This window comes from Perognathus longimembris, chromosome 10, assembly GCF_023159225.1.
Source record: "Perognathus longimembris pacificus isolate PPM17 chromosome 10, ASM2315922v1, whole genome shotgun sequence".
Lineage (NCBI taxonomy): Eukaryota > Metazoa > Chordata > Mammalia > Rodentia > Heteromyidae > Perognathus > Perognathus longimembris.
This window is the reverse complement of record NC_063170.1, coordinates 1,958,490-2,025,330: the sequence shown is the minus strand read 5'-3', so window position 1 is coordinate 2,025,330 and position 66,841 is coordinate 1,958,490. Positions and strand designations below refer to the sequence as shown.

Here is a 66,841-nt window from a genome sequence, read left to right as displayed (position 1 = left end):
CCCTGCTCTCCCTCCCCACCCTCAGAACATCTGGATGGGCAGAGGTCAAAGGTGAACTTCTGGGCTGGGTGAGTGTGGCGTGGAGCCTGGGAATCTGCATTATTTTTCTGCTACTGGGCTGAAACAGAGCACCCAGATTCCTGACTCTGTGAGGCTCCACACCCAGCCCCGCGCTCCCGGGCCCTGGCCGGGGCCCCATGGACCCCACGCCGCCAGGACCGTCCAGGTGCCGGGGTGCCGCTTCCCGGACGCCCCCGGGTCCCCCGCTCCGGGAGACCGAGTATTTGCAGAGAGAGCTGTCGGCTTGGGAGCTGCTGACAAGGCAGGCCCTCCGCCAGGGGGATTTGCATCAAAGTCTTCTCAACTTTAATGGTGTATGACGTTTTTTGAGACAAAATACGGTTTAGCTAATCATATTTTAATAGCTCTACCTTCGTAAGCGGCCTGTCTCGGGGTAGCGACAGTAATACCTTAATTTCTTAGCTCTGATGAGTCTCATTCAACCAGGTATTCGATTTCTCCATTTACAGAATTCTCTCCCAGATGTCGGATGCCAGGAGACTCTGCAGAACAGCCCCGCGAGTCGAATATTTAATATTGAATGTCAGTTTGGGTGTTCCACTCAATTTCCTGGAAAGACCTAGAAACTCCTCTGGCCGGGGCGGAACGTCCAATCGGCGCCCCGCGGCAGCCCGGCCCCGGCCCCGGGCCGCCCGGCCGCCGCGCTAGTGGCTTCTCTGATTTCGGACATGCAAATGTGGAGCAGATGTGGGAAACGTGTGTCGTCCATTTCCAACTGCGGTTATCAGGCTGGGCCACAGCGAGGGGACGCAGCGAGGGCCACGCGGGCGGGCCACTCCCGACGCGGGAGCCTGGCCGGGCGGCAGGGGAGGGGAGGCGGCCGGGGCGGGCGGCCTGGGCCAGGCTGGGGCCGACGGCAGGTTCTGCGCCAGGCTCCGAAGGGCTCGGCTCCCGGGGCGGCATCCCGGCTGGACCAGGCGCTTCATCCCGTGAGCTCGCTGGGCTCCTGGAGGCTCAGAGAAGATTTTGTCCTTGGCGCTGCCTGCTGGGTGACATGACGGCTGTCCCGAGCTGGGGACCCGTCCTGGGGTACAGAGGCTGGGGGACGCCAGCACCCCAATATCCAGTACCTTGGGACCGGGACAGCCGGGGACGAGGGAGGACGGGGGCCAGGTTGGAAGACCACCAACACTGGTCCCTCGGCGTCCCTGACCGCAGTCTTCCTAGGACACACGTGGGGGGGGGGAGGACATGGCTCAGGTGCGGGGCCGCCCGGAGGCGAGGGGAAAGTTCCGTCGTCGGTGCTGCTCATCCGTTGAGACGGGGGCACGAGAGAGGCTCTGCAGACAAACAGGGAGATGAGGGGGTGGGAGGGGGGCTCCTGGAGTCAGACTCGGTGCTTCTGGGACCCCTCTCCACGCCTCCGTTTCCCGTCCCGTCAAAGGGGGCTGCTGGGGAGGGCGGGGGCGGGGAGGGGGGCCGCGTGGGGAAGCGTGGAGGTGGCTCCGGCCGTTCCTCCTTCCTCCCTGGTCCGGTCAAGTTCAGGAGCCGCGTCTGCCCCTGGGACGCGCGGCCGCGGGTCAGACCCACAGAGCCGCCGCCGCCGCGGGGCTGGGCGCGGGGCTGGGCGCAGGGGTGCGGATGGACGGGCTGCGGGGCTGCGGCTGCGGCCCGGCGGGGCAGGGTCGACCCAGCCCGGGACGGGCGGAGCCTGGCGGCCTGGGGCGTCCGGAGGAGGCGGGGACGGGTTTCACGCCCAAAGCCGGTGCCCCGCGCGGTGGCCTCTGTGAAGCTGGACTCGGCGTCCGCCCGCCCGGCAGCCTGGCTGTGGACGCGCGGCGGAGCCAGCGGAGCCCGACAGGCCCGTCCCTCGGGGAAGCGCTGCCAATGCCCTGGGAGGGGCGGGGAGGGGGGCCGCACCTGTCGTGCCCGCTGCCCAGGAGGCTGAGATCTGAGGAGCGAGGATCAAAGCCAGCTCAGGCAGAAAACCCAGGAGACTCTTGTCTCCAATTAACCAGCAAAAAGCGGGCAGTGGCCCTGGGCCTCAACTCGCCTTGAGCACAAAAGCTCAGAGACGGCGCCAGGCCCTGAGTTCAAGCCCCAAGACTGGCACGAAACCTGAATGATTAAAACACCTCCTGGGAGGCAGAAGCGTAGCGCACCCCGCTGCCCACCCCCCCCCCCGAGCCCGGGCAGCTTAGTTCCCCGGAGCGGGCATGAGGTGACCGGGCCCCAGACGCCTCTGCCCACGGTGTCCCCAAGCGGAGGGCAGCCGCCATGGCTGAAGATGGGGTCTGCACGGTGCGGTGGCCACTGCCCCGTCCACTGGCAGCTTCCAGAACTGGGCCGTGCCTCGGTCCGTGAGCGAGCCGCAGCCACCGAGAGGGGCCGCGCCGGGCTCCCGGGGGTCACTGAACTCCACGCGCCTCTGACTGGAAACGCTCCCCTCTTCCCGGTTTCTGGGGCCCGACTCCGGGAGGCGCTTCCACCGCGGCGTAGTTCTGAAACTACAAACCAAACCACCGTCTCGCGCGTTCAGGTTGATCTTCCCGCAGACACGCAGGCCGCGGCGCCCCACGGTCATTTCTCAGCCACGGGAGCCTCAGATGTGCGTGTAGGTATGTGTATTTGGTTTTCAGCTGTGTTTTTCACTTAAAAATCAGGATCGCATGTCCGATCTCAAAGGGAAACGGCAGCTGGCGCATACTTGGCACGCCTTCCGACCGGTTTAACGTCAACAAATGGCTCCTCCGGAGGATGTGCGATCTTCTTCTCTGCAAACGACAGCTTTCCGCAGCATCTCCCCGGCTTGTTAGCAACAAACCGTTCTCGTATTTGAAAAGAAAAAAAAAGGAAAAAGAAAAGGAGAAAAGACAAAGCGCGCCCAGCCCTTTCATGGGAAAACGAGCTCAGTTCTGTGTATCTTTCTGCCACATGAAAGCAGTTTTGCCTTCGCTTGCGATGGCCTGACTACAAAGACAATATCTTTAATTAAAATGGGTTTGGTGGTGTGCATTTCTTTCAAAGGAAGCCATGGCTGCAGCATTTGTGACTCATTACCCTCCGCGCAGGGATGAGCCCCATCCGCCTGGCTATCTGGCCGCTTCTGCCAAAGCCCCCGATCCTGGAGGCCGGAGGGGGTGCCCGCCCGCGGGGGGCGAGGCCATCTCCACAAGGTGCTGCTTTCTGCCGCGCCTTTGCTTCTGGATCTGGTGGACCGTTCTGCGTGTGCGTGCGTGCACGCGTGTGCCGGAGCTTGAACTCGGCCTCGCCCTCTCTCTCACCTGGCTTGCTCTCGCGAGGCCGGTGCTCTACCACTTTAGCCACGCCTCTGCGCCCGGCTTCTTGCTCGGGCCTGGGCTGCCCGCCCCGGGCCCAGCCCCGGGGAAGCCCGGCTGCTTGGCACGGCCGCCGGCCCAGCCGATTCTCTGTTTATCCCGCTGGCCCCGGTGGATCCGGGATCATGTGGCTTTCAAGAACCATTTCCAGCCGGGGAACAAGATCCCCGAGACCCATCCGGGGCCGTCTGACGTGTTAGCGAAATTAGTGCTTAGCAATATTTTTGAGAATTCTGTGGTTGGGCGTTTTGTGTTTTGTCCTCTGCCAAAAAAAGCTTGCTAACTTCTTTGCTTCTCTGTTTCCTGCGACGAGAAGCGGGGGGGGGGGGGGGCGGCAAATCATTTGCACATTGCTCGCTGGAGTCCTGGGCCTGCGGAGGCTCCGGGAGCAAGGCTCCTCCCGGCCGGCCGTGCTCGCAGATCCCCTCCCCCCCGCACCTCCCACCTGGCCCTCAACACCGCTCCCCCGCTCCCCCCCCCACCCACCGCGCGCTCCCACAAACCACCAGTGAGTCCGGAACCCTGGCCTTCTCCGGCCCGGCCCTCCTCGCTCACCATCCGTGCCGGACAAGCGAGGCACATCGTGACGAAATGCTACGCGGCCATCAAAAAGAGCTGGGGAGCGGGCAGGAAGAGAGTCCCGGGGTCCGCCGTGGGGGGGAAAGCCACGGGCGAAGAGCGCGGCCACGGGCCCTCGCGGCCGGGGAACGGCATACGCTGCTCACGAAGAGCAAGCGCGTCCTGCCGGGCTGGAGGTGCAGCGCGAGGGGCAGAGCAGCGGCCCCGCAAACACGAACCCCCGCGCGGCGCTGCCGAGAGGCAACAGAAAACGCGTTCTATCTCGTGAACATAAAAAAGAAAAGCAAGCAAAGGTAAGGCAGAGATGGCCAAAGACGAGGCTCTATGTGCACGCCCTCCGTTACACCGTGCGTGTGGTAGCCGATATATACATATGTCTACATATCTGTGTGCATCGTGCTGGACCGTCTCTACCGCAGAACTCTGAAATCCCAAGGATCCAAAACCCCAGCTGTGCCGAGCAACCGTCTCAGCCGCCCGTGTGGGGGAGGGGAGGGCCCGCCACCCCCCCCCCCCGGCCACGCGGCAGTCACCCGTGGACTTCGGTACCCGGTACTGACCTGCGCGCACAGCAAGCGTGTGAATGCCAAGCGCAGAACATACGCCGGGAAGCCACGCTGGATGGTGAAGACACAGAAACCCGTGGTAACACGCGGAATCGTGGAAGCCCCACCCCTGGTAGCTGCCGGGAACATGGCCCGAGGGGCCGCTGCCGCCGTGACCCGCCAACGCACACACGCGGTGCTCATTCTTCCTAAGCACGCGTGCCACGCCACGCTGCTCCACGCCACCCCACGACGCTCCACGCCACCCCACACTGCTCCATACCGCCCCACGCCACTCGATGCACCCCACGACACCCCACGCTGCCCCCACGACACCCCACGACACCCCACACTGCTCCATACCGCCCCACGCCACTCGATGCACCCCACGACACCCACGCCGCCCCACGCCGCCCCACGGCTGGAGCACTCCCTGACACCAGGCTGACGCTCAGCCTGCCGGCCGGACGGGAACATTGAGAGCCGCGCACTCAGCCGGGCCTGGCGCGGGGCGCTGGCAGCAGACGCGGAGGGAAGGGAGCCCGCGCCCTCGGGGCCCAGCCGCGCGGAGCGCCCCCCGGGGAGGGTGGCGGCCCTGCCTCGGTGCCTGCGGGCGGCGGCCCCCCCCCCCGTCCCCCCACGCCGCGGGCGGGGCCCTCGGCTCCCAGCCGCCCGCGTCCACGGCCGCGTCCTCCGGCCCAACACCTTCCTCCCCCGCGAGCCCCGATACTCGAGGGCGGAGCGCGGCCGGGGAGACGCCACGCCAGCCCAGACAGGAAGAGCGAGGCTCCCGTCGCCCGTGAACCCCACGAAGGCGGCTCCCGGCACGGCACGGCCCGGCCCGGCCGGGGACCACTCTGTACCAGAGAATAGAGACAGCACTGTGGGCCGCCAGGACGGGCGTGCGCCCCGGGACACGCGCGACCACTGCAGCCGGGACCCCCGGCCCCCCGCCTGATCCCACCGCGGGCTGTGCGCTCAGCGAGGCGATCACATCCGGAACCCCGCCCCCCGCCGTGCACGCGCAGCCGTACGCCGCGGGCCGGGCACGCGCAGCCGTACGCCGCGGGCCGGGCACGCACGCACGCACAGCCGTACGCCGCGGGCCGGGCACGCACAGCCGTACGCCGCAGGCCGGGCACGCACAGCCGTACGCCGCAGGCCGGCCACGCACGCACGCACAGCCGTACGCCGCAGGCCGGGCACGCACGCACGCGCAGCCGTACGCCGCAGGCCGGCCACGCACGCATGCACGTACGCCGCAGGCCGGGCACGCACGCACGCACAGCCGTACGCCACAGGCCGGCCACGCACGCACGCACAGCCGTACGCCGCAGGCCGGGCACGCACGCAACGCTTCTCACGCCGGGCCCCCGGGCCCCGCACGCGGGCCAGGTGTCTGCCCGCGAGTGACTGCCCCTCCGGGACACGCGGGAGCCGTCCCAGCCCCGTGGGCGCCGGGTGGCCCGTGGACCCCGCCCGGAGCCCCAGCGCCAGGACTCGAACCCCCCTCGTGCCCGGGGCCGGCCGAGGAAAGCGCCTGCCCGCCGGCGGCTGTGAAAGGCCCCTTTGTGCCCGGGGAGGGCCGGCGGGGCACAATGGCCTCCTGTCCCGGGCCTCCTGGGCCGGCCCGGACGGAAGGGAGCAATTTCGCGGCGGTTTTCGTGGGGCGGTGGATCCCGCGAGACTCGGGTTTCCCGGCCCGAGCGGCAGCGTGGGGCCCTTCCACGGCTGTGACCCCCCACCCCGCAGCCCAGGAGGCCGGGGGCTGAGGGGGCCGGGCGAAGCCAGCTTGGGGAGCAACGCCTGCCGGACTCTCATCCGCAGTGAACCGGCCAGAGCACGGCGGCCGCTGCGGCACAGCCGGGAACGCGGAGCCGGGAACGCGGAGCTCGGGGGCGGCGCCCAGGCCCGCAGCCCCGGCCCGAGAGGGCGCAGCGCAAACCACAAAACGACCTCGCCAGGACAGGCTTGTCTTTCGCTGAAGTGGGGGGGGGGGCGCTGGGGGTCCCGTGGTCTTGGGGTGGCCCCCAAAGGCAAACCTAGAACTGATTGAAAGAAGCAGAACCAGCATTTGAAAAAGTCTTCACGTTTCCTCCAGAGTGCCGGACGGACACACGGACTCTCCAGGCATTCCAGAGTGCGAGCCCGGCGGGGCCCGGGCTGGACGGGGCACCGGGTCCCCCCGGCCGGAGCCAGACTGCAGCCCGGGGCCGGGACTCCGGCCTGCGCGTCCTTCCCCAGCTATCACCCGCCGGCAGACAGCCACGTGCGGCGGGGGCCCAGCCGGGCCGGCGGCCCCACCTGCAACGACCGGAGGTGAAGAGCCGCCACGCTGTGCCGTGGAGCACTACGCAGCGGTGAAAATGACCAACCCCCGCCTGCTGTGCGGGCCCGAGGGCAAACGAGCTGCTAACCAAACCCACGCGTTGGGCAGTGGATCTCCGCTGTCACTGTCGGGGTGCTGTCAGGCGAGCCTAAGGCGGAGACACCCACTCTACCCTGCTGCAGGACACGAGACCCCCCGTAGCAGCAGGGCTGCGGCTCCTCGCGCCTGTGCCTGAGACAGCTGGGCCCTGGCCGGGGCCCGCTCACGCCGGCGGCTGCCCTGCGCCCCGGCTTCGTCAACCCCCCGGAGCCCTCGGTCAGATGGGAGCGGCCCCCATAGCCCAGGCCCTCCGTGCGGGTTTTATGGCGCTGAACTCCGTATTTCTCTTAACTAACAAGCCGAGGTTTAAACACACGCGTGCCTCGTGCAGCCCTACTCCCCCCGGCGCGGACACGGGGGGCGTGCGGGTGATGGGGCTGGTGACGTCTCCCTGCCCTCGCCACCAGTGCCGCACCCCAAGATGCCCCCCGGGCCCCCGTCACCGCCGCCCACCCCTGCCCGCGGGTCCCCTCAGGGCCGGCAATGGCTGCTCTCTTGGCTTATGGAAGGTCCTGGCCCTCGGGCTCCCCTCCTGGAAAACCACGGGGGTCATGCTGCTGCCTCCCCATGAAATGGGGAGGGGGGGCTTCTCCAGGGAGGAGGGGGAGGGGAGGGGGAGATGAGGAGAGAAGCCAGTGAAACCGGGAGAGACACCCACCCCTCCTCACAGGGGCTCAGAGCCCCCACCCAGAGGAACCGACCCAGAGGCCCAGAGACGAGGAGCAGCCAGCCCCAGGGGGCCCAGCACTGGGGCCCAGGAGCCGCCCACAGCAGCGGCTCGCCCCCCCCCCCCCGTCACCCCAGCTACTCGGGAAGCTGAGACCTGAGGATCGCAGCTCCGAGTCGGCCCAAGTAACCACCGAGGAGCCTCGAGCGGAGCTGCGACTCGGGCGGTACGGGGCCCTTGAGTGGCAAAGCCAAGCAGTGATGCCAGGCCCTGAGTTCAAGCCCCCGCCTCCTCCTCCCCCCCCCCGCCCAAAAAGCAGGCAAGCAAAAAAGCAAAGCAAAAGAAAACAAAGCGGGCTCCCAGATCTCGGGGTAGGGTCAGAAGGTCTGGGGTAGCCCCTCATGTCTCCGGCCAGGCCGGCCTGAACCAGGGCCGTCCGGTGCTCCAGGGCCGGCCCGTGCTCCTTTGGAGTGGAGCCACCGCAAGGGGCCTCGCCTGCGGTTCCTCTGCCCCCTCGAGAACCTCGGGCAGGCATCCAGTTTGGGGACTCCCTCAACGTTTATCCAAATATTTGCAGCTTGTGGGTCACCGGCCACTTCCTGCGCGGCAATGTTTGGGGGTGTTCCCACCCACACGAGCCCAGTTCCCCTCCAGAGCCCTGCCAGACCCAGGCTAGGCATCGCAGGGGCAGGGCATCTGGAAGCTTCCCGCTCCAGCCGGGGCCACCTGCTGCCTGGGGGCGGGGAGGGGTGTAAGGAGGCCTGGGCTCCCACGAGGTGGGGCTCACCCTGGCCGCACTGGGTCACGCGGCAGATAGAAACCTGGGCCGGGCATGGCGGGCAGAGACGGGCCCCGAGTCTGTCCAGACCTGGCCTCCAGCAACCCCAAGTGACTTGGGGGAGGCCTGTCCATCAAACCCAGAGCCCGGCTCGCCCGCCCGCCCCCCAGCGCCCCTCCAGGCAGCTTCCTCCCTGGGCTGCACCCTGACTTTGTCTGCCTTTGATCTCCCCGCTCCTGGAGAGCCTGCTCACCTAGAAACCCATCCCAGCAGCCCCCAGCGGGTGGGCGGCCTCCCGGGGAGGGGGGGGGAGAGGGCCAAGGCTCGCCCCCGCCCCCCGCGAGGCTCCTAGGCCTCAGCTAGATTTGCACCTGGTACCCAGGCCTGCGGTGGGGGCGCAGGCAGAGCCGGAAGAGGCCTGGAAAGCCCAGCCTGTACTTAGTTCCCCGTGGTAAATAACAGCTCTGGTTTCTGCTAAAAGGATTCATTCCCAGAACACAATCATTTTCATTCCCGCTTGCTACAACCCCTATTTTATAGCTAAATATACGCCTTAATGAGCCACCGGCCTGATAGCGTCGTTAGGGAGATATTTGACCTGGAGTTTAATTGCAGGCTGGGGGAGCTGGCCGGGGGCGCACAGGGGCTGCCGTCTGGCATCCACGGGCCCCAGAGAAAGTGCTGCGTCCTCCTCCTCCGTCCCAGGTCCCAGCCGGGCCAGGCCGGGAGAGGTGGGCGAGGGGCGCGGGGAGCCAACCGATGGGGCCCGGGCGCCGCCGCCGCAGCCCGTTCACTGGGCCCCAGCCCGGAGTCCCCGGCCCTGGCCCACCGGCCAGACGGGGAGAGGGGCACCCCCCCCCCGCCCACCCCGCGTCCCTGCCCCTCTGCTTCCCAAAGCCACTGAGGACAGGGCCGAGGTGGCTGTGGGGTGCACCCCGCCCCCCACGCCCCCCACTGCGCACAGGGGACCGACACCGGCCCAAGGTTCTTTGGCGATGATGGTTCCCCACCAAGGCCTGGGGGCTGGGGGGGGCCGGGTCTGTGACACCCCCCCCCAGTGCTGCCTGCAGAACCCAGGCCCTGCGGAGCTTCCGACCTCAGCCACCAAGCAGGGGGGAGGGATTCCGGCGGGTGCCTGTGCCCCTCGCCCCGCCTGGCCTTCTCTGAGGCCGCAGGGGTGCCAGGGCTGGGCCTTGGGCACGCTGGGCTCTGGTGGGGGGCCCTTGTCGGGGAGGGCCTGGTGTTGGGAGCCTCCTGGGGCTCGGGCTCGCTTCCCACCATGCTCCTCCAATCTGGAGACCTGCGGCTGTCCTGTGAAGAGCAGCGCCCCAACAATTCCACCGACCTCCTGGGGACCCCACCGAGCACCTCCCCTCCCTTAGCTCGGCTCCCAGCCCCCAGGGAGCCACCCCACCCCCACCCCAGCCAGCAGCTTCTCTACCTAGAACTCAAGACGAATCACCCCAAGAGAGAGGGAGAGCTGCACGCGGAACTTCCATGAAGCCCCGTGACCCCCTTCTCCTCCACCTCCTCCCTCCCCCCCCCTTCCCCCTCTCTCCTCAGCCCTGGTGAGCCAGGTCTTTCCGAGCTGGGGTTCCGGCTGCTCCGTCCGTAGGCAGGAGGGAGCCGAGAGGAGAGTGGAGGAGCGGGGGGGGGGGGGGGGGGGGAGCCCCGGGGAGCCCCTCGGCTGGGCAGCCCCTCCCCCGCCTCTCACCCCCACACCTGAGCCCGCCTCTGGCGAGGGCCCGGAATCCGCCAGCCCACCCTCGCCCTCGCCCTGGGGGGCCACTTCCCTCCTGCGTAGCTTTTCCTGCCCCCAACCTCACGGAGCTGAGGAAGGGCTGGGTAGCGTCTTCCTTCCCTCTTGGAGGGAGGAAGGAAGAGGAAAGGTTTTCTTGGGGTGGGGGAGGCGTCTGGGCTGGGAAATGAATGTGGAGACCCGGCTTCATTATATCAGAAGAAGAAGAAGAAAAGAAGGGGAAGGGGGAGCGGAGCCGGGGAGCCAGGAGCCCCGTGTCCCGGGCTCCGTTTCTGGGCAACTTTTTAACAGCGCTGTGGGGCTGGAATCCGGTTTTTTCTCCTCCACAAAGCTGATTAGACTCCCGAGGCCCGGGGCTGGGCGTGGGGAGAAGGAAGCCCTGGGGGGGGGGGCTCCCGCGTTAGAGCATGGGGGACGTGATTGCAATCAGAGCCCCGGTTTTGAGGGAGAGAGTTAAGAGTGAGGTTCGGCAAAGTTTGCCCCAGCTGGCAGGAAGGGGGTTCTGCTAAAACCCCTGGGGCCCGAGGGGCGCACGCGCCCTTTGATTGCGTCCCAGACCCCCGGACCCCGCCGCCGCGCGCCCCCACCGGCTGTTTGGTAATTCCATCCTTTCTCATTAACATAAACACCACTTGAACAAAAATATACACGGCCACCTACTTCGCCAGGCGAGGTCCCGCCGCCACCCCACCGCTCCCCCTGGCCCTGCCGCGCCCCGGCACCTGGGTCCACGGGGGCCCTTGGGGAGCACTGGCTCCCGGGGCGCGCCCCGCAGATCCCAGCCCCCTAGGTAGTGGCAAGTCGTCCACGCCAATTCCCAGTTAAGCCGCCTATTGATAAAACCGGGGCAAATGGCTCGCCTGTACCTGCCCCACCAGCCAGCCACGGAGAGAGGAGTGTCACCGCCTTCCGGGGCGCGGTGAGGAGGAGGTCTGGGGGTCAGCGTCACCTGGGACCCCCAGCCTGGAACCTGGGCCTGGATATGGGGCGGCCCGCCCCCCCCCGCCCCCGGTGCGTGGACCCTGGAGACCCCAGGCTCCTGGTCTGCAAGTGTGTCCTCTCGTTTCCTGCGGGAATTGACCACCGGTGCTGCGTTTAACCCGGGCCTCGGCGGGCCGTCCAGGGGTCCGGCGTGGGGTCCATCCACGCCGACACCCCCGTGGGGGTGGGAATGGTCGCCGAGGTGAACACGGTGTGCGAGCCTCCCTTACCTCCGTGGTAACGAGCGGCCTTTGGTGTTCTGGTTCTCTGATGGATGCGTGGAGGTCCGGAATAACCTTTCTCCCCAAATCGCTCTGTGGCTTCGCGGGGGGGGGGCGGGGGGACGGTCTGGGAGCACCCCACCACGCGATCTCTGTTCCCACCTGGCGCTGCCTCACCGGTGCCCTGGGCCGCAGCCCGCGGCGGGGACTGCGACTTCTCTCCCTCTCCCCCCCTCCCCAGGCCGAAAACCGGGGCTGGGTGCCCGGGCTTGGTTTCCAGACCCCGCCTGCCCCAGGGCCTGCGTCCAGGTGCCCCAGGAGCGGGCACCCCAGCCTGAATCCGCCCCTAACGCCCAGCTGGTAGGAAGCAAGGGGAAAGACTCACTGGAGGGACGGGGGCACCCCCGCCAACCCTGGGCCCCAAGTGTGCATTTCCCCCCAGTGTCCCTCCCCCTCCCCCGGGCTGGCTAATGTGAAATAAACCCATCATTAGCCAAGCCACGCTTCAAAGGACTCGCTGTGCCCTCGGACACCCACAGAACGCACGCGCCCGGGCACAGGGCCCTTCCGGCCGCCCCGCCGGCCCCGGCCCCGCCGGCCCCCCGCACAAACAAGCGAGTTCTCGGCCATGCCCGGCGCTCCCCGCACCGCCTCGGCCGAACTGGGCTTCTCCACGGCGCCGGTGGGGGAAGTGACAGGAGGAATGTTCCAGTCAGACTTGAGAAACCCGAATGAGTCTGGGCTGCTTACACAGGAGCCCAGGGCAGGTGGCCAGAGCCACTCCAGCAGGAAAAGCCCGCTGGACAGACGGACAACGACAGACAGCCGGAGGGAGCGAGAAAACACGGGCGATGGCGGAAGGGGAGTCGCAGCCCTGGTTTGCTCCCGCAAGACAGCCAGTTCGCCTGCTAATTAAGTTAGTCCTCCCGGTTCCCGGGCCATTGGGGACCCGCCGAGGGGCAGTGGTGGGCGCAGCGGCGGGATGGAGCGGACCCCCAGGGAGCACGCGGGGCTGGGAGTGGGGGTGAAGGGCGGCGGACGCGAGCGGCGAGCCAGCAGCGCCCGGACTCGGGCTAAACACGGCTCACGCTGGCTTTCGGAACAGCTAACCTTGGCCATCTTCCCACGTGGGGAACGGCGTTTTTGCAAAGTAAATTAATTGCTGAGCACCGGGGTGGGGGGGGGGGGAGGACGGGGGACTCAGGGAGAAACACTGCGGTGCTGCGCACACAAAATCCAAGCAAAACCCAGGAAACTAGCTTCAAAAATGACCCAGCCCCGGAGCCGAGTGGCCTAGCTGTCGGCGGACGCGCGTCCCTGGGCCAGCGGGAGCGTCTGCTTCCAAGAAGGACTTGAAACTCGGAGGACTTTGTGGCTTCATGTCCATTGGATTTTTTTTTTTCATTTCAGGGTAGAAAACTGGTGAGCACGGAGGGCGGCCAAGCCGAAGCCGCCGGGGAAGGAGGAGATGCGCTCCGGCAGCCTCGCTGCTGCCTTTCTGCCAGGGCCAGAGCCTGTCTGGTCCATTCTGCCCCCGAAAGAATTCCTCCGCGGGGTACTGGGGAGGGGGTCTCTGACCCCAAGGAGCTGAGCCTGGCAGCTCCAAGGGGCTTTGGGGCTCTGCACCCACCCCAGGCATTGAAAACAAACACCAGGACAGGGGAAACAGAGGCCCCCCTGCAGCAAGAAGAACACCGAGGATGCACTGAAGCCCTGGCCTCCCCTCCGGGTGCGTCTCTGAAGCTGAGTGGGGAGGGGGCAGCCGAGCCCCCCTGGCCCTTTTGGGAAAAGGTGCCAAGTAGACCCACGGCCACGAATTTGCGATGAAGTGTGCTGAAAGCTGGGAAGGGGGGTTAACCCCGTCTTGTGTCCAGCAGAGTTGGGGGGGGACATCTTCTCTTGCACCGCTTGTGGTAGCTCAAAACTGGGGTTCCACGGGGGGCTATGCATGGCCTTAACACCAATCCTGCGTGTATCCGGCTGTTTGTTTGCCCCGGTCCGTTTATAGCAACTCTAAATCCTAGCTGCATTCAGACGAAGCAGGTGTTCCGTGCTTTCTCAGGATAAAGCTCCCCCCTCCCCGCAGTCTACACTGCGGCTGAAATGCAAAAGGGGACCAAGATTCAGAGAGGTCACGGGGGGGGGGGGGGGGCTGCATGGGAATCACACAGCTCCCGCCGCCGCTCCTTGGGGGATGTGGAGCCCTCGAATTTCGCCCACGGCTCAGCCCAAGGAGGCAAGGGCGCACTGTGCCACGCAGACCCACTCGGTTCTGCAGACCCCCGGGCACGCACCTGCCCACGGGCCCAGGCGGCCTTCCAGTCCCCGCTGGCCCCAGGCCCTCCGAGGCCTGGCCAAGCCCTGGGTTGGCACCACCATTTCCACCAGCTGCCTCGCCTGCCACAGTCACCAAGCGATCGTCCCCTCCCCCCCCCCGTGGCCTGTGTGCCCCCCCAAGCCTCTGTGCCAAGAGCCCGCCAACCACAGCCCGCCATCGCTAACCCACCTGACCGCCCGCCGGCCGCCCACCCGACGGGCCTCACCCTGCTCTTGTTTGGAAGTTGGGAAAAATGAGGCGCAGAGGCCCCGGCCCCCGAGGCCCTGAGTGCTCGCGGCCACGTAGGCTCACTTAGCTTTTGCGACGTGGTTTGAATTTATGATGGACTGACCCCGCCACCCCCCTGCTCAGTTCAAGGCTGGTGTTTGTCCCCTGGCCCGAGAGGCGGGTGGGCACTGATACCCGCGTGCAAGCCTCCGCCCTAGAACCAGAGCAGGCCCGGGGCAGCACGGTCTGTACTCTTCACCTCTGGGGACCCCTCTTCCACAGGCGGGCTGTTCAATCGGGGTGAGGGCGGACCTCCCTCCCAGCAAGAACCGGGAACTTCCCGCTCCGCCTTGCCAGGGCCACCCGCAGTTGCTAGAACCAGGCAGCCAGCGCCCAGCGCCCTCCGCCCGCCCGGCCTGCCCATCGCCGCCTGAGCCTCCCGGGGCCCCACTCCATCCCCCAGTTCTGCAGCCCCCTCCCCAGGGAATGCACCCCGCAGGCTCCCACGCGCCACAGACCCAAGGGTCACTGGGCCCCCGGCACCCCACCAAGGCCGCGGGAGATGTGGGCTGCAACCCGGCTGGGACGAAAGGCGAAAGGCCGGACTAGAGGCGGGGTGGGCGGGGGGGCGGGGGGGGGCCCTCCTCAGCTCCCGCCCACCCAAGCCGGAGCCTCCCCCACCCTCCCCCTTCCCCTCCCCACCTTGCCTTCCCCTCCCAAGGCCAGTGCCCTCGGAGGACGCCCACTGTTCACTGCGGGGCACCCATGGAGACCGGCGCCCGCCCACCGCCCGCACCGCAGGCTTCTGGGGACAAATTGCTGCTTTTGATTAGGAAACAAATCCAGGCGAACTCCCCTTTCACTCCGGCTTCACTGGGCCGCATTTCTCGGGGTCCCCCACCCCCCGTCTCTGCAGACACCCTCTGCCCCTCAGTTCTCCGCTGCACATCTGTCTTGGTGTACAGCTTGCTCCTGATCTGAAAAACGGACCTGCTCCTTGAAATTTAATTATGTGCCCCTCCTCTCCCGCCTTTCCCGTGCCCGGCCCCTCCCTTCCTCGGGCAGCAGGGAGCCCTGTACCCACACAAGTGCCTGCCATGGGGGGGGGCCGGGGCGTCCGAGCTGGGGCGGCAGGGGGGCCCTCGGGTGTCTGAGCTGCCTTTGTGGAAGAAAACGGCCAAGGACCAGGAGGCCCCAAGCTTCTGGGCGGCCATGCCCTGCAAACGCCAGAAAACTCCCAAAAATCGCACAGGGAAGAGCGCTGGAAATTCCTGGGTTGCTGTGTTGTCAAATATTTCACGGAAGCGCGTCATGGAAAATGCGTGCTTTGAGGTAAAAGGGCCAAGAGGAGCGGGCTGAGCTCATCGCTCTTTCTCTCTTTCGCGCTCTCCCCTCCCTCCCTCCTTCCACCGCTCGCTCCCCTTCTTTCGCTCCCTTCCTCCGTTCCCGCTTTGTCTCTTGAACCAAACATTGAACCTCTCCCCAACGCAGAAGAGAGACTGCCAGGGCAGAAGCACCCCAAGTTCTTTGGGGGCAAGGCCGGGGGGGGGGGAGCCACCGCCCTGGCCACTTTCTCTCCTGCTACTCACACTACCTGGGTTGGTGTTTGGTGGGGGGTGACCAATACACGTAGGTCAGCTCCCCCCAACCTAAGTGGGAGCACAGACCAAGCCCCTCCCAGGGCCCAGCAGTCCGGGGTCCCTTCTGCACCCCAGCTACACAGCTCTGTCCTCCCGACCCCTCTCTGCCAAGTCCAGGCAGGCAGTTCTGCCGCGGGCCCACCAGGGACGCCAGCGACGGACCCTCGCGTCCCCATCCCCGGCCCCCGGCCCTGTGGAGTCACCCATTGCTACAGAATGGGTGTCACTGAGTTCCTGGGGCCCTGAGGTCCCAGCAGAACCTGCCTTGCAGGGTGGTGGGGAGGCGCCGGTGAACTCCCCCATCACATGGGGGGGGCAGGCCTGGGCCCCCGCAGCCCAGTGACCATCAAACTATTAGCTCCGCACGTGTCACGTGTCAAATGGCAGCGCCCTGGAGCGGTGCTGGCGGCCGGGACCACGCGTCTCTGTGTCACTCTGTGCCTGTGGCATCCACTGGCATGTCCTCAGAAGTGCCACACGACCCTGTGCACACCCCGTCCGTCTCTCCCGGGATGCCCGCCCGGGAGCCGCCATCGGCCCGCGGAAAGCCTCCGGTACCCTACAGACACCGCGGGTCGGTCAGGTTCACGACTCTGAAATCTTCATTACACGGAGAGCCACCACCCCTGCACGCAGCTAGTGCCCGACGGTCTGCACACCTCACACCATTCCCCACACCCGGCCTTCACACCCATCACCCACTTGACACCTCTGCCCGGGCCGGGCCGGGGGACCCACCCGTATCTCGAGTGCCGCTTTCACCACTCAAGTGGAAGGACGCGGCGGCGCTCGGGCCAAGATAACTCACAGCAGGGGTCCCCGGCGCCCGGGCTTCCCTGCTGTCACCCTGCACCCCAAGTATCTCCCCTCCACCCTGCCCTCGTGCCCCGGGGTAGGGACCTCATAGAAGTTTGGGTGTCCCCCGCCCCCCCCCAGTCTTTCTGCCCTCCCCACAGCTGCCTGCGCGCCCCACCTCTGGGGTCCACCGCAGGTCTGGCTCGGGTCGCCCACCCTACCCGGAGGCTTCGTTTGGCCCCGGGGGGCGGGGGGGGGGACTCCGGGGGAGCCGGCCGGGCCGGCGCTCCCGGGGCGGCTGCCCTCGCGGTGGGTGGTCGGCGGCGCCCCCGCCGGCCGGCACGGCCCGGCTGGATCCAGTTCCCTGCTCGGGTTACCGCGCGCTCGCGCCGGCGGCTTCACTTAAGCAATTAGCCGGCGAACGTACCTCGTGCCGGGGTGCAGCCGGCGCGCGGGGCGGCGTTCCCCCGCACAGATTTGATCTGGGAGAGGATGGGGGGGGTCGCTACTTTAAGCCGGGAGCGGAGACCTGCACTCCCGCCGGGTCTGTAGTTCTCCCGCTGTGCCTGCCTCTGGGTCCTGGGGTCCCCGTTTCGGTGTCACGGACGACTGGGGATTGGACTCTCCCTGGGGCCCGGAAAACGGATGCCATTATCAGTTCCAGTTTTTGGCTGGAGAAAGAAGGTACTTGAAGCAGCTCCCCAACGCGGTGGGGAGGGTTCAAAGCCCCCCCCCCCGGGAGCACCTCACCCCAGGGCGGTGCTGGGCCCTGGGGTCCCTCGGGGCTCGGGGACCCGCAGCGCGCGGGCAGGGACGGCGCGGGGACTTCTGGGCGGATGAGCGGGTCCCGCAGCCGCGCCGGGGCCCTGGGTCCCGCGCGGGGCGCGGTGTGCCGGGCGGAGGGCCCTGGGCGTTTCGTGAGCCCCGGCGCCCGAGCGCCGCGCCCGGGGCACTCCACACAGATGGGCGGGCAGAAAGGGCCAGGTCCAACCGTGTATCCTAGGGCTCCGCGGTCCAGAGGAGCCCGGGGAGCCCCCCCCCCCAGCTGTGGATGCCGCCGCACACGGGACCGCCCGCGTGTCCCCAGTCCCCCGCTGCCCTGGGGCTGGTGGGTTTCACCGTCATTTTAACACCCCTGATTTCCCGGGCCCCGGAGGGCGGCGACGGCTCGGAGCTCCGTGCTCTGCCGAGCCGAGGCACCTGTCCTCGGAGGAACGCGGCGCCGCCGATGCCGGTCCCCCCCCTCCCCGAAGGCGCACCGCCGAGGGAGCCCTGCCAGGGCACCTCGGGAGCCCAGGGTGCGGTGTCTGGGATCGCCCAGAGAGCTCTCCTGGCTGCAGCTGTGGTTTTCCCAAAATGGGGGGGGGGGGGGCGGGAGCTCATTCCTTCTCTCTCAGGCCCTGGCTCCCTCCCCCACCCCTCTCCATCCCCCCATCTTCTGTCAGGCCTAACGACTCTGCCGATGCCAAAGGGGATCCTGACTCCACCCGCCCCCAGGCAGAGGTACCCTCAGACCCCTCACCCCAAGACAGCGGGGGGGGGGGTTTGGGGGAGTGGATGAAGATTCGTGACTCTCAAAAGAGGGCAGAGCGGACCTTGGCACTAGCAGTAGAACACACACACGCACACACACACACACACACACCACAACTGCATGGGTCCGAATGTAGCCACTGGAAAGGCTTCCCAACTTCACGGTGTGCAAATCCACTTCACAGTGGAGGCACAAAAGGGAGATTTCTACCACACCTTTGGGGGGGGGGAGCCTGATACACCGCACACCGCGAAAGGCCAGTGCACAACCACCCCCTTCTCTTCCCGGAAACGCCTCTCCCTGAACTGCTCCAGGCCTCCCGAGTCTGGGGGAGAGAGGAGGGAAGGGAGGGAGGAAACAAGGTGGGGGGAAGCCGCGCCGGCGCCTGCGCACTGGCGGAGCACCTTACGGAGGGTGGCGAGGGCCGCCGGCCCGGGCGCAGTGCGGACCCCCTAGGCTGTTGGGGCGCCGTCAGGACGGTCCGTGGAAGGGCCGAGGGCACGCGTTCACGGGGTGGGCCTGGCCCGGCACCGTCTATGAGTAGGAACGGCAGCGCAGGAGCTGAGCTGCGTGGCCGGGAGGAGGTCGGCCAGGGCTCCTCTGCCGGCCCCCGTCCATCGCCGGGTGCTAGCGCCCGCGCCCCGCGCCCCGCGCCCGCCCCCCATCCCCTCCCCGCGGTGGAGCCGCCGCCCGGGAATCCTGCGGCGACCCGGCTCGGCCGGAGGAGGGGGTGACAACCGGGCCCGCCGAGCCGGCCGCCCCCGGCTCCTCACACGGAGGTGCCAGGCGCCCCCGAGGCGACCAGGCGCAGGGCGGCCGGCGGGGGGCCGGGGCCTGGGAGCCCCGGGGCGGAGGGGCTTTGAAGCGCCGCGGGCCTGGGCGCCGCGCGCCGCTCGCCTCGGGCTCCGGCCCCCGCCCGGGCTTCGCGGCCCGGCCCACTAGATGCCCTGGCCGGGCCCCGCTTCGCCTCTCCGCCTGGGGACACCGGTGGGGAGGGCGCGGGGGGGGGGCCGGGACCCCCGCCTCGCGCTCTGCCAGAGACCCGCACTCACCTGGTCGGCGCGCGCCGCGTGGCGCCCGGCTCCGGACTGGGGCTCCGCACTGCCGGCCGCGGGGCGGGGCGGGCCGGGCCGGCGACGGGGCGAGGAGCCGCTCCCGGACCCGCCGCCCGCGCCCGCCCGCGCCATCAGCCTTCCGGAACGCGGCCTGGCGCGCAGTGCCGCAGGCCGAGCCCACGGAGGCGCCGGGCCAACTCCCCCCGCGCCCGCGCGCCCGCGGGTCCCCTATTATTATTATTAAAGAATCCTCCAGAACGTGTTTACTTTGAGCCATGTAAACTTCCTGCCAGGGCCTCTGCCATCTCAGGAAATCAGGACTCGTGCTTGGAAAACAGGGGCTCGGGGCCCGGGGCGCAGTGAGCGGATTTCCAGCGTGCGGGTGGCGGGCGGGAGCTGGGGGGGAATCCGGCCACGCGTGAGCTTCGGTGGGGGGGCGCTGGGGGGCGAGTGCTGATTGACGTCCCCGGAGCCCCGTGGGGTGCGTGCGGACGCCGGTGCGGCGTGCGGGCGCGCACGTGCGGGGCGGGGGGGGGGGGCGTCACGCATCGGTGTGGAGCGCGCGCGCGTCTCCGGCCCGGGCCGGCTTTCCCCGCGTCCGTCCCCGCGGCGGGGACTCCCGCAGCCGCGCGCGCCCGAGGACGGGCTGCGTGTCCGGGGACCCCGCGGCTCTGCCGGGCCGCCGGGCCGCGCGACCCGCCCCGAGCTTTCGCTTTCCTCCCGCGGCGTCCGCCGAGTCCCCGAGCCGCGGCCGGGGCGGGGCGAGGCCCGCCGGCTCCGCGCTCCTCCCGGGGGCCGGGGGCCGGGGGCCGGGGAGGCCGAGCCGCGCGCGCGGGCCGAGGGCGGGGGGCCACGCGGGGCCGGGGCGGCGGGGACCCGGCGCTGCTCCCTCCCCGCGGGGGCGCACGGCCCGGCCCGGCCCGGGAGGCGGCGCCTCCGCGAGGGGCCAGCGCGCGGCTCCTTCCCGGGAGGGAGGGAGGGAGGGAGGGAGGGAGGGAGGGAGGGCCCGGGGGACGGGAGGAGGGGGCGGGGGGGCGGGAGCCGGGGGGGGGGCGGCCCCGCGAGCGGCCGCGCTGACGGCACAGGCCGGCGCGGCGGGCCGGGAGCGCAGCCCCCTCCCCCTGCCCTCCCCCCGCCCCCCTCCCCTTCCTCCTCCTCCTCCTCCTCCTCCCGGGCGCTCGGCGGCGCAGAGCAGCGGCGGCAGCGGCGGCGGCGGGAGCAGCCACCCGATGTCCTCGGCGCCCGACAAGCAGCAGCCTCCGCTGGGCGGAGGGGGCGGCGGCGGAGGGGGCGGCGGCGGCGGCGCGGCCATGGACCCCGCGGCGTCCGGCCCGGCCAAGGCCAAGAAGACGAACGCGGGCATCCGGCGGCCCGAGAAGCCGCCGTACTCGTACATCGCGCTCATCGTCATGGCCATCCAGAGCTCGCCCAGCAAGCGGCTGACGCTCAGCGAGATCTACCAGTTCCTGCAGAGCCGCTTCCCCTTCTTCCGCGGCGCCTACCAGGGCTGGAAGAACTCGGTGCGCCACAACCTCTCGCTCAACGAGTGCTTCATCAAGCTGCCCAAGGGCCTGGGCCGGCCCGGCAAGGGCCACTACTGGACCATCGACCCGGCCAGCGAGTTCATGTTCGAGGAGGGCTCGTTCCGCCGGCGGCCCCGCGGCTTCCGAAGGAAGTGCCAGGCGCTCAAGCCCATGTACAGCATGATGAACGGCCTGGCCTTCAACCACCTCCCGGACACCTACGGCTTCCAGGGCGGGCCCGGCGGCCTCTCCTGCCCGCCCAACGGCCTGGCGCTGGACGGCGGCCTGGGCGTGATGAACGGCCACTTGCCGGGCAACGTGGACGGCATGGCCCTGCCCGGCCACTCGGTGCCCCACCTGCCCTCCAACGGGGGCCACTCGTACATGGGCAGCTGCGGGGCGGCGGCGGCGGCCGGCGAGTACCCGCACCACGACGCCTCGGTGCCCGCCTCCCCGCTGCTGCCCGCGCCCGCCGGCGGGGTCATGGAGCCGCACGCCGTGTACTCGGGCTCGGCCGCCGCCTGGCCGCCCGCCGCCTCCGCGGCCCTCAACAGCGGCGCCTCCTACATCAAGCAGCAGCCCCTGTCCCCCTGCAACCCCTCCGCCAACCCCCTGCCCGGCGGCCTCTCCACGCACTCCCTGGACCAGCCCTACCTGCACCAGAACAGCCACGGCGCCCCGGCCGACCTCCAAGGTGAGGGGGAGCCCGGGCCTGGCGGGGAGGCCGGAGCCCAGCTCCGCTTCTGGGGCGCAGACTCCACGGGAGGGACAGCTCAAGGGGGGTCTCTAGTCCCACCTCCATCCATGGGGACCCCCCCCCCCAGTGTTGCTCTGTTGCAACCCTGTTCTGTGGGGCACCCCGAGCCTGACCGGGTAGGCCCCATTCCCATCAAAGAGTCTGAGGTCCACAGAACTCTTAAGTTCTTGGAGCCCCCCCACCCCAAGTGTCCTCACTTCACAGAACGGTCTCTACATGGAGCTAGGGGACCCCAGCCCCGGACAGCAGATTGGGGGGGGGCAGCAGGCGGCTCCCCCTGGGCAGATTGGGAGAGTTAGGCCTGAGCAGGGAAGCGGCCAGGCGCGAGCTCACAGGTCCAGCCTGCCCGGGTTAGCCAGGCCTGGCCGTGGGAAGGGGCCCCCGGTAGCCCGGCTGGGCAGTGGGCAGGCCTGGGGGAGCCCCGCCGGCCGCGGGTTGGCGTGCCGGGGTGCCCCAGGCCGGCTGTGAGCACCCAGCCCGGCCGCGTCCCGACTGCAGGCCCCGCACGAGCTTTGTTTTTCAAGACCTTGGCTTCCAGGTCTGCAGAAGCCCCAGCCCCAGGGAAGGAAGCGACGTGGCCTTCGGGGCCTAGCTCTGGAAGGACGGAGGGGTGGAGGGGGGGGCTGCCAGGGCCCGGCAGGGTGGGGGGCCGAGAAGCCAGGCCCTCCGTGGGGCGCCCGGCCCGGCCTGCCGTGTCGGGCAGTTCCAGGGCGCTGTGGGGGTGGCTCCGGGGGCCTGGTCCCCCGGGGTGGGGAAGGGCCGGCCGGGGCACCCCACGGGGCGGGGCGGGCGCGGCCGTACGTCCCAGCCGGACTCGGCTCAGTGCGTGTCCCTCCCCGCAGGCATCCCGCGCTACCACTCGCAGTCGCCCAGCATGTGCGACCGGAAGGAGTTCGTGTTCTCCTTCAACGCCATGGCGTCCTCGTCGGTGCACGCGGCCGGCGGCGGCTCCTACTACCACCAGCAGGTCACCTACCAGGACATCAAGCCCTGCGTGATGTAGGCGCGGCCGGCCCCGCCGCGGACCCCGCCGCATCCTCGAGGTATACGCGCGGCCCCTCCCCGACGGGCCCGCCCCGCCGGCTCACCAAGCCTTAAAATGGTGTCGGCGGGGCCCGCTCGTCTTTCGGATCCGGTGGAGCCCGGCGGCGGGAAGCCGCCTCCCGCGGGGGCAGACTCCTCCCGCGCCCTCCCGACCCGGGAGAGCCGGGGAAGACGCGAACACGCGGGACCCAGCACTCACCGTTAGCAAACCGCTTTTCTTTGGGGGCTGAGTATTTATCTTTTTATTCTTAACTCTTTGGGGGGTGGAGCGTGTCTCCCGTCTTCCTCCAGAGCCGGCCCGGGCTGGACGGGGAGAGCGGGCCCGGCCAGCCCACCCCTCCCCACCCCGCCAGTGTCGGGGCGCCAAGAACTTGCGTTTCGGAAGCCACTGTTCGTCTCTCACAGGAAAATAGGAGCCCAGAAGTGAGCGGCCCACCGGCCCCCACCTCCCCCCTGCCTCCTTCTCCCGAGGGTGTTTCTCGTTCTGTTTTTTAATTCCATTTCGACGTTCTCCGCGGGTGTTTTTGTCGCTCCCCATCTCTACTGTACACTTTCCGGTTGTCGAGGGAGGCCGACGGCACGGGGCCGGGGCCGGAGGCCCGGCGGGCGGGCGCGCGAGGCACTTTCTAAACTCTAGCGAGGCTCATGGTGTTATTTATTCTCCTTCTTCCTCCCTAACACAGACTCTCCGTTATCAGTATTAATGGTGTAACATTGTTGGCAATATTTGCCATGTAGGTTTTTTTTTTTAGACATTCATTGTAAATTTGAAACTAAGACCGATCCATGTAAAAACAAATTTCCATATGTTTTATATAAATATATATATTATATGAAGGACTATCCCCTCCTTTTGTTTTTAGTACTTTGGCTGCTGGAGGGCGGCTTTTGTGACACATATTTTTAATTCCCTTGTGCACTGTATAAAACGACAATTTGAGGATGTTTTGCCTTTTGTGTATTTTTTCCTAAAAAAAAAAAGAACAAAAATAAAGATGTAACATTTGTACATGGCCTTTAAAACTGTTTCGAGTAGAAATAAAATCAAAGGAATATCCTATTAGGAGCGAAGTTCCAGGGTTTCTCCAGACTCGCAAATGTAGGGGGTTGAGTCTCTGGATGGTTTTTAAAGTTTAAATCTGAGCACCTCTTATTTTCTTCCCCCTCTGTCCTTTTTCCTTTCCTTCCTCTCTTCTTTTACTAATCTTTTCACATTCCACGTTGAAGTAAAATCTGGACAAGAGTACTTTTCTTGGCTTCTGTTTTTTAAGAAAGGCCCTCTGCCCCTCTAAATGTCATTTCTCCTTTTAAAGAAACGATCAGACATTTCCAGAAAAAGCGGAGCCCTTTCCTCTCCTTTCTCCTGGGGGAACAAGGCAGACCGTGTCCGCACACAAAAGTGCGTGCGCTGGGGTGTAAACGTGCGCACATCGGTGTGGATCGTGCGTGGATGTTGTGTCGCCACCCGAGGCTGAAGCGCTTCCTGGGGCCTCGGGTTTCATGGGTCCACGCATCCTCCTCGCCGCTGTGAACGACGAAGCGCCTCTGCATCCATCTCTCTTGCTTTCCGGTGCCCCGTGCTGGGGCGTCCCTCGCTGGAAATCTGGATCGGGTTCATCTCTGACCTGAGTACGGCTTCCCACTGAATTAGGGATTTCTCTCTGGGAGGGGAAAAAAGAATCTCCGGCGCCCCCGTGCTGCGGGCCCCATGGTGCCGTGGCCTTGGGTCGCGCGCGCCCCGTGCCGCGGGGCCCCATGGTGCCGGGGGCCGTGGGTCGCGTGCGCCCCGTGCCGCGGGCCCCATGGTGCCGCGGGCCGTGGGTCGCGCGCGCCCCGTGCTGCGGGCCCCATGGTGCCGCGGGCCGTGGGTCGCGTGCGCCCCGTACTGCGGGCCCCATGTGCCGCGGGCCGTGGGTCGCGCGCGCCCCGTGCCGCGGGCCCCATGGTGCCGCGGGCCTTGGGTCTCGTGCGCCCCGTGCTGCGGGCCCCATGGTGCCGCGGGCCGTGGGTCGCGCCCCGGCGGCCCGCATTCGGCCCCTCCTCTGCCCGGTTGAAACGATGGACAGTCGCTCCTGGGCGGTTACTGTCGCGAGCGGTGTCCACAAACCCGAGACGCGGGGCCCGGGAAGGGCCGGCGACGCCCACCCCTGCGGCCTGGGCCCCGGGTCGGGCGGCGGCGGGCTGCAGGGCGCTGGGCGTTGCGGGCTCCGCCTGGCCCCGCGCTCCGGGCGAGGCTCGAAGCCCGCCGAGACCGGCGCCGCCCACCCCCCCGCCCCCGGCCACCCCAGAAAAAAGCCCGGGGCCGGGCGCGGGGACCCGGCGAGAGCCCCGCATGGCCCCGGCGGGCCGCACCGTCTCGCGGTCGGAACTGCGCCCCAACTCCCGGCGGGGTCCCGGGGAAGGAGCAGCCCGAGGCGGCGGGGCCTGCGCGCTCCGGGGGACTCCGGCCGGGGCCCGCATCGCCCCGCACCGCCCCGCCCCGCCCCGCGGGCGCCCTCGTGGTCCGGGCACCGCGAGTCCCGGGTGGCGGCGAATCCGGGGGGGCGCCGGGCTGACGCGCCCCGCAGCCGCTTCCCCGGCCCCCCGGCCCCCGGCCCGGCCTCGGCCCGCTGGGGTGGATGTGGGGAAGGCGGAGGGCGCCGGGCGGCCTGGCCTCCTCCTAGGCCCGACCGGGCGCCTTCGGACGCGGGACGGGAGGAGAGCGGCTCCCCAAAGCGGGCGCGGCCGGTCCCGCCCCGCAGCCCCCGGGCTGGGTGGGGAGTGCAGGTGGGGCTGGGGAGCGGGGGGCTGGGGAGCCGGGTGCTGGGGAGTGCAGTGGGGCTGGGGAGTCGGGGGTTGGGGGGTCGGGGGCTGGGGAGTGCAGGTGGGGCTGGGGAGGGGGGCTGGGGAGCCGGGTGCTGGGGAGTGCAGGTGGGGCTGGAGAGTCGGGGGTTGGGGGGTCGGGGGCTGGGGAGTGCAGGTGGGGCTGGGGAGGGGGCTGGGGAGCCGGGTGCTGGGGAGTGCAGGTGGGGCTGGAGAGTCGGGGGTTGGGGAGTGCAGGTGGGGCTGGGGAGGTCGGGGGCTGGAGAGTCCGGTGCTGGGGAGTGCGGGTGGGGCTGGGGAGTCGGGGGTTGGGGAGCCGGGTGCTGGGTGCTGGGGAGTGCAGGTGGGGCTGGGGAGTCGGGGGTTGGGGGTCGGGGGCTGGGGCGTGCAGGTGGGGCTGGGGAGTGCAGGTGGGGCTGGGGAGCGGGGGCTTGGGGGTCGGGATGGTGTGGGGAGTGCTGGGGGGTGCTGGGCGCGGCCATGCTGGTGAGTGCGACCCCGTCTGTGGTTTTCATCCGGGCTTTCATTGGGGCGGTGACACCAAGGGCCCCTGGCCTTTGCGGCCACAGCCGTGACGGCTCGCGGTGCAGCCCTTCCAGCCTGGTGAGGGGCCCTGGGGCCCGCGGGTGCCCGGCGCCCCGGGAGCCTGGCCTGGCGAGGACCCCGCACGCCCTGGGGCGCGCCCTTCGCGGTGTCTGTCACCCCAGTGGAAGGCTGAAGGGAGGGCTCTCGCTCCGCCCCCCTCCACCGGCCCATTCCAGCCCCCGCTGGGCACCGACTCGGGCTCCAGTCTCAGTGGGGCAGCGCTTCGGGCCACGCGGGGCTCCGGCTGGCGCGCGTGGCAGGGAGGTGGAGGGGTCTGGCCACCCCAGGGCCTTTGTCTCACGGTTTTCTTCCCTCTTTGGGGCCAGAGGGGAGGGCGGAAGGCAGGGTGCCAAGCCCTCCCGACCTGAGGACCCCTGCCCCCCCCCCGTGGATTTCCTGGGAGGCAGTGGAGAGAGGGAGAGGAGGCCCCGACTTCAGGTCACCTGTCCCCAGAGCAGTGGTTTCCGTCACGACAATGTGCTCCCGGCGCCCGGACACCGGGTCGTCCTGGAAATGTCCCGTGCTGCTCGAGGCGGTGAGGGGAAGGCGATGGGCCCCCCTCCCCCGCGTGGGGGCTCCCAGGAGTGCCCGGCATGGAGCTGCACCTCGCTTTCCCAGAGGCCTTGTGCTCGCGCCGGCCCTGGGGTGTACGGTGGCCGAGGGGGGCAGAGGCAGAGCCCGGCCTGGGCCATCCAGGGAGACCCTGTCAACACAGACGCCCTGCGGGCTCGGCCTGGGCCCCTGCCGGGAGCCGCCAGCGACCCAGCAGCCCAGCGACCGCCTAGCCTGCCGCAGGGCCCAGCCCCCAGCCCAGCCTTCAGCTCCGAGGGTGGCCCCCGGACCTACCCACAGGCGCCGCTTCCGGGGGTGGCACCTGAGCACCCCTTGTTAACCCGCGGACGGCCCAGGTGAGCGCCGGGCCCGGTCTCTCTCTCCCAGGCCAGGGCTCAGCCCCGGGAAGCCCCGCGGGCCGGGGCAGCTCCGCCTGGCCTCTGCCGCCCCCTGCTGCCGCCCGGGGGGATTGGCTCCCGAGGCTGTGACCGCAGCGCTGCAGATAAAGCGCCAGCCAGGTGTGCGGCCCAGCGCGCGTGAGCCAGCCCGGTGCGTCTTCCTAGACTCGCCCCACCGTGCCGCCGGCAGAGACAAGGCATGAACTGCCATGGCATCGAACAGGCAGGGGTAGGCTTTGGTGTGTGTACATGTGCCAGGACACTGGGGCTTGAACTCGGACCCTTGAGCTCCTGTTCTTTTTCACTCGAGGCTGGTACTCCTGCCACTTGAGTCACAGTTCCAGCCTTTCGATGGTTAACTGGAAATAAGAGTCTCTTGGACTTGCCTGCCCTGGCTGGCTTTGAACCGTGATCCTCAGACCTCAGCCTCCTGGGTAGCTAGGCGTATCAACGTGAGCCACTGGTGCCTGGCAAGAGGTAGGACTTGCACTCTGACCCAGGACCTCCTGGCATCAAAGCCCGTATTCCTAGCCATATTCCCTGGCTCCCGGGCACCCAGTTTCCAGTGAGGGCGTCCGTGGTGCAGCCCCTGCTGGCTTCCGCCTTGGCTGAGGCGGTGAGCTGGGGTGAGGTGGGCCGTACACGCGACCTGTCACCCTGCACCGCCCCACCCCTAGGTCACACCCTGCGACTTCACGTGCCACTGTGCCACCACAAAACTTCAGGTCCTTAATCCAGGGGAAGGAAAACGATCCAAGTTGTATTAATGGCTGGACGCCAAGGGCTCAGTGTCTGTCTTCCCGGCTATGTAGGGGGCTGAGATCTGAGGATGGTGGTTTGAAGCCAGCCCAGGTTAGGAAAGCCCGTGAGACTCTTTAACCACCAAAAAACCAGAAGTGGACTGTGGCTCGGGTGGTAGAGGGCTCGACACAGTGAAAACCTAAGGGACAGCACCCAGGCCTCAGGACCGCTACACGTTACCTTTAACGATTACATTCCACTTCCTTCCCCCCCCCCCCCCCCGCCTTCCTCCCTCCTCTGCTGCCCCAGGTTTGAGCTGCCTTGCCCCAGCCAGCGCTGCACCGCGGAGCCGCGCCTCTCCGCTGCAGGTCCCTGCTGCTTTGGGGCCAGGTGTGAGGGACAGAGGAGCCGCGGGCCGGGGACCCCACCCCTGTCCACTCGGGGAGTGCAGCCCACAGCCCTGGGCACACCAAGGACAGAGCAGAGCCCGCGGCCACCGGCCGCCACGCCAGAGGCCGGGTCCCAGGCGGTGCTCGGTGCTCAGTCAAGATGCCAAGTGTGCTCAGTCCACTCAGGGCAGAGTTGGGGTCCTCGAGCTGCCATCCTCCCGTCCCAGGCCCAGGGCCTGCAGCCGTGAGCAGGGCTGAAAGCCGGGTCCACACAGGGCTGCCGGGCCCACGATGGCCTCGCTCGTACCCTGGCCTCCCCCCTCCCCCGCCCAGCAGAGCCCACCACGGCCTCCCCCCCCACTCCCCACCCAGCAGAGCCCACCACGGCCTCCCCCTCCCCGCCTAGCCCTGGCTGCTCGCCTGCTACACAGAGGGCAGGAGGCCTGTCCGCAGTGGGGAGCACCGTGGGCCTGCACCCCCAGCCCCCAGGGTTCTGTGGCGGCACCGGTGGCACCGGTGGCCAGGGGACTCCGCCCCGTGTGCGTGAGGACAGCGGCCACTGCGCTGAGGCGGGGACCGTGTGATCCCTGCCCTGGGAAGTGGGCCAGGTCCCCAAACGGCCCCAAAGGGCGCCACCAAGGCCGTGCTCCGCACTGCCCGTCACTCCTGCGGGTCCCCTGGGCACGGGAAGGGCTGTCAGGCCAGGGTCAACCTGCAGGGACCACCCGGGGGGGCTGGCCCTCAGCCAGGCAGCGATGCCACGGTGGAGGCCCCAGGGGACCCCTTTGGGAAGAACGGCAGGTCCCGCCGCCTGGGCCCCGCCTGCTGGCTGCGGGCCTTCCCGCGGGGCGGCAGCGCCCCCTGCCGGCCATGTCCCGCCGGTCCTTCCCGAGTGGGGCGGCCCGGGCGGGCGTCTGGGAGGAGCTGCTGGGTGGGTGGGGCTCCCCAGGGCCCGCGCCGCCCCTAAGCGGCAGGGCCGGGTCAAGGGTGGCCGGCTCCACCCCGGCCCCCCGCTGCTGGGACCTGGGGCCCCAGCCGCAGGGCGAACCGCACGGGACACCGAGCGCCGGCTCTTCAGTGCCTGTGGCCGGCACGGTGGCGGCGGGGCGGGCGTGCGCAGGGCCTCGAGGCCGGCGTCCCACCGCGTGACCCCGGCTCCATTCCAGGCTGTTTCTGGCGGCGCACGGAAGGCTCTGACCGCGACGGGCGCCTTCCGAGTCCCGGCGGGGCCCGCTGCTCCGCGGCGCCCGCCAGGCCGTGGCTCTCCGCCGGTTCCCGCAGGGTCACTGTGCCAGCGGGCGAGCAGGCCAGGGCCCGGAGATGGCGCACTGTGCCCGGGCCCCCAAGGCGCCCCCGCCCCCCATGGACGCAGCAGGCAGCCGGCAGGCAGGCAGGGTCACGGCCGTGTCTGTATTTCAGGCATGGGGGGCACTGGTCTCACACCATGTTCCACGACGTCGTGCATCCGGCCCCCCCCCCCCCCCGCCTCTCTCCCGAGGCCGGCAGCGCCCGCCGCCCAGGGAGCCCCTTCCCCCCCCCCCCCCCGTGCACCAGGGCCTTCTCCGCCCCCCCCTCCTCGCGCCCTGGGGCCCTTCGCTGTGTGCCCACGGCGGGGGGGGGGGGGAGCCGTCACACGGGGCCGGGCCCCAGGAGCCCCACGTCGGACTGGCGCTGGCCCGCGTGGGCAGGGGGCGTGCGTGCGTGCGTGGGGGCGTGCGTGTGCGTGGGGGCGTGCGTGCGTGCGTCCCTCCGCTCGGCTCTCCGGGAAGGAGGCCCACGAGCTCACGGCGCAGGTCTGCCCGCCCGTTCTCCGGAGCCGGCGGAGGGCCGGCCCCCGGGTGTGCGGGGGGGGGGGGGGTGTGCGCGGCGGCGGCCCAGCCCGGGACACGGTCAGCGCGTGGGAGCCCAGGCGCGGGCCCCGCAGGGCGGCCGCGGGGTCCGGGGAGTGCAGGACGGCCGTGTGCCGCGGGCCCTGCCGGGTCCGCCGCGGAGGCCCGGACCCCAGCTCCCCCGGGAGGCGCTCCAGGTCCCTCGCGCGGGCGCTGGAGGCAGGTTCACCTGCCCGGGGCTGCGGGGCCTCTTGGGGTCTTGTGGCGCGGCCTGGCGGGGCGGCCTGCTGGCTGCGGGGGTGCCGGGTGAGCTACGCCCGGATGGAGACGTCCTTCCCCGCTCGCCTCTCTCGGTCCCGGAGGCTTCGAAGCACCGGGATTTTCTCCAGCATCTCACTCGTGATCTGAGAGAGCAAAACGCACCCAGCTGTTCTCAAAGGGGCAGAGCCAGGCCGTGGCGGCCCCTGCGCAGGGGGAGCAGCTGGGGCGGCGCTAAGGGCGGCCACGGGAAAACGTATTTCTGGGGCTGGGAATGTGGCCTAGTGGTAGAGCGCTCCCCTCGCACACACGAAGCCCTGGGTTCGATTCCTCGGCACCACATAGAAAAAGCCGGAAGTGGCGCTGTGGCTCAGGTGGCAGAGTGCTAGCCTTGAGCAAGAAGCCAGGGACAGTGCTCAGGCCCTGAGTCCAAGCCCCAGGACTGGAAAAAAAAACCAAAATGTATTTCTGTTTTCTGGTCCCCCTTGTAAAGTCGAGCACCATGGAGCCCACGGTGGGCCAGGGACGCCGTCTGAAGCGGGGGCTGCGTGCGGCAGGTGTGGACGGGTCTCGAACACGGGCTGGGGAACCACGCACTGGCCAGGCTCTGTGAGCTCAAAATGGCCAGAGGACACGCACTTGGCACTTTACCACGGACCCCACCCCACCCGAGACCGTGTTGGACAACGCTGCCAGAAACCAGCAGGAGGCAAGTCCTCAGCTCCTGGAACCCACACAGCCACGCGGCTGCAGGGCTGGGGTGGGAATTCCTCCACGTTCAGCACCCACCCCTGCCTCCGGGGCCGCTGCTTGCTGGGCTCTCCAGGGCTCTCCACAGCAGGTGCTTCAGGAGGGCGAGACGAAGGGGGCGCTGTCGGGGTGGGGGTGGAGGGGGCTCATCTCCCAGGCCCCACGGGGCCGGGCAAGCGGCGGTCTGCAGCCCCAAGTTCCCCAGCCCCGCGGGGCGGCGGGGAGTCCCGCAGCTGAACCGCTGGGGGTGCCGGGGGCCCACCTTGGACCACGTGATCCCCGCCGGCTTCGGGCGCACGCAGCCCGTGACGATGACCCGGGTGGGGGTGAGGATGTAATCCACGCAGAGGTCGTGGTCCTCGAGCAGGGCTTCGGGGATGTCCATGACCTGTGCCAACGCAAGTGGGTGACGGGCCGGTGGGCCCCCCTCCCGGCCCCCGGGGCCCGCTGGGGGAGCCTCCACACCCGCACGCACTCCCGCCCCTCCCGCTCAGAGGCCGGGGCCCTGCTGCAAGCACCTGGCAGTCATGGACCACGGTGACCACGGGCGTGCCCGCGCGGACGGCGCCCATCGACGCCATCATGGCGTACTCGAGATCCGCATAGCCTTCGCCCTTCCCAATCCTCCAGCCTAAGAGACAGGGCCAGCCTCAGAGTCCCGGCCGAGGAGAGGAGTGAGGAGAGGAGAGGAGCCGGCCGCGGGCCCTCCCCCACCCCCCCCCCCAGTCTCAGAGCCCCTGATGAGAGGGGAGGGGAGGGGCGGAGCTGGCCACAGGCCCTACCCCCCCAGCCTCAGAGCCCCTGCTGAGAGGGGAGGGGAGGCGAGGGGAGGGGCGGAGCTGGCCACAGGCCCTCCCCCCCCAGCCTCAGAGCCCCTGCTGAGAGGGGAGGGGAGGCGAGGGGAGGGGCGGAGCTGGCCACAGGCCCTACCCCCCCACCAGCCTGAGCCCCTGCTGAGAGGGGAGGGGAGGCGAGGGGAGGGGCGGAGCTGGCCACAGGCCCTCCCCCCCCAGCCTCAGAGCCCCTGCTGAGAGGGGAGGGGAGGCGAGGGGAGGGGCGGAGCTGGCCACAGGCCCTCCCCCCCCAGCCTCAGAGCCCCTGCTGAGGGGAGGGGAGGCGAGGCGAGGGGCGGAGCTGGCCACAGGCCCTACCCCCCCACCAGCCTCAGAGCCCCTGCTGAGAGGGGAGGGGAGGCGAGGCGAGGGGCGGAGCTGGCCACAGGACCTCCCCCCCCCAGCCTCAGAACCCCTGCTGAGAGGGGAGGGGAGGCGAGGGGAGGGGCGGAGCTGGCCACAGGCCCTCCCCCCCCAGCCTCAGAGCCCCTGCTGAGAGGGGAGGGGAGGCGAGGGGAGGGGCGGAGCTGGCCACAGGCCCTACCCCCCCACCAGCCTGAGCCCCTGCTGAGAGGGGAGGGGAGGCGAGGGGAGGGGCGGAGCTGGCCACAGGCCCTCCCCCCCCAGCCTCAGAGCCCCTGCTGAGAGGGGAGGGGAGGCGAGGGGAGGGGCGGAGCTGGCCACAGGCCCTCCCCCCCCAGCCTCAGAGCCCCTGCTGAGGGGAGGGGAGGCGAGGCGAGGGGCGGAGCTGGCCACAGGACCTCCCCCCCCCAGCCTCAGAACCCCTGCTGAGAGGGGAGGGGAGGGGCGGAGCTGGCCGCGGGCCCTCCCCCCCCAGTCTCAGAGCAGCAGCCCCTGTTCAACGCAGACCACAAGTAAGGATGGACAGTCTCCCACCCTGTGATGGTGGGGGTGGGGCGGGGAGCACCCCAAACCTCCACAGGAGGGAGACGCAGGGTCTCCAGCCAGGAGGCTCCGCACAGCCTCACCTTTCTCGGAGACGGCCACGGAGCCCACCACGAGGAGGTCCACCTGGATGCTGGAGTCCAGGCCGACGGGCACGCTGAAGTCCCGCACGCCCTGCGGAGGGAGGCGCTCGCTCACCGTCCCCCCCCCCCCGGGGGTCGCCCTGGGGACACGCAGCCAGCAGGCACGGGCCTGGGGGAAGCGGTGAGTCCCGGTGTTGAGGCCGCTCGCTTCCCGCAGGGCAGCCGGGGCTCGGCCGGGCTCAGCGGGGCGGGTGGGGCCTGCGCCTCGGGCTCTTCACCCCCTGCCTGGACCACGACGGCCAGCACAACAGGACAGCGGCCATGGGGGGGGGGGGCGTGTAAACGCGTGCTGTGGAAGCGCCGCACGCATCCCACGCCGCACCGCCCAGGCGGCCCACCTACCCCAGCTCCAGACGCCAGCCCACGCGCCGAGGCGGCCGTGACTGTGCGCGGGGTCTCGTGACCCGGCTTCTGGCACACACACGAGTGGTGCCCGAGACACTGGGCAGCACAGGCCACTCATGCGGACCCTGGCTGCACGGTGACCCGACCACACCCGTGAGCCCCGTGCATCACCCCTTGTACCGCCCCCACCAGCCCCGCGCACCGCCCCCACCAGCCCCGCGCACCGCCCCAGCCCCGCCCACTAGCCCTATGCACCACCCCCCACCAGCCCCGCGCACCGCCCCCCACCAGCCCCGCGCACCGCCCCCCACCAGCCCCGCGCACCGCCCCCACCTGCCCCGCGCACCGCCCCCCACCAGCCCCGCGCACCGCCCCCACCTGCCCCGCGCACCGCCCCCCACCAGCCCCGCGCACCGCCCCCCACCAGCCCCGCGCACCGCCCCCACCAGCCCCGCGCACCGCCCCCACCTGCCCCGCGCACCGCCCCAGCCCCGCCCACTAGCCCTATGCACCACCCCCACCAGCCCCGCGCACCGCCCCAGCCCCTCACACGGCCCCAACTGGCCCCAACTAGCCCCGCGCACCGCTCCACCAGCCCCGCGCACCACCCCCCACCAGCCCCGCGCACCACCCGAGCCCCACGCACTGCCCCCACCAGCCCCGCGAACCGCCCCCACAGCACCCCATCTCATGGCACACGTTTTCATAAGGCACAGCAAGTCGTATTTTCAGGATAAGACAGAGCGTGAGTAAATAAGAAGTTACTCATTCCTTCTACCTCAGACTTGAAGGAAGTTCTCTCAAAAGGAGTATTCTGAATTGCCTTTTCATTCTCAGTAGATTAGGAACCAAAGGATCTGAGTTTATTTAATAATTCTTCATAAACTCACCAGGTTTTACTTAACTACATAACACACACAGGTTCTACGATCGCACACCCACACGAGAGTCATACGAGATGGTGAGACACGCGTGTCTGAGACATGTAACGGTCCGCGATCACTTAGAACTGGAGAGGAAACTGACCTCTACCTCCCCGGCTGAAGCGGGAAAGGAAGCCAAGGTGGCCGCAGGAGGGGGAGAGGGAGGGACGGACGGACGCTGGTGCCAGGGAAAACCTGCTCATGGTCTCTTTCACTGTGAATCTGCGGTTAGCTCAGGGCAGAACTGTGCGTCTCCGGAACTGGGGGAGGGGGGCCGGGAGAGGGGAGCTGCCCGCGGCTCTCACCTGGGAGGTGGCACATTTCCTCAACACGGCTGTGGTGGCCCCGGGCGGTGGCGTGATCTTGTTAAACAATCCGGTTCTCAGTCGTGGCGTGGGGACCAGCAACGTCTTCCCACTCTTTGAAGAAACAGTAAGTGTGCAAAGTCAACTTTGACACGGCCCTTTCTTGTGTATACGTCTGCCATGTCAGGAAGGAAAGGAAGCAGACGACACTTCTCTGAACACCTGACCCAGCACACAGACGCCTGGTGTGGGGCGGGGGGTCCCCAACTCACCCCATCCTAGCCCACACGGGAACAGGAACGGAGGTGCCAAGGGAAATGCGCTCGGGCAGGACGGGTCCTGCACACAGAAGCTGCTAGCCGCAGCTGCCCTGGGTCCATCACTAATGGGGGCGTGGTGGGGGGGCGTGGCGGGGGCGTGGGGAGAGGCCAGGCCCCCTTGGAGCCCTGTGGAGTCTCATGGAGCGGAGCCACGGATCAGCAAAGTCTCTCGCGTGGGTGAACTTCGTGAGGAGCTGTGGGCCACAGCCGCTGGGTCCCGCGACGGCGTCGGCCAGGGAGCGCACAAGTTAAGGCCCGCAGGAGGCCGACCCGCAAAGACCCTGAGCTCCCCCGACGGCCAGCCCGTCGGCGCACATCGGCCACTGCATCCAATTCACGGGGCCACGTGAACCTCGCTGCTTTACGGCTCTGCTTTTAAGTTATATGCTGTTCTGGTCTCACAGCTGCTGAAGACTGACCATGCCACACAGTACGCTTAGTTACACTAAACGGATAAGTGTGACTATTCATATAGCCCTTTCCTTCTTCTTGAAAATGAACAACACACTTCTGCTTTTTGCTTTTGCTTTTTGCCTGTGCCGGGGCTTGAATCCAGTGCCTACACACATGCTAAGCTCGCTTACTTGCTGTGGCCGGTGCTCTACTGCTGGAAGCAGACCTCCTGCCTGGATTTTTGCTGGCCGACTGGAGATGAAGTCTTGAAGACTTTTCTGCCTGGGCTGGCTGGGAGCTGCAAGCTTCCAGGTCTCATGAGCCAACAGTAAGCGGCCATTTCTAAATGTATTCTAAGGAAAATTAAAACCGCTGTCGGCTGGAAATGGTGGGGACACGATGTTCAGATCCTGTGCCATCAAGAGCCGCCCCAAGCTGGGGGGGGAGAGGGAGGGATGCTGGCACCTCTGCTCCCCGAGAAGCGCGCCAGCAAGGGGGGCCCGCGGGTCAGCGCTTGCTCCGGTTCCTCTCTGCGCTTAGACACTCAGCACTGAGACTTTGGGCTGCTCTTGAGACCTGCACAGCAGGTCCTGAGTGGGGTGGCGGGGGCACCCCCGCCAAGTACTGCCGGTTCCAACTTACCCGCCCCCTGGAGGTCAGGGGGCAGGCCGTGGCGGGAAGCGGGGTTACCTGCAGTGCCAGCAGCCGTGCGCCCTCCAGAGGCTTATCGGGGTCCACTTTCACTTCCCGTGCCCTGGCATAGACGTCCAGGTCTGTGATGCTTTGGCAAGCCCGGAAAGACCCCTGGTCAGGCAAACAGACAGAGCTGCACGTACGTGGAGGACGAGGAAGCGGACGCTTCTCTGGGGGGCGTCAGGGTTGACTTTAATGGTCCTGGCGGTTCTGAAGGGCGGCAAGCGGGGGAAGTGCTCGGCAGCTCGGGGGGCACCCTGTGTAAGGAGACATTCCGGATCATTCCGCCTGCTGCCTCACACGCCACAGCGTGCTACTCAGTGCATGACCGGGGTGCGCCACTTTTGTCTCTGCGGTACTGGGGCTTGAACTCAGGGCCTGCACTTGTAGGCCAGCCAGCCACCTCTTGGGCCACGCCCCCAACAAAGCAGCCGGGTTTAAAAACAGTTTTGTGGCGCCGAGAGGACCATGGACCAGCTAGTCCTACCAGCAAAGGTCGGCACGGCCAGACAGGTAGGGCAAGGCCAGCCCAAGCGGGACGCAAGGAGGCCTCTATGAAAGAGGACAGGAAGGAGTCTGGTTAGGAATAGTGTTTGCTGAAACAGAACATGCACCCCAAAAAGAGTACAAGTCAGGCGGGTAGTGAGCGCTTTCCACAAAACAGGCATGTACCCACCACCTACAGAGAAAGACACTGGGACCATGAAGCCCCGCCCTCCCAGCTCAGAGCTCACGATGGGCGCCTCCTCCTTGCTCCACCCCTCACCCCGCATCTGCTTCTCTCTGGGGCGACAAGCACGAAAGCCAACCACGCAGTGAAACTCACGCAAAGCGCAGCTAGCAGGGAGCCAGCCCGGCTCAGGGGCAGAGCTGCAGGCACACGGGGAGAGAAGTCCAGTCAGATGGAGTGTTGCAAACGGGGGTGGGGGGGTGGGGGGGCCTTAAGCTGCAGCCGGGTACCCGTGTATGTTCAGAAAATATACAGCCCCAAATGACCAACTGTTATGCTGCTTCAAGGAAATGGTCTTTCCTACTCATGCCACAACACGCAGATGTCTCTGCTTGTCTTATATTCCAGCATCAGGAAAACAGACCCAGAATTGGGTCCGTCTGTCCAGGAGTGACTCGGTACCTTGAAGTTGGGGATCCTGTGGTGGACAGGCCGGGGGAAGTCAGCTAAATTCTGTGCCTCCATAAAGTCCCAAATCTGATCCCGGATGTCCTGCTTGGAGACACCTGTAGTAATGAAGGGCTGTGGCTTACTCACAAAGGAAAAAGGAATTCCACGTGCATTTGACCCCAGATCAAGTGTGAGCTGCCACAGTGACCCCCTCACCCGCCTCGTGGGCCCTCTCCGGGCCATCAGCCCGACAGTTCCTCCCGTGAGCTCCCCTGCTAGCTGGAGCCACAGGAAGAGCCCCCAGCCTGGCCCCTGCTCCTTGGTGTCGGTGTGACTGAGTAGCTGGACCCTGTCTTTTCTAACTTAGGAAATGTCTCCAGGCCAGTCTGGACAGGCATGCTGTGTTCCTTCTTCATCCTGGCTTCTAACCTGTGGTAGGGCCCGCGCACCGCTCTCACCCAGAGCCTGTCTGTAGGTCTGTGGCAGGAGGGCCGGCCTAAACCTCTCAGATACAGTGTGCAACAAGCCCTTGGCGGCCGGGCCCAGGGCCTCTGTGGGCTGACAAATCACACCTGCACACTCAGGGTGCTTCAGCCCTGGGTGTCTCAGTACGCTGCCCCTACACCCCCCCCCCCAGCCCATGCACCCCTTCTTCCTTCCCTTAGATCCAGAAGCCACCCCTGCCAGGAAATTCTCCTGGCCTCCAGCAAATGCCCTTCCTTTAGGACCCCAGAGGAGCCCGTTGGGGCTCTCTGCAGGAGGATACATTGGTATCATTGGCATCCTTGTGTCACTCCGGGACGCGGGGGGTGGGGTGGGGTCATGGGAACCACGAGGCGGCGCAGGCACCGGCCCTGGGGGAGCTCTGCAAACGTGGGAAATGAGCACAGGGGTTTAAACACCTCCAGACAGTCGGGGGGGGGGGGTCCGTGTTGACAGACGGGGACGCGAGCCGTGCCCGAACCCCGTGCCGTGGCCGCCGGTCGCTGCCGGGCCAGTCTTCCTCCCGCTCCCCACGTCGGGGCGCGGGGCGTGGGGCGGGACGGGGCGGGCGGACTCTGCGGCCGGGCCCCGCGCCTGTCACCCGGGCAGCACGGAGCCACGGCGGCGCCCCGAGCCCTGCCCTGCCCCGGCCCGCCGCGGGGAGCCCCCCGCTCCCCCGCGATCCCCGGCCCGGCCCCACAGGCCCCCGGCCGGCCCGTCCTCACCCGCCCGCGGCTCCATGATGACGCAACCACTGCGCGACGCCCGGCGCCCGGGACGTCGCCCTCCCCGCTCCGCCCCGCGCCTGCGCACTGGCGCGCGGGGGGGGGAGGCGGGTTGCGCGGAGTAGCTCGGGTGCGCATGCGCGGGCCGCGAGCTCCGCCACCGGGGAACGCACGTCCCCCTCCCCCGCGGCTCCCACCCGCGAGGCCGGGATCGGAGGATCGTGGGGCGGACCGGCCTGCCCGGGCGGGAAGGTCCCGATCACCAAAGGCTGGAAGTGGAGCTGTGGCCAGCCTTGAGCAGGAGGAGCTCGCGGACGGCGCCCGGGCCCCGAGTTCAAGTCCCGGGGCAGGCAGCAGGCACGCGCGCGCGCGCACGCCATCCAGAGGCCACCGCGGGGCCGGCCGGAGCTCGCCCCAGGCGCAGCCCGTAGCTCCGTCCCCGCGGCCGGCCGGCCAGCCAGCGCACCCAGGCTCCGGCTGCCCCCGGCCCCTTCCTCCCCGGTGCTGCCTGGCCCTGGGGCCGCCTCTCCCCGCGGGGTGTGGCAGGAGCCCTTCGCCCCCCGGGGCCCATCCCAGCGAGGCCAAAGCTAAGATGGCGCGGCCTCCGCCGCGGGTCGGAAGTCACCACCGCACCGAGTGCACCCGGGTGTCCAGGCCCGGGAGCCCGGTCCCCTGAGCTCATCCCAGGCCCGGGACCCCACCCCCAGGGCTCATCCTCATCCCGGAGCCCCGCCCCCGGAGCTCATCCCAGACCCGGGAGCCCCGCCCCCGGAGCCCATCCTCATCCCGGAGCCCCGCCCCGGAGCCCATCCTCATCCCGGAGCCCATCCCAGACCCGGGAGCCCCGCCCCCGGAGCCCATCCTCATCCCGGAGCCCCGCCCCAGAGCCCATCCTCATCCCAGAGCCCCGCCCCAGAGCCCATCCTCATCCCGGAGCCCCGCCCCAGAGCCCATCCTCATCCCAGAGCCCCCCCCCCCGGAGCTCATCCTCATCCCGGAGCCCCGCCCCCGGAGCCCATCCTCATCCCGGAGCCCGCCCCGGAGCCCATCCTCATCCCAGAGCCCCGCCCCGGAGCTCATCCTCATCCCGGAGCCCCGCCACCGGAGCCCATCCCAGACCCGGGAGCCCCGCCCCGGAGCTCATCCTCATCCTGGAGCCCCGCCCCGGAGCCCATCCTCATCCCGGAGCCCCGCCCCAGAGCCCATCCTCATCCCGGAGCCCCGCCCCGGAGCCCATCCTCATCCCGCAGCCCCGCCCCGGAGCCCATCCTCATCCCGGAGCCCCGCCCCAGAGCCCATCCTCATCCCGGAGCCCCGCCCCGGAGCCCATCCCAGACCCGGGAGCCCCGCCCCCGGAGCCCATCCCAGACCCGGGAGCCCCGCCCCCGGAGCTCATCCTCATCCCGGAGCCCATCTCAGGCCAGGGAGCCCCGCCCCCGGAGCTCATCCCAGGCCCGGGACCCCACCCCCAGGGCTCATCCTTATCCCGGAGCCCCGCCCTCGGGGCTCATCCTCATCCCGGAGCCCCGCCCCGAAGCTCCTCCCAGGCCTGGGAGCCCAGTCCCCGGAGTCCTTCCTCATCCCGGAGCCCCCAGCCCATCCTCATCCCGGAGCCCCGCCCTGGAGCTCCTCCCAGGCCCGGGAGCCCCGCCCCCGGAGCCCATCCTCATCCCGGAGCCCCACCCCCGGAGTTCCTCCCAGGCCCGGGAGCCCCCGCCCCCGAGCCCATCCTCATCCCGGAGCCCCGCCCCTGAAGCCCATCCTCATCCCGGAGCCCCACCCGCGGAGCTCCTCCCAGGCCCGGGAGCCCCGCCCCCGGAGCCCATCCTCATCCCGGAGCCCCGCCCCAGAGCCCATCCTCATCCCGCAGCCCCGCCCCGGAGCCCATCCTCATCCCGGAGCCCCGCCCCCGGAGCCCATCCCAGACCCGGGAGCCCCGCCCCCGGAGCCCATCCCAGACCCGGGAGCCCCGCCCCGGAGCTCATCCTCATCCCGCAGCCCCGCCCCGGAGCCCATCCTCATCCCGGAGCCCCGCCCCAGAGCCCATCCTCATCCCGGAGCCCCGCCCCGGAGCCCATCCCAGACCCGGGAGCCCCGCCCCCGGAGCTCATCCTCATCCCGGAGCCCATCTCAGGCCAGGGAGCCCCGCCCCCGGAGCTCATCCCAGGCCCGGGACCCCACCCCCAGGGCTCATCCTTATCCCGGAGCCCCGCCCACGGGGCTCATCCTCATCCCGGAGCCCCGCCCCAGAGCCCATCCTCATCCCGCAGCCCCGCCCCGGAGCCCATCCTCATCCCGGAGCCCCGCCCCCGGAGCCCATCCTCATCCCGGAGCCCCGCCCCAGAGCCCATCCTCATCCCGCAGCCCCGCCCCGGAGCCCATCCTCATCCCGGAGCCCCGCCCCCGGAGCCCATCCCAGACCCGGGAGCCCCGCCCCCGGAGCCCATCCCAGACCCGGGAGCCCCGCCCCGGAGCTCATCCTCATCCCGCAGCCCCGCCCCGGAGCCCATCCTCATCCCGGAGCCCCGCCCCAGAGCCCATCCTCATCCCGGAGCCCCGCCCCGGAGCCCATCCGAGACCCGGGAGCCCCGCCCCCGGAGCTCATCCTCATCCCGGAGCCCATCTCAGGCCAGGGAGCCCCGCCCCCGGAGCTCATCCCAGGCCCGGGACCCCACCCCCAGGGCTCATCCTCATCCCGGAGCCCCGCCCCGAAGCTCCTCCCAGGCCTGGGAGCCCAGTCCCCGGAGTCCTTCCTCATCCCGGAGCCCCCAGCCCATCCTCATCCCGGAGCCCCGCCCTGGAGCTCCTCCCAGGCCCGGGAGCCCCGCCCCCGGAGCCCATCCTCATCCCGGAGCCCCGCCCCTGAAGCCCATCCTCATCCCGGAGCCCCACCCGCGGAGCTCCTCCCAGGCCCGGGAGCCCCGCCCCCGGAGCCCATCCTCATCCCGGAGCCCCGCCCCAGAGCCCATCCTCATCCCAGAGCCCCGCCCCGGAGCTCATCCTCATCCCGGAGCCCCGCCCCCGGAGCCCATCCCAGACCCGGGAGCCCCGCCCCCGGAGCCCATCCCAGACCCGGGAGCCCCGCCCCCCGGAGCTCATCCTCATCCCGGAGCCCATCTCAGGCCCGGGCTCATCCCCACCCCCAGGGCTCATCCTTATCCCGGAGCCCCGCCCTCGGGGCTCATCCTCATCCCGGAGCCCCGCCCCGAAGCTCCTCCCAGGCCTGGGAGCCCAGTCCCCGGAGTCCATCCTCATCCGGAGCCCCCAGCCCATCCTCATCCCGGAGCCCCGCCCCCAAGCTCCTCCCAGGCCCGGGAGCCCCGCCCCCGGAGCCCATCCTCATCCCGGAGCCCCGCCCCAGAGCTCCTCCCAGGCCCGGGAGCCCCGCCCCCGGAGCCCAGCCTCATCCCGGAGCCCCGCCCCGGAGCTCCTCCCAGGCCCGGGAGCCCCTCCCCCAGAGCCCATCCTCATCCCAGAGCCCCGCCCCCAGAGCCCATCCGAGACCCGGGAGCCCCGCCCCCGGAGCCCATCCTCATCCCGGAGCCCCGCCCCCGAGCTCATCCCAGGCCCGGGAGCCCCGCCCCGGAGCCCATCCTCATCCCGGAGCCCCGCCCCGGAGCTCATCCTCATCCCGGAGCCCCGCCCCAGAGCCCATCCTCATCCCGGAGCCCCGCCCCGGAGCCCATCCTCATCCCGGAGCCCCGCCCCGGAGCCCATCCTCATCCCGGAGCCCCGCCCAAGAGCCCATCCTCATCCCGGAGCCCCGCCCCGGAGCCCATCCCAGACCCGGGAGCCCCGCTCCCGGAGCCCATCCTCATCCCGGAGCCCCGCCCCGGAGCCCATCCTCATCCCAGAGCCCGGCCCCGGAGCTCATCCTCATCCCGGAGCCCATCTCAGGCCCGGGAGCCCCGCCCCCGGAGCTCATCCCAGGCCCGGGACCCCACCCCCAGGGCTCATCCTTATCCCGGAGCCCCGCCCTCGGGGCTCATCCTCATCCCGGAGCCCCGCCCCGAAGCTCCTCCCAGGCCTGGGAGCCCCGCCCCCGGAGTCCATCCTCATCCCGGAGCCCCCAGCCCATCCTCATCCCGGAGCCCCGCCCCCGAGCTCCTCCCAGGCCCGGGAGGCCCCGCCCCCGGAGCCCATCCTCATCCCGGAGCCCCGCCCCGGAGCCCATCCTCATCCCGGAGCCCCGCCCCCGAGCCCATCCTCATCTCAGAGCCCCGCCCCGGAGCCCATCCTCATCCCGGAGCCCATCCCAGACCCGGGAGCCCCGCCCCGGAGCCCATCCTCATCCCAGAGCCCCGCCCTGGAGCTCCTCCCAGGCCCGGGAGCCCCGCCCCCGGAGCCCATCCTCATCCCAGAGCCCCGCCCCTGAAGCCCAGCCTCATCCCGGAGCCCCACCCCCGGAGCTCCTCCCAGGCCCGGGAGCCCCGCCCCCGGAGCCCATCCCAGACCCGGGAGCCCCGCCCCGGAGCTCATCCTCATCCCGGAGCCCATCTCAGACCCGGGAGCCCCGCCCCCGGAGCCCATCCTCATCCCGGAGCCCATCTCAGGCCCGGGACCCCACCCCCAGGGCTCATCCTTATCCCGGAGCCCCGCCCCCGGAGCTCATCCTCATCCCGGAGCCCCGCCCCCGGAGCCCATCCTCATCCCAGAGCCCCGCCCCCGGAGCTCATCCTCATCCCGGAGCCCCTTCCCCGAGCTCATCCTCATCCCGGAGCCCCGCCCTGGAGCCCACCCTCATCCCGGGGCCCCGCCCCCGAGCCCACCCTCATCCCGGAGCCCCGCCCCCAGAGCTCATCCTCATCCCGGAGCCCCGCCCCCGGAGCCCATCCTCATCCCAGAGCCCCGCCCCCGGAGCTCATCCTCATCCCGGAGCCCCCGCCCCCGAGCCCATCGTCATCCCGGAGCCCCGCCCCCGGAGCCCATCCTCATCCCAGAGCCCCGCCCCCGGAGCTCATCCTCATCCCGGAGCCCCCGCCCCCGAGCCCATCGTCATCCCGGAGCCCCGCCCCCGGAGCCCATCCTCATCCCAGAGCCCCGCCCCCGGAGCTCATCCTCATCCCGGAGCCCCGCCCCCGAGCCCATCCTCATCCCAGAGCCCCGCCCCCGGAGCTCATCCTCATCCCGGAGCCCCTTCCCCGAGCTCATCCCAGGCCCGGGAGCCCCGCCCACCTGCGGCCAGATCTCGGGGCCGCCTCTGCCCCGGGAGCCCCGGGAGGCAGCCAGCCGTTCCTCCCCGGAGCCTGCTGGGGCCCGTGGGCCCCAGAGCCCAGGCTGGGCCCGTGGAAACCCGGCCCGGGTGACGCCGCCAGCACTCCGCCCGTGGAGCGGATGTGCGCGCCCCCAGTTCCGTCGTCGAGACAGGGTGCGTGTGCGCCCCGTGGGACCGGCCAGCCCCATGGGACGCGTACAGTGCGGGGACGCGTAACGCCGGCTGCGCCCCAAACGGGGGCGCTGGGAATCAGGCCGTGATTCCCTCCTAGGACACACGCGGTGGACGGGGTGACTTGACTGCCGGCCCCGCCACTCAGAAGGCAGGGTTACCGTTGAAGACAGCCAGGGTGGGGGACAGGGTCACAGCCCACAGGCCCCAGCGCCAGGCGCCGCCCTCGGCCTCTCACGGGCAGCAGCCAGCCTCCAGGAGCCCGGTTCCACGGGGTGGTGAAGACGTGCCCATTCCCAGGCCGTGACAGGGGGAGCCACCTGGGAGGAGGCTGGGGTGCTCACGCTGGTGTCCAGGGGCGGACGGGGCTGGGGGAGAGAAAACTCACCGTGCACTTGGAGTCTGTCTCAAGGCCCACTGGGGCGCCATCTAAGGCCTCCCTCCTCCCGCCGAGGCTGCCGGGAGAAACACGGACCCCACCCCCATCCTTCCGATTCGTTCTCCACTCCCTTCCCCAGGATCAGGGGCAACAACTCTGGGGGTGCGGGGGGTGGGGGGAAGAATCCAACCTGCAGCCACGGGAGGGGGGGTGTGTGCGGGTTTTCTGCTGACAGCCTCGGCGAGGTTCCCGGGTCAAGGACGCCTCTGTCCCCGCGTCTTCACAGGCGGGAAGCCAGGCGGTGCAGTCGGGGTGTCCGGGGTGGGAGATGGGGAGGTGGCGGGGGGCGGGGGGGGGGGGGAGCTTTCTTCCCGCCGTGCAATGCCGCGCGCGCCCGCCAGGGGTCAGCGCCGCCATTGCCACCGGCGCCCGCCGGGCTTTCCCTCCTCGGGCTTCGCTTTCTCGGGGCAGTTCCCCGCTCGGCCTCACGGTGGCGCCGGCCTCCAGGTGATGGAGCGGGTGGTGCCCGGCCCCGGAGGGCGCGGGGCGGGGGGGGCGCGGGGCAGGGGCGGCGGGGTTGGGAGGGGGGCCCGGGACACCCCAGGCCTCCTCCACCGCTTACTATTCTAGAAACACGCAGGGTCCCCTGGGGCCCGAGTCCAGGACCCCCCCCCATAAGATCCGGGAGCCAAGTGGAGGTGTGGGGTGCGGTTCCCGCCGAGCCGCCCGAGGCCTCCCCGCGGGCGGCGGGAGCGGACCTGGCCTCCTCGCCCTCTGGGAAGGGCTGGCCGGGTCTCGGGTCTCGGAGGGAGGGGACGTTCATGTATTTGGCAAGCGAACTAAGGTCCCTTTGGGCGCCCTGGAGCTCCCTGGCACGCACACACGGTGTCAGAAACGGACACTTTGGAGTTTCTTTTTCATACTGTTTTGAGTGCTTTGCTTTTTGCCCTGCGCGGTGATAAGCGTATTTATAACACGTGTGTGCGCGCACACGCACACGCACACACACACACCTCGTAAAAGCAGAGTAAATACTATTCCTCCAGGAAGCCTAAAGAGCAAGAAGTGTTTCTTGATCCATCGTTTCCATTTCAGTAAAGCTTTCAGAGCTCCGTGTGTCTGTCATTGGCGTGAGGAGAAAGGCGCTTTTTCTGTCACGGTTAAAAAAAACAAAACAGGAATGCAAAAACACTAGTGGTATTAAAAAATAATAAAGTCCTAGGGGGAGTCTGAGGGCAGGGGAATGGCTTAAACCGTTTACCTAGGAGCTGAGCACTGGGCGGCTTTATTTAACTTAGTTGCACTATATGTATGGGATCTCAAAGATACTCCATGATCTATAACAAAAATATAAATACAGCGTTTCAGAAGTAGAATACAGAGGGTGATACGAATGGGCGGCTGCTTCCCTTTTCGATCCCGAGTTTACCAAGAGAGCAGAACGGTGAGCGTCAACATTGTCCTTTCGCTCTGTGATTGAAAATGGACGTCTCTCCCGCGCCTGTGCTTCCTCGCGGCTGGCAGTGGCAGCGGGCTCTCCAACACCCTTTTGCTGAGAATCCCATGGGTTGGTGAGAGAAAAATAATCCAGAAATGCAAATGTTGTAGCCGCAGCGGACCGGAGGAGCCGCTCGCAGGAGCTCGGCCGGGCTTGGCCTGGCTGGGGCGACCCGGAGCTCCTCGGAGTGGGCGCGGGGGTTCAATTATAGGAAGTGTTGAAGGAGTAAATAATCAGTCCGCAAATAAACAAGCTGTCCGCGGGATTCCTGGAGGGAAAAGAGCCGGCTTCGCAGGTCGAGGGCGTCCAGGCGGAATCCAGCAGCCGGCTGGGGCTGGCGTGGCGCACCGGGGCTTCGGGCTCACCTTATCAAAGCCCCACAAACCCAGCGGCCACCTAAAGGACCGGACTGTGAAAGGTCGGGTGGGGGAACCCCGAGGGCGCTGGGCCCGGCCGAGCCCCGGGCGCCAGGCGCAGCTCGCGAGCCGCGGCCGCCGAGCTAAAGCCGGCTCGGGTTTCTCCCGGCGGGGCCCGGGGGCCCGGGGTGGGGGGCTGCGGCATTATTGTGGTCTTCGGGGAGCGCGGGAGTCACCTCGACAAAGGGAATTTGTACCTGGAGAGGGGACAGCAGCCGAGAAGCTGGGCTTGGCGGGCTGCACGGGCCCACGCGGGGGGACGGGGGCGCGGGGCCGACTCACACGCTCCCCCCACGTCCCACCTGACGGCTCGTGGCGACGCGGGGTGACGGACCGAACCCCGGGCGCATTCGCAAGACCGACTTCTCCCAACGCGGCCGCCTCGCGCGCCCCGCCGTGCCCCACAGCCGCGCGGGACCCGGGTCCTAGAAAGGGCCCCCCCAACCCGGAGGTCCCCGGTGCTTATTGATTGTGTACTCCATGAAGGCGACCCGCGGAGGAGGCCCGGCGCGGCCCGGGCGCGCTCGCCCGGCTCCACCTGGCCCCGGTGGCCGGGAAATGGAGCTCTCCGGCTCGGCGCTCAGCCACGGGAGCGAGGTCCGAGCGCGGCGCCCCACCGCGCGGCCTCCGTCCGCTCCACCGTGCACGGGCGCCCGCGTCCTTCCCGTGCGGAGGCACCTGCGGACGCGCGGGCCCCTACACCGAAGCGCGGCGCGGCACCGCGTCGTGGCGGGGCAGCTCTCAGAACTACGAGTCCTCTCCCCGGGAAGGCCGGGCTGCCCGGCCGGCGGGCCGCGGCGCGGCTGGGTCTTAGGGCCGCCGGCTTCCGCCGCGCCTCGCCCCGATTGGTGGCGGCTTCTCACAGCCGCCCGCGGATTGGCCCCACGGCCCGGGAGGGGCGTGGCCCGAGGAAAGTAAAACCTGGCTTTCCGCAGGACTCTGGAAACTTTTCCCAATCCCTACGCGGGACTCGGCCTCCTCCTCCTCCTCCTCCTCCTCCTCCTCCTCCTCCGCCTCCGCCTCCGCCTCCCCGGGCTCGGCCGGCGGTGCAGCCGCTGCGGCCCCCGGCTCCCTGCCCGCGGGGCTGCCGAGTGGCCGGGGCTTCGCTCGCGGGGCCGCGGCGCGCGCCCCCCACCCCGCGCTCTCCCCGGCGCGGCTCGCGGGGCCAGCCTGGGTCCCCGCCTCGGGCCTGGGCCGCCTCGCGCCCGGCGGAGCGCGCGCGGCCGGCGGGGCCGGCGCGGCGGTGGCCCGGGGCGCGCCCTCCAGGATGCCGACCCGCCCCGTCCGCTGAAGGCCGGCGCTCGCCCTCAGCCCCGGCGGCGGCGGCGGCGGCGGCGGCGGCGGCGGGCGGCGGGCCCCGACGCCTCCCGGAGCCCCGGGGTCCCCGCGCCGGCTCCCGCGCCCCCTCGCCGTTCGGGCCTCCCCGGCCTCCGCGGGCGCCGCCGCGCAGCATGCAGGCGCGCTACTCCGCGCCCGACCCCAACGCCCTGGGCGTGGTGCCCTACTTGAGCGAGCAGAGCTACTACCGGGCGGCGGGCGGCTACGGCGGCATGGCCGGGCCCGTGGGCGTCTACGCGGGGCACCCCCCGGAGCCGTACGGCGCGGGCCCCGGGCGCGCGTACGCGCCCTACCCGCACCCGCCCGCGGCGCCCAAGGACCTGGTGAAGCCGCCCTACAGCTACATCGCGCTCATCACCATGGCGATCCAGCACGCGCCCGAGAAGAAGATCACGCTGAACGGCATCTACCAGTTCATCATGGACCGCTTCCCCTTCTACCGCGAGAACAAGCAGGGCTGGCAGAACAGCATCCGCCACAACCTCTCGCTCAACGAGTGCTTCGTCAAGGTGCCGCGCGACGACAAGAAGCCGGGCAAGGGCAGCTACTGGACGCTCGACCCCGACTCCTACAACATGTTCGAGAACGGCAGCTTCCTGCGCCGCCGCCGGCGCTTCAAGAAGAAGGACGCGCCGCGGGGCCGCGAGGAGCCGGCCGCGCGCCCCGCGCCCGACGCGGCGCCCCGGGAGCCCGAGCCCCCGGCCGTCACGGTGAAGAGCGAGGCGGCGTCGCCCGCGCTGCCGCCCGCGCTGCCGCCCGTCACCCCCAAGGCGGAGGCGCCCAGCCCCGAGCGCGCGCGCCGCGCCAGCCCGGGCAGCGCCGCCTCGGCCAGCCCGGCCGCCGCCGCCGCCGCCGCCGCCGCCTCCCCCGACGGCCCGCCGCCCGAGCCCCAGGCCGCCGCGCCGCCCAACGGGCTGCCGGGCTTCAGCGTGGAGAGCATCATGACGCTGCGCGCCTCGCCGCCGGGCGCCGAGCTGAGCCCCGCCGGGGCCGGCCGCGCGCCCGGGCCGCCGCTGGCGCTGCCCTACGCCGCCGCCGCCGCCGCGCCGCCCGCCGCCTTCGGGCCTCCGTGCGCGCAGGGCCCCGACGCGCCCGGCGCCGGCGGCTACCAGTGCAGCGTGCGCGCCCTGAGCCTGTACTCGGCGCCCGTGTGCGCGCCCCCCGCGCTGGACGAGGCCCTGTCGGAGCACGCGGGCGGCCCCGCGTCCCCGCCCGCCGCCCTGCACCTCGCCGCCGCCGCCGGCCAGGAGGCCGCGCTCGCCGCCGCGGGCCACCACCGCCACCCGCCCCACGGCCACCGCCACCCGCCCGCGCCGCCGGCCCCGCCGCCCCCGCCGCCCCAGGCCGGGGCCGCCGCCGCCAGCCCGGCCGCCGCCTGGTACCTGAACCACGGCGGCGGGGACCTGAGCCACCTCCCCGGCCACACGTTCGCGGCCCCGCAGCAGACTTTCCCCGGCGTCCGGGAGATGTTCAGCTCCCACCACCGGCTGGGCATGGAGAGCTCGGGCCTCGGGGAGTCGCCGGGGGGCGGCGCCAGCTGCCAGCTGCCCTACCGGGCCACGCCGCCCCTCTACCCGCCACGCGGCCTCCTACTCCTACGACTGCACCAAGTACTGAGCGGCCCGGACGGCTGCGCCCCGGACCGACGGACGCCCAGGGAGGCCCGGCCGGCCGCGGAGCGCCCGCGCGCGCAGGTAACCGCCCCGCCGCCCCGCCTCGGGGGCGCCCAGGACGCCCCCTCCCCTCCCGGGGGCCGCGCCCGCCTCCACCCGGGGCTCCAAGATGCCGCCGTGGACGGACACGGGCTCCCGCGGCGGCCCAGGCCGGCCCACTGCAGACCTCACCCGCGACCCACGCGCGGCGAGCGATCTTAACAGTTCTCTAACCGTGCTGTAGAAAAAAAGAAAAGAAAAAAAAAAAGAAAGTGTGGATCTGTAACCAGGCTGTTGTGTTGTTGTTGTTGTTCAGAGCCATTAATATAATATTTAAAGTTGAGTTCACTGGATAATGTTTCATCCTGCCCGGCCATTTCCGCCAAATTAAATCTAAGACACCTCCATGGGGCTGTCCCTCCCCAGGAGGCACCCGGAGAGCTACGTGCTGCTTCTCCCAGTTGGAGGTCTTTTGCAAAACAAGAAAAATAATTTATTTTTTTGTTGCTGTTGGTGGAGAAGGAAGCCAAGTATCTGATACTTTTTATTTAGGAAGCATGTCGGTTTTGTATAGTAGACGCCACCCTGAGTACGCCTTTAAAAAGAAACTTAAAATTTTTAACTCCGTTTGTGTTTGTCCTTTGTGGTCTTCCTTGTTGTATTTACCTTAAAATAAATCCATGCTGGTTTTCTGCCCAAAGTTTGAACAGTGTGTGTGTTCTCGAATTAAAAAAAAAAAAAACACATAAATCCCTGGGGGCGGCAAAGCCCCCTGTTGCGATGGCTTTGGTGACACAGGTGGCTGGTTGCGCAGACATCTAGGACGGGCTGATGGAGCCGCTCTCCATAACCTCTCACCCCAGATGGGTGTTTTTCTTTTCTCAAGTGCAATCTGAGAAACGGCCCCCGTGGACGGGGTGGACGGAAACTTCGGAGGGATCCTGAGCCGACCACTGGCTGGGATGGGTTCGCTGCTAAGTACAGAAAAGCATGGCAGTGGTCCCAGCCCTCGGCCTAGGCCGAGGAGAAGGGGAAAAGGAAACGGAACCCACTCGCCAATCTGCAAGCCAAGCTCCAGTGAGTCCTACCTTCTCTGGATTTCCTAGTAGGTCTTAGAGGTTTCCCAAGCATTCGAGCGAGGTAGGCCAGGGAGGCCAAAGGAGGCAAGGGGGGGGGGGCAAAAGGAGGCGTAGGGATCCTCCAGGGTCTGCTGGCCGCCTCCACAGCCACAGGAAAAGTGGATTTCCAAAGATTTGCCTGGCGACTTGATTTGTGAACCTATTTCCTTGGACAGCGAAAGTACGTGAAGCCCCATTGCCCTTCCAAAGCAGTTGATAGTGGAGGACGCCAGAAGCGTTCTAACTCTGCCAGCTTTCCAGTTTGTTTGTTAAGTAACCAGGAGATTGTCTTTCTCTCCAATTTTGATTTTTTTTTTTAACAATTTTGAGGGCGATACGGCCTTGTGAAATGCAGCCGGGTACGTTCGGGGGCCCTGGGCACTGCCGGCTTCTCCCACAGCAGGCCAGCTGTGCGTTTGCAGAACCAAATGGCTTAGGCGGGGACGGAGGCAGGCGGGGTGGTGACTGGCCTGGCCTGGCCTCGGGTGGCGGTGCTTCGTACCGAGGAGGGAAAGGGGCCTGGGTGCCCGGGAGATGGTTACCCGGCCTTTCGTCTCTGTGCTATTTTGAAACAGACTCAGGGGAAGTGAAGTGAAGTGTGCAAATCAGCTTCTGTGGTCCTGGAGCTAGATGGCTGCTGGCTGAAACTTCCAGTATGTGTTGTGCTCCTTCCCAGAACTCGCGGGAACCGGAGGGTTTGTGAGGCAGGGCTGGGGACTTTGGGTTGAGGTGAGCTGGGGGACACCCCTTGGGAAGGGGCCCCCCCTCTGAGCGTGAGGGTGGGTGGAAGAGCTCCCAGCTGCCCCAGACCGCGGCTTTCATTTTGCTGAGCCTCACTTCAAGCCAATTTGTCCCAGGAGAACTGGTTTTCTCCTTGTCCGGATGCTTCAAAAAGTCCCCCCCAGAAAACTCCAGCCCCCAAGACCTGGGACCCTCACTGCCTGAGAGAGGAGGGTGGACAGGCAACTGGCCTGTAGGTCCTCTGCTGGGCCTTGTGGCTCTGAGGAAATCTTCGCTGTAGCAGCTAAGGAAGGCTCTCCCCGATTCTGCACACGCCTCAACAGGGTGTCCTTCCGTGTCCCCTGCAAATGCTGGCAACTCGGGGTGTAGAAGGGGGCCTTAACTAGGCCCTGGGGAGCAGCGGAGTGGACAGCCTGACCCCAAGAATGTGCCAGGTGCGTGGGGCTCTCCCCTCAAAAAGCCTCTTCCATCTTAAACCGAGGAGACCGGGACGGGTGGGGTGCCCGGTGAGTTTCAGCTCGTCCCGGGTGCCCCGCGTGTTGCCTTCCGAGCTCAGCTCAGCGCGGCCGTGCGCCCAGCGCCCGCTTGGGGCCTGGTGACGCGCGGGTCTCCCCCTGGGCTACGTGCTGAGAGCAGAGCCAAGGCACTGCCCGCGGCGCCGGCCGGGTGGGGTCGGCCTTGGGCTCGCGGTGTGCGGAGACCTCTGCCCGTGCCGTGTACTCACATACCCCGCCGTGGGCAAGCCGGTGGCACTCCAGGAAAAGGAGAAAGGCGGCCAGGGAGGGAGGGGACCGAGTGTGTGCCCAGGGCCTCCGGACCAAGCACCACTGTGACTCTGGGGCCGCATTAACATGGTTTGTACAAAGCCAGGTACGGACGATCTCCACGGGCTTCCTGACTCACGGAGGAGACACGCGGGAGAGAAGGCAAGGATGCCTGAAATAAAATGAAAGCGAGCGGGCGTGAGGGGCAGGGACGGGTGTGCAGCGGCCCTGCCCAGCCCCGGCGCCCTTGCTGGGCGCACCATGATTAGGAATCCGACCTTTGCTTTCCTTTGGTGCCAGAACCGGAGCTTGAGCTCAGCCTCTGGGCGCGGCCCCTCATCTTTTGGTGCTCCAGGATTTCTGCTGGTGAATGGAAGCGTCTTGGGGACTTTCCTGCCTCCGCCGGCTCTGAACTGCAACCCTCAGACCTCAGTGTCTTGGATTCTAGGTGTGCGCCACGGGCTCCCCGCCTCAGAGCCCGCGTTGGCTGGAAAGGGAGAAGCCGCCTTCGCAGCCTGGAGGGGCGGTGGCTGGATTCGCCCTGCCGGGGCAGCCTTTTGTTTGGCTCAAGCGACAGCCCACACCGGGGTTTTCAGGCGGAGGGCCCGCCAGTGTCCCGCTGTCCCAGCCTCCCAGAGCTGTCTCCATCTTCCAGGTGGCCTTCCCCCCTCTGCTCCGAGACCTGTCCCCGCAGATGCAAACCCTGCACTGCAGTGACTTGTGTCCTGAAAACCACCCAAATGTTGCAGTAAGAATTTGAAGAGCACGTTTTAGCTTAAACACCCCTCTTCCCTTCTCTGGCCATTAAAAAAAAAAAACCCATGTAGTGGGGGGAGGGGGGGATGCCCTTACACCTCTGAAGGGGGCTCCAGCACTCCCTCCCCTACTCAAAAAACGTCAAATGTCACACAGGTGGAGTCCCGCAGGGTCCTCGCGCTCCCCCTCCACCACCACTGCGGAGACCCCACCAGCACCGGGAGGGCAGACGGTGGCACCAGAAAGCAGGAAGAACTCAGCTCACTCCTGAAGAGGAGTCAGCTGGCCAGTGTTCTCTCCCCCCCACTCCTCATCCAAAGGCCACGCTCGCTCGCTTGTGGGAGGGGGGGGCAGGGCAGGGCTGGCTGGCAACTTCCTTGTTACCCCTGTAACTGGGTGGGGTGGGGTGGTGTCTGTTCTGGGGCTTGAACTCGGGACCTGGGCGCTGAGCTTTTTCTTTGCTTGAGACTAGCGCTCTGCACTGGAGCTACAGCTCCCCACCGGGGCCTTTTGCTGGTTAATTGGAGCTCAGCCTCACGGGTTTTCCTGCCCAGGCTGGCTTTCAACTGTGATCCTCAGATCTTAGCCTCCTACAGAGCTGGGATTACAGTTGTGAGCTACCAGTGCTGGGCTGAAAAGGTGTTCTTTAGTGCCTGGGCCTCCTGCACTCGGCTCCCGGGGATGGGAGCCCTGCCGGTATCTGCAGCTGGGCTCTTCTCTCTGCCTCTGCCAGTCCGAAGTTGGGGAGGCGGAGGCTGGGGCCTTGGGCAGCCCCTCCGGGGGCAGGGGTGGCTCCGAGGTCCGGTGGCTGTGTTTCAGCGGGCGGGGGGGGGGGGGGCGCGGACGGGGTCAGAGCCACACAGGCCCAGCCCTCCTCCCCGAAGGCTGTCCTGCACCACATTTTTGAAATGCTTTCCCAAACTTTGAGAAGCGTTCCCTGCCCGCCTCGTTCTCTCGTGGCCTCAGCCCAGTCAAGGCGTTTGACATGTTTGCTTTTTTTGACATAGGCATGTAAGAAGGGGGCTTGTGGAAGGGTGGCAGCCACCGTCCCCCGCCAGGGCCCGCCCCCGGGCCTGGGGAGACGCCACCCACCTTTAAATCCTGCCAACATTTCCCGCTCTACCGGAGAGGACGCAGGGCCTGGTTCTTGAGTGTGCCTCCCCAGGTGCCGTCAGGCTAGAGCAGCTCCACCTTGGGGCCGGGAGCGCGTGCGCGCCGGTGGCTGGCGTTCCAGAGGCCTTTCAGAGACGGGGCAGGCTTCTCAGACTCCCGCCCGCGAGCTCGGCCTGCAGGACCCTCCCTGCGAGGCTCGGGGTGTCTGTGGCTGGAGAGGCCCCTCGGACCCGCACGGCTGTAGCCTGTGACCCAGGCATCCTCCCCAGCCAAGTCTCTGAAACCGAGTCCCTAGTGCCAGCTGGAGAGGTCAGAAAGGGACCTGTGGGGGGCCGTGGGACGTCTCCCCGGTACTTTAAGCTTTCAGGGCCAGGAGAGAGAGAGGGGGGGGAGTGGGAGAGAGAGAGGGAGAGGGAGAGAGGAGAGGGAGAGGGAGAGGGAGAGAGAGAGAGGAGAGGGAGAGAGAGAGGAGAGGGAGAGAGAGAGAGGGAGAGAGAGAGGAGAGAGAGAGGGAGAGAGGAGAGGGAGAGAGAGAGGAGAGGGAGAGAGAGAGGAGAGGGAGAGGGAGGGAGAGGGAGGGAGGGAGAGAGAGAGGGAGAGAGAGAGGAGAGGGAGAGGAGGGAGAGAGAGAGGAGAGGGAGAGAGGGAGAGAGAGAGGAGAGGGAGAGAGAGAGGGAGAGAGAGAGGAGAGGGAGAGAGGGAGAAAGAGAGAGAGAGGAGAGGGAGAGAGAGAGGGAGAGGGAGAGAGAGGGAGAGGGAGAGAGAGAGGGAGAGAGAGAGGGAGAGAGAGAGGGAGAGGGGAGAGAGAGAGGGAGAGAGAGAGGAGAGAGAGAGGAGAGGGAGAGAGAGAGAGGGAGAGAGAGAGGGGAGAGGGAGAGGGAGAGAGAGGGAGAGAGAGAGAGGGGAAGAGAATAAGGGAGTGGGAGAGAGGAGAGGAGGAGAGAGGGAGAGAGGGAGAGAGAGAGAGGATCGTGTGAGAGGGTCACGGGCAGATGGATGGGGTCCCACCAGCACAGCGCCCGCCCGCATGGAAGGACCCCGGCCAGTTCTCAGGGTTCCCCGGAGAAGCAGCAGCAAGGCTCTTGGGTCTAGATGTACCCCGTGGACCAGAGGGCGTGCCCTAACTGCCTCTCCTTTCGGGGAGCCAGGTGAGCTATAAATAAGCGCGTCCTCCATGGCCTCTGCTGCCAGGCCCAGCTGTCAGGGCCCCCCCCCCACCCCAGGAGAAACAGCGGAAGACCCCCGGGGGCCCCAGCTCTGGGAGCCTTCCGAAGTCTTCTCAGAGGGGAGGGGGACAAGGGGTCCTCGGGGTTTGTGGGGGCTCTGGGGATGTTGCCCAGCCCAGCTCCTTAGAGGTCCTCTGGTCTACTCCGTGGACGCTCTTCCCTTCCCTTTCCTCTCCCTTCCCTGGCGCACTTGCGCACACCAGACCCCAGCAGGCCACCGTCAGAGGACCGAGCGCCCCGCGGGTCCCGGCCCCCCCTCCCCGCGCCTTCGGAGTCTGAGCCTCAGTGCCGCCCTCTGTGAAGTGGGCTCTGGGGAGGGGAGGGCGCGCGACCCCGGCTCTTCTTCGTGGGAATCCCGAGTCAGTTAACTCCTGAGCCCCCGTTTCCTGGTTGGCCCGGGGGGGGGGGGGGCGACTACCAAGGTCCACCGAGAGCTGCGGGTGAGGGGGAAAGCGGGGACCCCCGCGCGCGCACGCGCCCCGCGAGCTCCGTCCGTGCTGCTCCCCCGGGCTCTTGGGTGGTGGGGAGATGAGCGGGCCGGGTCCCCCCTCTTTCCACCCACTCTTCTCGACGCGGTGGCGGGCGCCCACGCGTGGGGTGAGCACGCCGGTCACCTCTCCGTCCCCCGACCTCCTGGTGTGCGGGGGCTTCCGGGACGGGGCGGCTCCCTCCTCCGCGAGGACCCCCGTTTCTGCTCCGGCAGAGGCGGAGACATCCCAGCGCCCCCCACCCCGGCTGGGAAACGCCCGTCACCAGGTCCCGGCCGAGGGCCCGCCTTTGTGAAGGCGTGGGGGGCCGGTGGGGACCCCGGGGTCCGGCCCCGCCCGGGCCCCCCTCCGCGTCCCCGCGTCCCGCCGGCCCCGCGGCCTGGGCTGCGCGGCTTCCGCACGGGGGCGCCTCGGCTTTGGGCCTCGGGGCCGCGCACTCCCCGGAAACGCGGGCGACCCCCTCCCGCCCCGGGCCGGCGGGGCCTCCACGCGCCCCCCGCCCCCCGCCGCGGGCGCCCGCCCACCAGCCCGGCGAGCCTCCGCCCCCCTCGCCGGCCGGGCCCGAGGTGTTTTGGGCCCGCGGAGGGGAGCCCCGGCCTCGGGGGGCGGCTCGCTGGGTTCGCCCGGGCGCAGAGGCCCGCGGTGGACCCCCGGTTGTCCTTTAGCAAGCGGGCGCCGGGAAGGCCGCGCCGGGCGGCGGGGGGGCTCGGGGCTGGGGGCGGGGAGGCCGCGCGCGGGCCAGGACGGGCGGGGCCCAGGTGCGGGCGCCCGGGCGGGGAGCGGCGGGGACCCGCCGGGGACCCGGAGGGAGGGAGCCGGACGCCGCGCCCCCTGGGCGGAGCAGACCGACGCCCCGCCCCCAGGACCGGCGGCCCGCCCACAGCCCCGGGGGCGTCCCGGCTCCGCGCCGGGGCCCGCAGCGCCCGAACCGGTTTGTCCTCCCCGTGGTGACCGACTTCCTTTTTTGGCATTTGGAACTCAGGCGCTCCGCAGGTCTACCCCGCGCCCCGCGCCCCCCGCTGCTCCTCCGGGTCTCGGCGGAGCGGAGCGGGGTGGGGGAGTGGGGGGTGGGGGGAAGGGGATAGCCCCTATTCCCGACTGGGACGCGGCCCCGCCCTTCCCGCGTCCAGAGGCTCCCTGGGCGCTGACAACTAGGCCCCCACTCGGCCCCCAGACCGTCTCTCGGGGCAGCAGCAGCAGGACACCCCCCCCCCCCCCCCCGCATTGAATGTCTCCACCTGCCACTCACGTGTGCGCCCCCCGCAGCCCTCGCCCGCCCTTCTCTGGGCGTCCTCCCTGAACTCACTCCACCAAACGCCCAAGCCACTTTCCGCGTTTCCTTTACAAGACGCTGCAGAGGCCACCACCGGGGACGGGCCACGCCGCGCGCCCACCCCCGAGCGCCCCGGGAACCCGCATCCCTCCAGATGCCCAACTCCGGGCGCGACGTGGCGCGGCGTCCCGTGCGCTGCTGGGCGGGCGGGCGGGCACGCAGCCTTCCCACGGGCCTTCGTGTAAGCACGGCCAGCTGCGCGCACTTGTGAGGTTGTTACGGCCCCCTCCCTGCTGTAAACAGGAAAGCACAGAATATAAAGCAAGAGACCGGCGTGCACAAATCCCCCCCCCACCCCCGCCAGCAGCCGCTTCCCCTTTTATGGCCATGGCTGCGGGCGACCCAGCCGCTTCCCGAAGCCCGCGGTGCGCCCCCGACTCTCCAAAGGGGGTCGTCGTCAAACCCTCCGCGGAGTCCAAGGCCAGGTGCCTTCCCTCCCCCGAGGCCGGCTCCCGGGAGCCCGGGGCCCCCGGGTCCCCAGGCGACCCGGCCCAAGGAGCGGGGGCCCACCGGCCTCCCGTGACTTGGGTGTCTCCCGGGAGGCGGGTCCCTTTCTCACCAGGACCCCCACCCCCACCCCCAGGATTTTACGGGACACCACTCTCTCCACATCTCCTTTCGGGCCCCAGAGAAAGAAAAGACCTTTTGTGGGCGGCGGCTGCGGGGTCTGGGGATCCCGCCCTCCCCGCCCCCACCTCCGTGCCCCCCTCCCGGCCGGGCAGACCCCGAGCGAGCGAGCCACCCGTCCACTTCCTGCTCCGCCGACGGCGGCTCCCAGCGTGGAGGGGTGGACGTGATATTTCAAACATCAGATCAGTGCGTTTATATATTGGGTGCCCGGAAATTTTTCCAAATAAACACAGCTTGATTCAACTTGGGTGGGCGGACTTATCAACAGACTAAGTCTATAAACAAATGAAGGAATAGCCCCCGGCACCCATTGGTCGGTATCCTCGAGACACGTGGAGGGAAACGCTACGAGTTTTTCAGCAATGAAATTTTAATTAATGTGGGTGGGCCGAGAGCGCAACGACTGTTTATCATAGACAATTTATTTTCCAGCGCTAAGTCAACATATAATAGCAAACTTACAACAATTATTTAACATTTCGAGAGCCATGAGGCAGGGGCAGAGCGCGCGGCGGCCCCGGAGAGCGGCGGAGCGGAGCGCGGGCGCGCGGCGGGCTCCCCGGGCGGGCCGCGGCGGCGCGGGGCGCAGCCCCTGAGCGGCCCGGAGGGCTGCGCGGCGCGGCGGGGCGCGGGGCGCGGGCTCTCGCTCGCCATGAGCCACCTCTTGGGCGCCCGGCTGCCGGCGCTGGCCGCGTCGTCGCCCCTGCTCTACCTGTACGGCCCCGAGCGGGCCGGGCTGCCCCTGGCCTTCGCGCCCGCGGCGGCCCCGGGCCGGGCGGAGCCCCCGCAGAAGCCGCCCTACAGCTACATCGCGCTCATCGCCATGGCGATCCAGGACGCGCCCGGGCAGCGGGTCACGCTGAACGGCATCTACCAGTTCATCATGGACCGCTTCCCCTTCTACCACGACAACCGGCAGGGCTGGCAGAACAGCATCCGCCACAACCTCTCGCTCAACGAGTGCTTCGTCAAGGTGCCGCGCGAGAAGGGCCGGCCGGGCAAGGGCAGCTACTGGACGCTCGACCCGCGCTGCGCCGACATGTTCGAGAACGGCAACTACCGGCGCCGGAAGAGGAAGCCCCGGCCGGGCCCCGGGGCCCCGGAGGCCAAGCGGCTCCGCGCCGAGCCGCCCGAGCGCGCGCCGGGTGCGGAGGAGGAGGAGGAGGGGGCGCCGCGGGCGGCGGCGGGCGGCACCGCGGGGCTCCCGGGCCCCGCCGCCCCCAGGCACGACTGCGCGGCGGCGGCGGCGCGCCCCCGGCCCCTCCCGGGAGGCCCCGCCCGCCCGACGCCCCTCCGCTGGCCGGGCCCCGAGCCTGGGGCGGAGGGTGCGGGCGACGCCGGGCCCGGTGCGGCGGCCGGGGAGATCCACCCGCCCGCGCGTCCGGCCGCTGGCCCGACGTCCCCCTCCGCGCCCCGACTCCCGCAGCGCCCCCAAGGGCTGCGACAAGTCCACGAGCTTCAGCATCGACAGCATCCTGTCCGGGAGGCAGCGCCCGAAGCCGGCGGGACGCGTGGACGGCCCGGAGGGCGCCAAGCCCGCATCGGCGGGCGCGCCGGGTGCCGCCTCGCTCCTGGCCGCCGGCGCCGGCCTCCCGCCGCCCTTCAACGCCTCCCTGATGCTCGACCCGCACGTGCAGGGCGGCTTCTACCAGCTGGGGATCCCGTTCCTCTCCTACTTCCCGCTGCAAATCCCCAGCGCCCTGCTGCATTTCCAGTGAAGCCCGAGCCAGCGGCCGCTGGGCTCCGTCCTGCCCGCGGAGTCCCCACCGCTGCCGGCCAAGGCCGAGGACGCCCTGGCTCTAAAGCCACCTTTGCCTGGGCTGAGCTGTGAGCTGGGGGCAGCGTCACCAAGCTCAGGTGGGCGCGTTGGCCGGCCTCTTCCCACCCGCCCACCCACCGACCGGGACCCGGAGTGGCCACCGCGGCCTCAGGCACACCACGACCCTGCAGACAGGACGCGCGGACACCATTTCCACCTGGACCTATGGTCTGACGACTTGGGCTCTGTGGACAGCTGCGTGTGTGGGTCAGGCCTTGACTGTGGGCCTGGAGAGTGGGTGGTCACAGCGGGTCTGTCCCGGAAGCCGGGTCGGTGGGGGGAGGGGGTAGCAGTGACACCTGTCATTCTCCAGGATAGGTAGGGCCTGGTTAAGGCGGAAGCTTGAAGAACGCTGGAGAGCTGCAACACTTTTATTTTATATGGGGAGATTCCCTCTGGATTTCCCTGGAGACAGCATGAGACCCTTACTCTGTTCTCTGCCGTAACACTTACTCTTGTGCTGTGCCGCTTAGCCGCTTCTAGCAGGGGGTACCTCCGTCACACAGCACTTTGTCATTTTATGGCAGCGCTTTCACCAGAAGCCGTGGAGTCCGACCCCTTTCTCCTTGAGGGGATCCCAAGATTTCCGAGGTGGAAGGAAGGTGTGCATGGGGGGAGCGTGCTTACATGGTGTCTCGCCTTCTGAGGTCTAGCCTTGGTTTTTACTGCATGCTCCTGAACCGTGTGGTGGAGGGTGACATCTAATAGGAGAAGTTGGCAGGTGGAGACCTGGGGTGACGCCGGGAAAAGCAGGGTCCCTGGCCGGCATTGGTGGTGGGTGCCTGGCCAGGTGGGGAAAGATGGAGGCCGGCGGGGCTCCCTCAGACATCCCCAGCCCCCGCCCAGCTCCACCAGGCAAGCCCGAGGCGGACCCGGAATAAACCCCTTAGAGAGGTGCCTGGAGTCGGGCGCCGGGGCTGGCGCCCCTCATCCTAGCTGCTCTGGAGGCTGAGATCTGAGGATCGTGGTTTGAAGCCAGCCTGGGCGGGCAGGTTCGTGAGACTCATTTCCACGTAACCAGCAGAATGCCAGAAACGGATCTGTGGCTCGAGCAGTAGAGCACTCGCCGTGAGCAAGAACCAACCAAACAACAGATGCCCGAGGACAGCAAACATCCAGGCCTTGAGTTCAAAGCCCCTGGACCAGTGTGCACACACACGTGCCCATGCACACACAGTGTCTGGAAGTCTGGTGTGCGGCAGCAAGGAAGGAAGGAGAGGACGCTGAGGCTGAGGGAACCGCGCGGTCCAGCTCCCGGCCTGGAAGCGGGCTCTCCGGACGGAAGGTGGGGTCTCGGGCTCTGAATCTTGATCGTCTGGACCCCCAGGGAACTTTTCTGTTATCTGGTGGTGTAGGAAAGGCACCCAAGGTCATGACTTCTTGTGGGCAGGCTGAGGAGGGGCTTCAGAAGAACTTGAAAAACGCCCCCTCAGACTTGCACAAGATGGCCGTGAACTGAGGGGCGGTGTGCGGGAGGGGCGCTGGCCGGCCTGGTCACCCCACAACCGCAGACGCAGCGCACTGGCTGTGACAGCCACACGGAGCCGGGCGCTCAGGACCCTCAGTGGGCTCGGGGAGGGGGTTCTGCCCGGGTGATGAGAGGCCTGGAGAGCTGTGGAGGGTGGGGGGACTGCTCCCCGCCTGCCCCCCCCCCCCCCCGCACCAGGTGAGGCCGGGGCTCGCGGAGGCGAACTTAAGACGCAGCAGAAGGGCTGTCAAGGGGTCTTGTGTTATCCCAAACTCCCAGCCTCCGGAATACAAGTTGTTTTTTCATTAACCTCTCAGTGCCGGGTTCAGCGGATTACTGAGGGGTAAACAAACAGTGTACTGGGAAGGAGGACAGCAGGCCCGGCCTGGGGAGCCGCCAGCAGCTCCGGCTTCCGAGGCGGTGAGGGGTGCTGCAGAGGGGACCCTGCCGGCACCTCTGGATTTGGGGAGACGATGACAAGTCCTGCCATATCGGATGTTTTTAATCCCCCCTTTTTTTGTCTTCAATATGCTGTCCTATGTGCTTTAGTTAATTTGTGACAACTTTTTTTTCCTGAAGAATCAAAAACTTTACAAAAATTGCTGTTTTTGAGAAGATGGCATTTTACAGTAATAATAAATTTTCCAAAAAAAGCACTATAAAAGTGTTTATGGGCCTAGAGAAAGTGGGGAGTAGGTGTGTGCTTGGTGAGAGACCGTCTCCAGGTTTGGCGACATGGAGAGCCGAGGACAGGGTGACAGACACCCTCTGCCTCCACACGGAGCACACAGACGGACGGACGGACAGACAGACAGACGTGGGCCTGGCGATGGCGCGCCGGGCTGAGCGTCCCTGATTGTCACAGGCTCCGAATGGGGCGTCAGGGAGACCCAGAGGGGGTTTCCACCCCGCTCAGACCACGTCCCCCTACCGTGAGCCAGGGGCGCGCGTGGCCTTCAGCCGCCGGCAGCGGCACCTCTCAGCGCCTCCGGGGACCCAGGGCCCCGTCGGTTTTCTGGGGTCCCCTCCCCCACAGACCACACAGCAACGGCAGGTGCTGAGGAACGGCGAGCAGGCCCACGCATCTGCAAGCAGGTGTGCACACATGTGCCTGCGTGTGGCTGTGCACGTGTCTATTAGTTCTGTGCACATGAATTCTCAGACAGTCACCCTCCTTGCACACGTGTGGGACTTGGGCCAAGGGCCCAGTCCTTTGGTGCTATTTGAAAGGTGTGGCTTCGCTCTGGAGTTTGCTACTGTCTTTTCTATGTAGCTTGGGCCGGGGATGGAGGAATCTTCAGGCACATCAACTTGGAAGGCTTCACCTCTGCTGCGCTGACCACCCACCCACCCACCCACCCCTCCCAGTCCTCGCCTCTTGTCCGGCTTTGAAGCGTTGCCGGCGGCTGTAGAAGCTAAGGGCCTGCTGGCTCCCCACTGTACCGTACCTGAGGGGTTCAAGCACATGGACAGATCTGTTTAGTTTTGTTCGGATCAAATGGTGCCTGTCTGGAAGGGAGGCCACGCGTGACCTCCCGAGTCGGGGCGGATGCCGGGTGGGTTCAGTTATCAGCCACGTCCGGTGGCCACGAGGGCTGGGCGTGGAGCCACCGGCCGCAGTCATGGGAGCAGTGGGGTCTGGGATGGACTGGGGCTGGGGTGGGGTGGCCAGGGGCTGGACGCTCAGGACGGCGTGCGAATTCCCGCCGGCTGGTCAGAGACAGGTGACGTGGGCTTGGAGTCGGAGCCCGGGGCTGCGGGGCTGCGGGGCTGGGGGGCTGCGGGGCTGGGGGGCTGCGGGACTGGGGGGCTGGGGGGACCCTCTGCCCACCGCAGCGGGGGGGGGGGTCGCTTTGTTTATTCATGCCCTGGGGAGGAGCAGAGATTTGGCCTCAGCCTCTTCTGTCAGGCCTGAGAATCGGGGTGGGGCAGGAAGTGGGAGCCCTCAGGGATGGTCAAAGGGCAGGAGGTGGGGGTGGCCCAGGTGCAGGAACCCCTCGGCCCCCCCCCCCCGCCTCCGGCAGGCGTGGAGAGGATGCCTTCACCAGTCCAGCTCGGCCTTGACCTGCGCTGACCCTGGCAAAGCCGCCTCCCTCTCGGGTCCCTTGGCTGCCGTCCCTTGTCCAGAGCAGCCGTGTCTGTCGCGGCCTCCGGGAGCTGTCCTGAGTGGCGCGCGGGGGTTTGTCGCCGGCACCTGCCTCGCTTTGAATCTCTAAACTAGGAGTGGTAAGCGAGGCTCCTGCCTCGGGTCACAGACGCAGATTAGCAGAGCCCTGCAGGGCGTGGACCCCGGCCCTCGCTGGCCGCGCTGGGCGATGTTCCTGGCCCACCCTCCGCGTGGGACAGACTGCTGCGGGTGGGCGGGAGTCTCCGTGGGGTGGGCAGCCTCTCCGCGGGGCGCAGCCTCACAGGCCGTCCAGCTCCAGGGCTGACGTCCGCGGTGGCTCCGCCCCGGCCAGCCCGGCACTCATTCCCCTCCTCTGCGCGGGCGTTTCGCCTCACAAATGGCCGGATCATCGCTGGAACAGAGAAGCACCTGCCGTGCACCGCAGGGATGGCGGCGGGGGGCTCCGGGGAGGCCGTGGCCAGCGATGGCGTGGCAGCGGGAGGGAAGCGTGTCCTCACTGTGCCGGGCAGCGCGGGGCCCCGTGGAGCCGGCCCGGGGCGGGCGGGCGGCCGCGCGTGGAGTGGAGGAGAGCCCCCGGGCCTCCTGGGAAGCGAGAGCGGTGGAGGGGCCGTTTCCCCGAAGCTCTCGCGTCCCGAGGCCGCCTTATAAAGCGTAAAGAGCATTTCTTTTAAATGCTGTGGCTAAATATAGCAGGGGCTTGGTCAGCGAGAACATTTTTAGAAAGCACATTACAAATCAGGAATGCTTTGCAGAAATAAATAAACTTTCCCACATTTTTGGACTTGGACTTGACTCTGTGGGCTCCATCTTGGGAGCACGGGGTGGGGTGGGGGGATGCGTAATTCAGAGCAGGCCCTGCCCAAGGCTGTCCCCGGTGCCCGGATGCGGGGTTCCGCATCCACGGGGGTCGTGGGACAGGGATGCGGCACGGGGGGGGACGCTGGGGGCAGAGGACACGCGTCGAGGAAGGCCGTGTGGTGGGCACGCCGGGAGGGCTCAGGGGACCGCCGACGGCCTTTCCTGCCTTGGCTGTTCGTCTGGGCCCCGCTGGCCCGTGGGGGGCCCGCTGGGTGGATTTCTGGAAGCTCCTCGGACAGTCCTGCAGCCAGTGGGGATGGCAGCACTGCAGCCAGTGGCGGCGCTCAGGTAGCAGCGGGGGAGGGGCCGCTTCCTGTCCTCGGTTGGCATGTGTGTGCCATTCCCAGGGGGCAGAGGGGCTCCTGGCACCTCCGCAGGGGGCCGGTCACCTTCATCCTTTACCATGCGGCGTCTCGCCCCCGTGGAATCCCCGTGGGAGGAGCTGCTTGCTCAAGAAACTGGTGATGTCTACAAGTGTGCTAGGACATAGCAAGCGGGGCGGGGGGGTTCCAGACAGAAAGCCGGGCGTCCTGCAGCCGCTTGGAACAGACCCGCCACTGAAACAGCAGGCCATGGCTGTCAAAGGCTCGGGGTGTGTCCCTGGGTACATAGACGTGCAGATGTATGCACACTCAGGGCGGAACCCAGGGTGAGTGCTAAGCAAGGGCTGTGCCACTGAGTCACACCAAGCCGTGTCCATGTGGGCTTTGAGTCACGGGTGCTATTCTCACGACCACCACCACCATCGCCGTCATCACCATTCTGTCCTTCATCACCACCAACATGGGCACTGCCGTAATCACCACCATCATCCCCTCCCCATCACCACCGTCATCACCACCACCATCCTCATCATCACCACCACCATCATCATCACTACCGTCATCACCACCATCATCATCACCATCACCACCATCATCACCACCATCATCACCACCATCATCACCACCATCACCGTCACCACCACCACCGTCATCACCACCATCACCACCACCATCACCACCATCACCACCACCACCATCACCACCATCATCACCACCATCACCGTCACCACCACCACCGTCATCACCACTATCACCACCACCATCACCATCACCACCATCATCATCACCACCACCATCACCACCATCATCATCATCACCATCACCACCACCGTCGTCATCACCACCACCATCACCACCATCACCACCACCACCACCACCATCACCACCATCACCACCATCACCACCACCATCATCACCACCACCATTACCACCATCATCATCATCACCATCACCACCACCGTCGTCATCACCACCACCATCACCACCATCACCACCACCACCACCACCATCACCACCATCACCACCATCACCACCACCATCATCACCACCACCATTACCACCATCATCACCATCATCACCACCATCATCACCACCATCACTGTCACCACCACCACCGTCATCACCACCATCACCACCATCATCACCACCATCACCGTCACCCACCACCACCGTCATCACCACCATCACCACCACCATCACCACCATCACCACCACCACCATCACCACCATCACCACCACCATCATCACCACCACCATCATCATCATCACCACCACTACCACCATCACCACCACCACACCATCACCACCATCACCACCACCACCACCATCACCACCACCATCACCACCATCACCACCACCACCACCGTCATCACCACCATCACCATCACCACCACCACCATCATCACCACCACCACCACCACCACCACCGTCATCACCACCATCACCATCATCACCACCACCATCATCACCACCACCACCATCACCACCACCGTCACCCCTCCTCCTCCTCCCACTACTCCTGAAAAGCGTGTTGACACTTCCTGTGCACACGAAGAGGACTGGCCACAAGGGCCTTTGTAAGTTACAGTCTCACTCTCGCTAATTAAAAATGACAGCTTGTCACTGGAAAGAAAGGGACAAACTAAAGAGATTTATGTATTTGGTGACTTCCTTTCCTTTGGTATAATTGTAGATTCACGGGGCAGGCACGGGACATGTACAGGGCCATTAAAAGGCTTGTGCTCCACAAGAATTTCCACGTGCACCTTCTCATTGAATTGGATCACGGTGGTGAGGCAGGGCCCCCCTCCCCCCCGCCCCCTCCCCCGTGCTGGGAGCTCTGGGGAAGGCAAAGCCGGTGTCATGTTGGCCACCTCCCTGCCCCTGGGGTCCAGCACCGCGCCTGCTCCTGGACAGGCCCAGCTTCCGGCGGCCGAGGGCTGGGAACCCGGCACGGGCGCCTCCCCTCCGGAAGCCGCTCCCCTGCCCTGCGCAGCGCCCCGGCCCTCTCTCCCCCCGCCCCGCGGGGGGGGGGCAGATGGTATCTTCGGATGGGTGGGTACACCTGGGGGGCAGTGGGAGCGGCCAGGCCTGGCAGCCCTGGGAGGGAGGGAGGGAGGGGTCCCCAGCAGGCGGCCATCCGGCGGGCTTCCTGCCTTCATGGCTGCTCCCTGCAATGGGTTCACAGGTGTGGCCCTCGTCCTCCGGGCGGGGGGGGGGGGGGCGGGATGGGGGGTTGGGTGCAGTGGCCACTGGGAAAGGGTCCTGAACTCACCCCAGGAGAACAGGCCAGCCCAGACTCCCACTGGCTGAGCTGGCTCCTTCCGCCCAGCCCTGCTTTCTCAGAGAGCGGAGGTCCCGGCCCCCGTCTGGCTAGTGAGACCCCCCACCGAGGGGCGGAGGGAGCAGGAGCCCCGGGCTGAAGTGATCTCAGGAAAGAGGAGCAAGTCCAGCCCCGGCGCCTGGCGCCCAGTGCTGACTGGGCTGGGAACACGGCACCCTGGGCCGTGGAGGAGGAAGCCTGCCGTCGTACCGCCCAGGGAACCCCGCTTCCCGTGGCCACCCCCCCACATTCCCAGGAGCCCTTGTTACGGCAGCCCGGGCCCCCAGGTCCGCCAGGGCGTCCCGTCTCCCCCTGGGTGGGAAGATGTTTGCCGGGCCTCCTTCGTGTGGGGTGTGGCCCCGGGGGGGCACGGGGGTAGCAAGGAGGTGGGCAGCGGGGGAGCTTAGGAAGCAAGACGAGCCCCCCCCCCCAAGCTGCTAGCTATCTTTGCCAGCCACCGAAACCGTCGAGCTCGAGGCCAGCGCGACGCAGGGGCCCTTGGGACGGAACCGCCCAGCCGTCGGGGGCTGCGTGCGGGGCAAAGCAGGAGGATCCCGAAACCTCAACCTCGCGGTCCCAGACGTGACCTCTGACCCCACGGCGGGGGGGTCCCAGCTAGGCCCCGGTCCCAGCCCACCCCGCTCTGCGTGGGGAACTACGCTTTGGGTCCGCGCAGTGTCTCAGCGCTTCCCAAGCCTCTGTTTGCACCAGCAAAGCGATATATAATGATAGTTGTTAAGCTAATTGCGTTTCTGTTTTTACGTCTGTAAGGATGAAGGCAAACTGTATGAAGCCCGTTGAAGGATTTCATGAGGCGAAGTGGGGAACGGCCCGGAATCCCAGCTGCTGCTACGATTCCCACCCCCCCACCCCCCCACAGAGGGTCATTTATAGCAGCTCATTCATCAATAAAATACTTCAAAAGGAATCTGTTCCCTCCTATAGGGAAGCCAAAGAAAACTCACAGAAAGACGACTCTGTTAGGAAACAAAGTGGAAGCAACCACAAGACGCTCGCTTGAGTCAAGTCCCCGTTTCCAGAAAATTCCACGTCACAAGAGGCATTGCTGGCAATGGGAACCCGTTGAAATGACTGGGTTCCCATTGGGCAGTGAAAACAAGCCGCTAAACACTTGTGTTTACATTGGCTTCGAAAGGGCTGCGGGGCCGGGGGGTGGGGTGGGGAGGGGGGGCTTTGGGGACTTTAAACATGTCAGAGACTCGAGATCTTGATGTAACAAAACAACTCTCTTCATCTTGAGCAAGCCAGGGGTGGCTCGGGGTTTGAACCTGCAGACTTCTTGGCTTCAGTGTGAAACTGGGTTGGGGGGAGCGCCTCGTGATCTGAACCCCCTCCTGGCCCCCCGGCTGTAGTCTCGCCC

At 68.0% G+C, this 66,841-nt stretch overlaps 6 protein-coding genes across 7 annotated transcripts; 3 read left to right on the top strand and 3 right to left on the bottom strand.

The window, feature by feature from the left end:
* Positions 1-20,109: 20,109 nt before the first annotated feature.
* On the top strand, positions 20,110-22,186 carry Foxf1 (forkhead box F1). Its single transcript, XM_048354996.1, has 2 exons — positions 20,110-21,103; positions 22,009-22,186. Exons 1-2 carry the CDS (start codon positions 20,116-20,118, stop codon positions 22,167-22,169), a joined length of 1,149 nt encoding a protein of 382 aa, XP_048210953.1. The 5' UTR covers positions 20,110-20,115; the 3' UTR covers positions 22,170-22,186.
* Positions 22,187-23,857: 1,671 nt separating this feature from the next.
* LOC125358378 (basic proline-rich protein-like) lies at positions 23,858-25,768 on the bottom strand. The gene has a single exon (XM_048355463.1). The coding sequence runs from the start codon at positions 25,766-25,768 to the stop codon at positions 23,858-23,860; it is 1,911 nt and encodes a 636-aa protein (XP_048211420.1).
* A 3,820-nt stretch (positions 25,769-29,588) lies between these two features.
* Positions 29,589-51,708, bottom strand: Mthfsd (methenyltetrahydrofolate synthetase domain containing). Of its 2 annotated transcripts, XM_048354998.1 has the most exons (8): positions 51,698-51,708; positions 36,508-36,919; positions 35,519-35,632; positions 33,970-34,083; positions 32,337-32,427; positions 31,033-31,145; positions 30,777-30,902; positions 29,589-29,910 (listed from the first exon to the last, which is right to left on the bottom strand). In XM_048354998.1, exons 2-8 carry the CDS (start codon positions 36,736-36,738, stop codon positions 29,818-29,820), a joined length of 882 nt encoding a protein of 293 aa, XP_048210955.1. In that variant the 5' UTR covers positions 36,739-36,919; positions 51,698-51,708; the 3' UTR covers positions 29,589-29,817. The 2 variants fall into 2 exon arrangements, with proteins under 2 accessions (XP_048210955.1, XP_048210957.1); XM_048355000.1 differs by lacking the exon at positions 35,519-35,632.
* On the top strand, positions 46,565-48,337 carry Foxc2 (forkhead box C2). The gene is given in 3 exon segments (XM_048354995.1): positions 46,565-46,687; positions 46,733-48,294; positions 48,296-48,337. Coding segments are annotated over 2 exon segments (1,503 nt in total). The 5' UTR covers positions 46,565-46,687; positions 46,733-46,833.
* Positions 51,709-57,139: 5,431 nt separating the features above from the next.
* On the top strand, positions 57,140-58,289 carry Foxl1 (forkhead box L1). Its single transcript, XM_048354997.1, is given in 2 exon segments — positions 57,140-57,949; positions 57,951-58,289. Coding segments are annotated over 2 exon segments (1,065 nt in total). The 5' UTR covers positions 57,140-57,193; the 3' UTR covers positions 58,260-58,289.
* Positions 58,290-62,090: 3,801 nt separating this feature from the next.
* On the bottom strand, positions 62,091-63,219 carry LOC125358377 (basic proline-rich protein-like). Its single transcript, XM_048355462.1, has 2 exons — positions 62,981-63,219; positions 62,091-62,538 (listed from the first exon to the last, which is right to left on the bottom strand). Exons 1-2 carry the CDS (start codon positions 63,217-63,219, stop codon positions 62,091-62,093), a joined length of 687 nt encoding a protein of 228 aa, XP_048211419.1.
* Between the last annotated feature and the right edge of the window lie 3,622 nt (positions 63,220-66,841).

Coding starts and splice junctions, on each gene's coding strand:
- Foxf1 (XM_048354996.1), top strand. CDS start 20,116: ATGTCCTCGGCGCCCGACAAGCAGCAGCCTCCGCTGGGCGGAGGGGGC. Junction 21,104..22,008: donor CGCCCCGGCCGACCTCCAAG/GTGAGGGGGAGC, acceptor CCCTCCCCGCAG/GCATCCCGCGCTACCACTCG.
- LOC125358378 (XM_048355463.1), bottom strand. CDS start 25,768: ATGGGCCGGTGGAGGGGGGCGGAGCGAGAGCCCTCCCTTCAGCCTTCC.
- Mthfsd (XM_048354998.1), bottom strand. CDS start 36,738: ATGGCCCGGAGAGGGCCCACGAGGCGGGTGAGGGGGTCACTGTGGCAG. Junction 34,084..35,518: donor TCCGCTTCCTCGTCCTCCAC/GTACGTGCAGCT, acceptor GTTTCTTCAAAG/AGTGGGAAGACGTTGCTGGT. Junction 29,911..30,776: donor CGGGGATCACGTGGTCCAAG/GTGGGCCCCCGG, acceptor TTGCTCTCTCAG/ATCACGAGTGAGATGCTGGA.
- LOC125358377 (XM_048355462.1), bottom strand. CDS start 63,219: ATGGTAAAGGATGAAGGTGACCGGCCCCCTGCGGAGGTGCCAGGAGCC. Junction 62,539..62,980: donor GGCCCAGACGAACAGCCAAG/GCAGGAAAGGCC, acceptor CTCGCTTCCCAG/GAGGCCCGGGGGCTCTCCTC.